The sequence below is a fragment of the Vanellus vanellus genome (assembly GCF_965231255.1).
Source record: "Vanellus vanellus genome assembly, chromosome: 13".
NCBI lineage: Eukaryota > Metazoa > Chordata > Aves > Charadriiformes > Charadriidae > Vanellus > Vanellus vanellus.
In genome coordinates, this window is record NC_138918.1 from 14,900,187 (window position 1) to 14,971,104 (window position 70,918).

General features: G+C 39.6%; 4 protein-coding genes across 4 annotated transcripts; 3 read left to right on the forward strand and 1 right to left on the reverse strand.

The window, feature by feature from the left end:
• Window positions 1-2,386: 2,386 nt before the first annotated feature.
• Window positions 2,387-8,388, forward strand: CCNG1 (cyclin G1). The gene is made up of 7 exons (XM_082490148.1): window positions 2,387-2,577; window positions 3,241-3,504; window positions 4,591-4,844; window positions 5,445-5,523; window positions 5,606-5,704; window positions 5,941-6,135; window positions 6,806-8,388. Exons 2-6 carry the CDS (start codon window positions 3,241-3,243, stop codon window positions 6,130-6,132), a joined length of 888 nt encoding a protein of 295 aa, XP_082346274.1. The 5' UTR covers window positions 2,387-2,577; the 3' UTR covers window positions 6,133-6,135; window positions 6,806-8,388.
• A 1,563-nt stretch (window positions 8,389-9,951) lies between these two features.
• Window positions 9,952-15,150, reverse strand: NUDCD2 (NudC domain containing 2). Its single transcript, XM_082489960.1, has 4 exons — window positions 14,944-15,150; window positions 14,252-14,300; window positions 12,823-12,974; window positions 9,952-10,846 (listed from the first exon to the last, which is right to left on the reverse strand). The coding sequence occupies exons 1-4, from the start codon at window positions 15,130-15,132 to the stop codon at window positions 10,763-10,765; spliced, it is 474 nt and encodes a 157-aa protein (XP_082346086.1). The 5' UTR covers window positions 15,133-15,150; the 3' UTR covers window positions 9,952-10,762.
• Window positions 15,151-15,374: 224 nt separating this feature from the next.
• On the forward strand, window positions 15,375-34,706 carry HMMR (hyaluronan mediated motility receptor; the record flags this gene model as incomplete). The annotated part of the gene is made up of 20 exons (XM_082490221.1): window positions 15,375-15,420; window positions 16,538-16,636; window positions 17,233-17,309; window positions 18,138-18,218; window positions 18,977-19,165; window positions 19,485-19,571; window positions 20,112-20,212; window positions 21,385-21,459; window positions 22,429-22,607; window positions 23,461-23,609; window positions 23,926-24,140; window positions 24,741-24,857; window positions 25,684-25,842; window positions 27,343-27,495; window positions 27,605-27,704; window positions 27,959-28,135; window positions 28,676-28,838; window positions 31,983-32,059; window positions 32,798-32,836; window positions 34,515-34,706. The coding sequence occupies 20 exons, from the start codon at window positions 15,375-15,377 to the stop codon at window positions 34,704-34,706; spliced, it is 2,475 nt and encodes an 824-aa protein (XP_082346347.1).
• A 141-nt stretch (window positions 34,707-34,847) lies between these two features.
• On the forward strand, window positions 34,848-43,625 carry MAT2B (methionine adenosyltransferase 2 non-catalytic beta subunit). Its single transcript, XM_082489685.1, has 7 exons — window positions 34,848-34,968; window positions 36,171-36,365; window positions 37,247-37,361; window positions 37,660-37,812; window positions 40,465-40,658; window positions 41,622-41,735; window positions 42,795-43,625. Exons 1-7 carry the CDS (start codon window positions 34,906-34,908, stop codon window positions 42,963-42,965), a joined length of 1,005 nt encoding a protein of 334 aa, XP_082345811.1. The 5' UTR covers window positions 34,848-34,905; the 3' UTR covers window positions 42,966-43,625.
• Window positions 43,626-70,918: the final 27,293 nt, after the last annotated feature.

Consider the following 70,918-nt stretch of genomic DNA (forward strand, 5'->3'; position numbering starts at 1 on the left):
GACCTACCTCTGAGAGCAAATCCATGATGCTGTTCATTTCAGGTAGAAGGGACCAGAATTCATGCACACCAGATCATACTTCGTTGTTGGGTGCAACTATATTGGACGTACCCCTGGCCAACAAAAGTACCTTGTTCTGAACAACTGCAGTATTATCTATCATATCTGTCAGCTAAACTGTCTCATGTGAGTAGATACATGCCTCTTTTTTTTTTGTCGCACAAATATTATGCTAATTTTACCCCAATGGTCTTTAAACTCATCTTGTTCTCTGCTCCTGGCAGATGTGACAAGCTTGAATGTTATGAGCATTATAAAGAAAACACTGTGCTGTAGGGAAGGGTAAAATACTGCCTGGAACAGGTGTTGGCTGTTTGCAATTTGCCACCACTTAAAGTGCAACTCATCCTCCCTCCATTTTTCAACAAAGGCACAAAGCACTTCAGAAATAATGCTTACAGTAAATGCAAAACAAACATGTTCATAATCAGTACACTTAGAGACAGAAAAACACTCTGTCTCAGAGGACAAAGGATGACTTCTTTGACTTGTGCGTTCAGTTGTAGACTATCAGTGGAGCTAGCTAAAAGTGGTGACAGGAATGCTGCCTAAAAGTTAAATAAATCATTCAACCTTCCATTCACGAAGACTCTTGAACAAGACAAGCTGACAGACATCCCTGGAAAAAAAGCATTCTCCTCAGGATAGTTACCACCTAGGCTGTACTGAAATCTTGGACTTCTGAAGAGAATTTCCAAAACCATAAAGCCCACCTGATTTTAAACTCTTTCAAGCCCTTCTGAGATTCAGAGAACTTCTTCCCATCTGCAAGACACACGTATCTTCAGTATCTTTTTTCTTTTAAACCATATTTAATGGTAAAAAAAGCTTAGGGCTGCATATCACCTCATTTATTAGTCACATATTAACATCTATTTTCTTTGAGAAGTCAGAAGATCAAATATAGCTAAGAGGTTTACCTTCCTAAAAACCCTGCATTACAGAAAACATCAGTTCACTCCTTAAGAGAATTTTAAGCCTTTCAACCTCTCCATAGTAATCATCACAAAATAGCTTGAAAGTTTTAGACTGAAACAGAAATAACACTCCAACAGTTTTAGGAAAGCAAGTACGTAAGCACCTTTAACCCACTTTAAAGACATAACATGCATTACAGGTCAGCAAAATACCTCCTTCAGCCATTTCTCAGCCTTTATAAGAAACTGGTATTCACTTTTGATAAAATAACAGATAATGGAACATTTGTTAAATAAATAAATAAAAACTTGCTGGGCCTCGAGCATGCCCTAAAACAGAAGCTCTCCATAGTAAGCAACTGCCTTTATTTGCCTAAAGTTAGTTCTGAAACAGAATATTTTCTGCTCCTGGAATAGTTTTAAACGCTGTTTTAAGTGTTTTCCAACAAGACTGTATCTTTTCCATAACTACTGATCTCAAACGAAAAAAGAAAATTTATACACAACCTGACCTGATACCTTCAACAAACTGGAATTTACTTTCACTGGCAACACGTTCACCTTAACATAACCCTGAGTAATTCCTGTAAGTTTTCTGAGGAGAAAGAATGTTTGTGATTTCACCCAACCAAAGGCACACAGAAGGGAGAGGAAGGATGAAGACCGGAGCTTTTGTAAACGGCCACCTGAGTCCCAAACAAAGCGTGCCAAGCGCAGGCTGCTTTAGGCAAGAGGTTGATGGGGTCCTTCTGTCTAGCCTTGACTTCCCATGAATGTACAAAAATATTTCTGAGGGGCTCAAAAGCACTGAAGAAAAAAAAAATCCTTTCTGGTTTATACACTTATACAATTTTGGCACTGTCGGAGACAGAAGCAGTCTCATAGACAACCCCCACCAAAAAATGGTTTCAACTCCCCTGGCCTGAAAACCTAGCGAGGACTGTAACAAGCATTTAAAAGTCGCTTATGGGAGGGCTCGGGTGCACGGTTGGCTTCCCGCCGAGCGGCCGCACGGAGCCCCTCACAACGCCGGGCGCGGCCGCCTGAGGCGGGTGGGCGGCGGGGCCGGACCTTACCGTGGCCGCTGCCACAGGGAGACACAGGCTGCAGCAGCGCGGGGACCCCACCAGGGCTCGGTCCTTCGTGCTCTCCAGCTCGCCTGGCGCCTGCTGGACGAGGTGAGGAGCAGCGCCCGCCCGCCCGCCCGCCCGCCAGGTGAGGCGGCAGGCGGCGCTGAAGCGCGGCGGGCAGTGCCGTGTGGAAACACCGCCAGAGGCCGCCATCGCGCCGGCCCTGCTTGTCTCCTAGCGACCGCGCTCCGCCCCTTCCCGCCATCCACCCCTCATGATTGGTCTGTCTGGAAGTCTATCAGCCCTTCAGCCCCGCCCCCCGAGCTGGGCGGAGTGGAGCCCGGTCACGGTGCGGGACTGGACAGGGTGGGACGGCGGCTCCATGGCGTTGTCCCAGCGGTCGCTGGTGCCCGAAGAACCGGGCAGCGCTTTCGAGTGACCCCTCGGTGCTGCTGCGGCGGCTGTCACTGTGGGTCACGTTGGCTGGGAGCCATCCTCGCGAGAGAAGGGAGCACGGTGGCAGCGGCAAGGTAAGGGCGCGGGCCCGGGCCTGGGCCCCACCGGCGGCGGGTTTGGGCTCCTCCGCGCCGGGCCCGGGCTGACAGGCCGCTCGTCCGCCGGCGGAGCCCCCGAGGCGGTCGGCGAAGGGCAGGCCCGGGCATGTCCTGGGGAGGCGGCGCCTGCGCGGTGCCGGCGGGCCCCGCCGGGCGGGGGGAGCTCGCTGCGGGGCCTGCGGTGTGCCGGGCACAGCGGGATCACCCGCGCCCCGGTGGGCCCCGGCGGGCCCCGGCTGTGAAGCCCTCCGGCCCGGCGCTGGCTCAGCAGCCGCGGCCCGCAGCGCCCGAGGCGGGCGGTGTAACGCCGTAGCTGGAGTGGAACGGCACCGTGTCGGTGGGCAGAAGGGCGGCTGCCCCGCCCCGGCCTCCGCGCTGATGGGCCCGCTGGAGCCCGGCCCGGCCCGCGCCGTACGGGGGCCGGTTCGCCGCCTGCGTACCCCGGGGGCTTGCGGGTGCGGCCGTGCCCAGTGTCCCCCACGCGTTGGTAATTGGCAAAAGTAGCTAGACTTACAAATGAGCAGCTCACCCAGCGACAGAGAAATGGAAGTTTCTGTCTTTGCTTGAGGGACAACTGTAACTTTGTAAGTTTTTCCCCTTTTAGCTGTTTAATAGGCTTATGTTTGTTTCTCCTTACAGATGATTGAAACGCTGGTCACCACTGAAGCTCAGGAACTGCTGTACCAGCTCACAGCCCTGTTGGAGCAGGAGTTGCGATGTCAGCCCAAGGCCTCTGGCCTCAGACTGATTGAATCTGCTCATGATAATGGCCTCCGAATGACTGCAAGGCTGCGGGACTTTGAAGTGAAAGATCTCCTCAGCTTAACTCAGTTCTTTGGCTTCCATACAGAGACGTTTTCACTAGCTGTGAATTTCTTAGATAGATTCTTGTCAAAAATGAAGGTGAGGCTTTTTAAAGTATAAGCTCCAGTCATTACCTTCTGTCCATTGCAGCCTTGTCCCTGTTCTAAGTTAGAACATCTTGGGTTTAGATGGCTAAAGGTTAAGCTCCTTCCAGAGATTCTGATTGTGCAAGAGCTGAAAAATGGCTTTCCCTGTTCAGATTTTAGTATTGTTAAGAAAGCTCTTTCCTTTGGAGAAAAGAAAGAAGAGGGCATCAGTTTCAACTTGAGGATGCCCATAGGCTTGGAAGGGCAGGCTGTATTAATGGGTTAGATCAAGGCAGATTGTCTTGCCTGTTGCGTGTATACAAAAATACCTTAAATTACTTCTTATTTTACTGTGGTTTCAACCTACTTGTAAGCCTTGTGTGCATCAAAAGGCTTGAGATGCTGCCCAGCACTCAGAATCTGGTAAAACAGTTAGTCAGTACCCTATTCTACCATGCATAGCTGGCATGCTGACCTGGGTTGTTTTTAAGCATCTAATGAGACAGGATTACCACTGTACTATTTGGTAAAGAACAAAAGCCTGTTTTCCTTGTGTGTTAAAAATGAGAAAGCTAGATGGAACCGATACGAAAATATGATTTGAAAGGCTTCTGAATCCCAAATAAGCAGTAAAAATGGGGACTGTAATGCCTATGGATTAAAATAAGTCAGTTTATATATATATATGTACATATATATGTGTGTATATATATAAAAAAGTAAAAAAATCCAATTTTTTTTACCTAAGCCAATAGGTACAACACTAAGTCCTAAAAGCTTCTGATTAGGCTATTATAGAACCTCATTAAGAAACCAGTTCTACCTCAATCAAAATATATTGTTCTGCAATCTTGCTTTTTAGATAAGTGAGGTAGAACTTGTAGCATGTAACAGTCATCTTATTTAGTTAAATAAAGATAAGAATGTAAGTAGATAAAAGACTGATTTCTCAATCTCCAAAAAACAGAACAAGCCTCCCCATGCCCCATAATTTTTTCCTAAAATACATCGGTTCCTATATAGTTTGGTATTCTACATGTTGAAATGGCTCATAAAAGGGCTTCCTCTTTGAAAGTAAAAACAATTTACTTTTATTTAGGTACAGCCTAAACACTTGGGCTGTGTTGGACTCAGCTGCTTCTACTTGGCTGTGAAGGCATCTGAAGAAGAGAGAAATGTTCCCTTAGCCGCTGACTTAATTCGAATAAGCCAGTATAGGTTCACTGTTTCTGATATGATGAGAATGGAGAAAATCATATTGGAAAAGATGTCTTGGAAAGTCAAAGCTACAACAGCCTTCCAATTTCTACAACTATATCATTCACTCATTCATGAGAATTTAAGCTGTGAAAGGTAAAATATCTAATACTTGTTTTGCTATGACTGCATATGATCCAGAAGCTTATGTAGAAAAGTAAGCAGGGAAATCACCTGACTGATTGGCCTTTCTATACTTAAAAAACCCACAAACTTTCTCCTTACCTTATTGGTAAACATCATAAATGTGAATATCTATGGTTTAATATTATTTTAATTTTAAATGTTGTTTGCATAAAGTGGTCTAAAGACTATTGCTCTCTGAGCCAAAACCCAAACTTGCTCAATAATGATGGTATAATAAATCTCTGCTTATGCTGAACTAGGTATTGCCTCATTGCAAAGATTTCAAAATCTGGCTTGGAAAGAAATTCCTTTTGCTAGTAAGCATTAAAATTCCTTGTTGCTAAGCCTAATTTGACAATGCAACTCTCTCCTATGTAACACAAGATTTATTTTTGGCATTAGGACTGCCAAAACTGAACACCTGTTTGACTGTAACCCTAGAACTTCTGAGACAAATGAGGCCTTTGTTTAGATAATGAACACTCTCACTGCTTCTCTGAGTTCCCAGGGTGGTGCTGCCTTGATCAAGCTTGCGTTCTTATTGTACATTCACTCATCTTTGTATTACAGGAGAAAATATCTTAATTTTGAGAGACTTGAGACCCAGCTTAAAGCATGTCACTGCAGAATCGTATTTTCTAAAGCCAAGGTAAACTTCTTGAAAGCTCAAAGACAATGAGACTACTGAAACTTAACAAAGCGGTGTTTAAAAACATTTTCTCTCTCTCCAGCCTTCTGTCTTGGCACTGGCTATCATGGCACTAGAGACAGAAGAACAAAAATTACTGGAGTTGACAGAGGCATTGGAATTTCTGCAGTTGCATTCCAAGGTACGTATAGATAAAGTTTCAGGGGAGAAAGGAAGAAAAATGTGTAATGGCCTACGCAGTGGGGAAGGGGGAGGTCCATTGGCATGCTGCTTTCTTTTGTGGCTTTGTTGTTGGTTTTTTTTTCCATTTGGCTTGGGATCTTTGGCTTCCTATCTAATGCGAAGAAGCTGAAAGTACATGTATGAAATAAGGATTTAATGAGTTATTAGCATATGAGATTCTGTCTTGCTGTTTAGATAAACAACAGAGATTTGACCTTCTGGAAGGAGCTGGTGTTAAAGTGCCTTACAGAATATTCCTCGAGCAAGTGTTCCAAACCAAATGTCCAGAAATTAAAATGGATTGTGTCTGGACGCACAGCACGGCAGCTTAAACATAGCTACTACAGAATAACACACCTTCCTACAATTCCAGAGACCAGCTCATAATAGGTAACTCCCTGTAAAATCACCTTCTGATAACGTAGAAGCAATTAGCTGTTAACTGCCTCAGAGTTTCTTATTCCATATAGGTAACTTCTTGAAGACATGTAACATAAACGTAGTAGGCCTGTCGTAGAGGCTGGTCTGTTCTCCTGTTCATGCTTGAGCCAGTGCTGTACATAAAGGAGTGGCAACCTAATATATGAACGTTGGAGAAGGAACTGATCCTCTGGTGTCCTGTGGGAGCAGGAATGTGTTCTACAGACATTGGGACCTCATTCAAACTAAAATGTGGAGTAAAACTGGTAAAAAAGGCAGAGATAAAAACTTGGCTTGCTCCTATCCTAAAAAGAATCATCTAAGAGGAAACAGTTGCCTATTAGAATGAGTTTCTTGTAATTGTTCACTATAACCACTTACAAGGAAGACAGTTTTATAGTTTTACTTGTATAGCTGTTTAGTAAAGTCTAAAAACTGTAATTCAGTTATTCATATTATTGTTTTTTTTACTCTGTAGAAATTGTGAACTACTTCTTTATCTAGACCCCAGTTCCAAAGGCTATATATTTTCTGTAACAGCTGTCTTGCTGTTGTCTTGCTATATTAAAGTCTGATGCTTTGTTTGGCTCTTGTAGAAAGCCCTTCAGTTGACTGGGTTTTGTTTGTTTTTTTTTTACAGGAATACAATAAAATGAGGAGAGAACCATCCTGTGACCTTGTCAACAGACACATAAGTACTTGAGAAACAAAGTCTGAAACATGATCGTAATAATGAAGAACTCAACTCATGGAAAGAATATGTAACATTTCAGACTAAGGATCTTTCCAGCAAATATGTTCTTTTCATGATGATTACAATAATATTCAGTGTCAGTTTTCAGTCTTATTTGTTAGACTGTTTACTGTTCAGTGAAATACCACAATACCGATACAAGGAATTTTAACACCTTATAGTTTGTAGAGCAGCTTGTGTAGTCTAATCTTGGTTTACTGTAACTGCAGGTGCTGAATTATATATTTAATTTTAAAAATGTGGTTCATTTTCTCAAAGATTACGTGACAATAGGAAAACATCATGTGCAATTGCACAGTGCTGCAGTGTCTCAATCAAACTAAAGACTAATCCCACGCAATACTGATTACAATAGCAAATGTCTGTTAGTCCACCTGACATGCTGTTTGGGCAGTGTCATGCGTCCACGTGTTCCTGCTGGGCAGGGCACTGGCCTGCTACCATAGACCCATGAAATACTAGGCTATGTGATACCCCTGAACGTGTCAAGAGTAGCTAGAGCAGGAGAAAAGAGGAATCTTACTTCATTACCTTATAAAAGGTAGTCACTACCACAGCATCAGTAACTTCAGTATTTTGTAAGAGGTGTAGTTTACTGAGATCAAGAGCGTTTATATAGAGTGTAAAAAATTTCATGATACCTAATGAATGTTGAGGGAAAGTACAGGGTCACCTGCCCCAAATCTGACATTCACCGTACAAGAGGTAAATGCTGATGCTGAACGGGTGCATTTTTACAGGCACAGTAGGAGCAGGGCTAATGCCCCATCTTGGCCTGTACGTAGGAGCAATCTAGTTGAGAATCACTGAAGATTGCTTCAACTTTGATCTCTTGAATGGTAAGCTTCATAAGACACAACTGTTTTTTCTGAAGATCAGTACTTAAGCATATTGTGCTTCTGGTGCTAGCAAGGGAGTGAACGATAAGAATGTATTTTGGTATGTAAGATGAATAGAGGTGTTGAGGGAATGTTGCTGATGACTTCTTGAATTCTGCGTCACGGTGGAGCAGAGGCTGTTTATAACTGATTGCCATATGAACCAACTTAATGGAGAAGGAGAGGTCAGAATGTTGTGAATGTAGTGTGGGCTTAGGTATTAGCCAACCAGCCCTTTCCCCTTTGTGGTAATAGCTGAGGGGGAAACCATTCTTTGCATATCTCAAACTAGTTAAACCTTTCACAAAAGATTTCATACCAAAGTGCTATACTGGACAAATCAAACTTTCTCATGAACTCATGGGAGCGACTGCGTTGCATAACATGTAATTGGGTTTTGCACCTGCCAGTGCCATCTCTGCATACAAGTGTTTCGGACAAAGGTGCGGTCAGCCTACTGAGAGTGATGGAGAAGATACAATGTGCAATTCTAATTGTCATGTCTCATATCAAGATACGTACCTTTCAATTAAACATTGAAATGTGTTTAACTGAGTAACTTTTTCCCTGTTTGTTACAAAACGTGTTAGTAGGAAGCCTATAAAATGACTGATACCTGAACAGTACCTGGAAAACTTCCAGGCAGGAGGTAAGATATCATGGAGACCTTTTTTTCAATAATTTAAGAGGTTAAGGCTGCATGGGAAAGGCTAGAGAACCAATGGGAAAAATTCAAGGTGCTTGATTAAAATTATTTCAATTTGGCCCATGATTACCCTCATCTTTTGATACGTGAAAGTGTTAAGATTGAGGAGACTGATTTAAGTAGCTTAGTTCAAATTGGACTTCAACCCTCTTCCATTATTTGTCCTGTTAACATCTGTTTCTATGCATTGCAGTAAGTACCTGGATGGTGCTTGCTTAAGAGAATCTGGCACTCAGACTTGTCTAAGAAGCAAGGGATTGAATCCCACCAAGACTGTTGTGGGACAGAACACAACCCACCATTGGCTAAAGTATAGACTGAGAACTGAATAGATAATTAAGGAAAGTCATAGCATTGCTATTTTTTTATTTTCATCTCGATTCTTCCAAAATGGGAGGCCTGTAACTTACAGTAGATGACAGAAGTAGCTAACTAAGTAGTCCAAGCCTTTCCTCTTAAAACAATTCAGAGCCGTGATGCCTAAATACGTACGTCACAGTTGTCCCCTTTCCTTGACATCAGCCTTGGCCTTAGCTGTAGGATGACTCTTGTGCTACTTCATAAACCAGAAAATATGGGAATAAAGTTTAGCTTTGAAAGTGCATATAGTAAACATAAATTCATGCACTGAAGTGTCAGCTGCCATTCTAAACTTCTGCTATAAGCAAAAGGCATACAAAACCATCCTGTGCAAACCAACTGCTGTAACAAAAAAATACTATTTCACTGGATAGTACTTCAGCATCTTGATGCAACATTAACTTCTTTCTATCTTCCCTCTGTCTTCAGTTACCTCTGCAGCAGTCACGTTCATTTCTTAACTATACCACCCAGCTTCTATGCTAGGATCCTGGTAAAGATACAAAACTTCATAGCCCTAAATCAATGTTTGACACCACGCTACTTTCCTTTGTATAGCTAGGCAAGTTCTCTAAAACCCAAACACAGTGCATGGACTTCTACTTTATATTCTGTCAAGGTGACATGAGTAGAAGGAGCAAACGTGATTAATTCAGGAGTATTAACGCTCGCTTGCTCATACACAAGAAAGCAGTGGCTACAATTACAATGAAAGCATTCTTCAACTATTGCTTTAGGTTTGCCGTATGCCAACTGAAATAATGATACAATTTCAGAAATAAGGCTCAGCAGTATGATGGACAGCTGCCAGCAATTTATCTCCAGTGAGACTTCTGCTTAGGACTTAAGTATAGGCAGTAGTTTCAGTGTGCAGAATACAACAGGATTTGGCAATCATGTTTTCTTCCTGTGTTAGTCTGTTTGACACAGCCTTCGTCCTGTATGATGCTGTGGTTGGAGTGCTCTCGGCCGCATACTTAACCATGAATAGAAAATTCCTGATACAGAATTGGCACATGCAAAATACTGTATCATGCACTAGCTACGTTTAAACCACGGCTATTAAATTTAAAACTATCTATGAAAATGTACAGCTTCTTAGATACACTATCAGCAACTCGTATATGTTGGTAATAAACAGATGAAAGACACCATTTCCTACTTAGGGACTTCCTATTCTTTTCAAAACTCATTATATTCTCTTACTTTCAAAATCTTAAATATTTATACTGAAAGGCTATATTACATTAACACATAAAATTATTTATATCCAGACTTTCACCTGACCTTCCAGTTTTCTAGTTGTGCTTACCTAGTAGCAAGTATTAATCATTAGTGTTATACTTGACAACACAGTGGACTGTAAAACCTTATTTGAGGCAAGATGCAGCAATTTCTTTATTTAAATCACTTTTTTAGAATGACATGAGTTCTCAGAGGGCTGCTACAGAGAGAAAGTGTAACTGTAGCCAGCCTAATATACTTCCTGTTGCAAATTAAGAGAAAATATTAAGTATCTTGCTTGTGACATCTGTTCTTCAACAGTGAATAAGATATTCTTGCATAAAGAGAAGTGGTGTATTTATAACTGACTAGTTTACTCTGGTGTTTCTAAGAAAAAAAAAAAAAAAAAAACAAACAATCCAACGTTCTGCTTAAAAATGCTACTTTTTTTGTGTACACCTTTCTCTATAGTTTGTCCCTTAGTATTAGAAAGTTATTGCAGCTTTTAAGTCAGCTGGTAACACTTTGTCTTCATTCTACTGGAAGAGATCTTTCTCTTCACTGAAGTAATTACTTGATGACAATCCGTTGAAGAGATCACTGAAGTCTTCACTGGTTACATGATTCCAGTCCTTAAGTGTATAATTCCTCTCAAGGAACACAGATAAAAACAGTTTACTTTTCAAGACTAGAAAAGTCTGGTCCTCCTTTGCTGTAATTTCCAGAAATTTCTGCCCCACTGAAGTCAAATCCAGGGTTCTGATGGAGGTAAGAGAAAAGTTGAATAGATTGGATTATGAATAATCCAAATGTTTAAAAAAAAAAACAACCAAGCAAACAAAAAGTCCAAAACTGTTTATGTTCATACTCTGCCATTGTAACAAGGACATATAACAATCAACTTGTCATCCATTTGTCAAGGCACCGAAATTCAATTTATTCAACAAATAAGGTGAGGTGGATTGAGAGTTGGCTGCGGGACAGAACTCAGAGGGTTGTGATCAGCGGCACAGAGTCTAGTTGGAGGCCTGTAACCAGTGGTGTCCCCCAGGGGTCAATACTTGGTCCGATCTTGTTTAATATATTCATTAATGACCTGGATGAGGGGACAGAGTGTATCCTCAGCAAGTTTGCTGATGATACCAAACTGGGTGGGGTGGCTGACACCCCAGAGGGCTGTGCTGCCATCCAGCGCGACCTGGACAGGCTGGAGAGCTGGGCAGAGAAGAACCTAATGAGGTTCAAGAAAAGCAAGTGCAGGGTCCTGCACCTGGGGAGGAAGAATGCTAGGCACCAGTATAGGTTAGGGGCGGACCTGCTGGGAAGTAGCTCGGAGGAGAAGGATCTGGGGGTCGTGGTAGACAGTAAATTATCCATGGCCCAGCAATGTGCCCTTGTTGCCAAAAAGGCCAATGGAATCCTGGGCTGCATAGGGAAGAGTGTGGCCAGTCAGTTGAGGGAGGTCATTCTCCCCCTCTACTCTGCACTGGTGAGGCCACAACTGGAATACTGTGTCCAGTTTTGGGCTCCCCAGTTCAAGAGGGACAGGGAACTGCTGGAGCGAGTCCAGCGAAGAGCAACTAAGATGATTAAGGGCTTGGAGCATCTGCCTTATGAGGAAAGGCTGAGAGAGCTGGGACTCTTTAGCCTGGAGAAGAGAAGGCTGAGGGGAGACCTTATTATGGCGTACAAGTATCTAAAGGGTGGGTTGAAGGAGGATGGAGCCAGGCTCTTTTCAATGGTTCCCAGTGACAGGACGAGGGGCAATGGGCACAAGTTAGAACACAGGAAGTTCCGTTCAAATACACAGAAAAAATTCTTTATGGTGAGGCTGACAGAGCACTGGCACAGGCTGCCCAGGGAGGTTGTGGAGTCCCCTTCTCTGGAGATTTTCAAGCCCCGCCTGGATGCAGTCCTGAGTAATGTGCTCTGGGCAATCCTGCTTTGGCAGGGGAGTTGGGCTAGATGATCTCTAGAGGTCCCTTCCAACTCTGAAAATTCTGTGATTCTGTGTGAAGTAAAACCTAAATTGTCATAGTTTGATTGCCTACTGCCAAAGTGACTTTGTAATGCTGTTCTTGACTTGGCAAGCAGTTAGACCTTCCAGTAAGGAAATATTAAGGAAAGTTGAAGAAAAATTTCTGGCTTCTGGTGTCCCCTGTTTGAAAAAATAAGTACCTGCCATTCGGAATAACAAGTTTTATAAAAATGATATTCTTTGTTGCAGCACGTAGTGTGCTGATTCAGCTGTTAATTAACAAGTCATAATTATACAACTCTGGAGACATGCGTACGAATAGTTGCATGCTAAAGGTGTACCAAAACAATTCAAGCAATTTTAGTAAAAGAACAAGGAAAATATTTTCCTATTCTACATCATCTGAAGTTATAAACAAACATATTCAATAGAGCTTGATGTTAGAAGTTTGTTGTAAATACGGCTAGGTCATCATTCTAGATAATAATAGAAATTGTGTGTAGCCAAACTTAAGTGAAAAGTTGTTAGTATTATGCAACAAACACTAAAACAGCACCATCATACAGACTACAGACAGAATAACCTCTTGAAAGTACACTGATAAAGCTCTGTGTGCATTCTATATGTATATACATATATATATCAAACTATATATTTCCATGGCACTGGACAGCAGAACAATTTTGTGCAGCTTTCACGGACTAACCTCTGTGTGCAAACACAAAATATAAGGAGGAATTATAGTCCTTTAACTCACCTCTCTTTGGAATCGCTCCAGTGTAAGCTTCCTTTGCATCTGGTCCTGTACCCAAGGATCAGCAGCATATTCATTTTCTAACAGAGACGTCCAACAATTTCCAGCATCTCTATTTGTCTTCATTAGAACAATTCGTATCAGCTTCCTGTCTTCTGTTGAATGAAAATGGACACATAAAACAACCATTAAACTCAGTGCTACGTGCTAGGCTGCTTTGTTTTGGTTAATTCACCATTAACAAGCACAGGATTTCTTTGTTGAAGTAATTTAAATTCTTAATGCCAATGCCAACAGGGTTATTGATAAATAAATGTTAACAAGAAACAGAAAGGCTGAAGCAAAGATAGCGTGTACAGCCATCTCCCTCTATTCTGCCATGTAAAATTCTGAAGCTGTTTTAAAGGATTAAAACACAGCTCACGAGTACTTCTAGTGAAAACATAAACTTACCTTTTAGAGAGCTTCACAACAGAGAAAAAAATTACTCTATTAATATAAACAGCTCAGCTAAGGCAATAATGAAAGATTTGAGGTCACGCTTTACAGAGAGTTATTAGCAATAAAAGCCAGAACTAAGTTTTAGTGACATATGTAGGTATCATGAATTTATTTAAACACAGACAGTATGCTTACAGACAATATATTGGAAGTACATTTCACAGTTAACATGTAGGATGTTTAGTTCTACTTAATTGAATAAATACAGCATTATAACGTGTAATTTGAAGATTATTTCCCATACTGGAAAACAGTAGGCTTCATTTCACAATGTTTATTTATGCTTCTAGTTTTCATGTTTAAGTTACTAAATCATTAATCAATATCTAGAATAAATATTGAATGGAAAACAAAATCCATCATAGGAAAACATGAAGTGAGAAGCACAGTCCACAAATATGATTGTCAAAACCCAAAAATATTCTGAGCACTTCACAATAGTTATGATGCAAAAATCAGAGAAGCTTTTTTTGCTCATTATCTGTAGGTGCCTTAGTGTGATTTTTAGATTGCTTTTTGATTCTCTTGGACTGTAGGTTTTGTCACCCATCTCAAAAATATAATGCATAAGAGAAAGAATAAAGAGAAGTAACAATTATGGAGAGGCACAGACCACGTAACTGTACCATAATTGTCTAGCTTTAATAAGGATTAACAAAAATCTTCTCACTATATGGAAGTGTTTGTAATCGATTGACTACTACCTTCCAAGATACGGCATTTTTCCATTAACCCTAATCTTTAGGGCTTTTGTACTACCTCAGTTCCTTAGTCTGGCAATAACGATTATCTTTTTTACAAAGCTATGTACAAGGAAAAAAAGTAATCTTTCCCATTAAAAAAAAAAGGGGGGGGGGGCCTAAACCCTTCTGCAGCATATTTTGAGAAGTTCTACTGCCCTCATAATGTCATTTCAGATGTAGGTTATTACCTAAGGTCCATGTTCCTTCATCAGTTATTGTAGAGTCGAAAAGTTTACCCTGCAAAAGACACGTACGCTATTACAAAACAGGAACACCTCTTCAGTATCCAGTTCATATTGAATTGTGAAGTTTGACTCCCAACTTACCTTCTTGTTTTCTACTGAAAACGAACAGGATGATCTGGCCTCATAAGTATAGGCTTGCACATAGACTATCAAAGAATTATTTTTTGTTGCTCAACTTGCCTTTTTTTTTTTAAATGAAGCATGTAATACAGTAAAAATACCTGTCGCTGTTTCAGTATCTCAGTTCATTGAAAGGGCTTGCGTTTCTCAGAGGGTAATGCCATTTTTAATAGACTCGCCATGAAAATGCCAGTGTTTCTGCCAAGGGTAACGTACAGCTATGGCGCAATGTATACATGCATTACGCTACGAAGATCGCGCAGTTCGACAAAACCGTTTGTAACAAATTTCACTTTTATCAAAATTTCCATATTTAAAGAAGAAAAAAAAAAGCGCAACACGGCAGACAAATATTTTAATCCGCTTGGGAGGCAGTGGAGTTCCCTGCAGCCCCGGGGCCCCCTCCCTCGTACCCCGAGGCACTCGGCAGCCCTCAGCCCCCGGACCTCCCCTCCCTCACACCGCGGGGCTCTCGGCGGCTCCCGGGCCGCGGCCCCCCCCGGGGCGGCCCATACCTGCAGCACCTCTTGGCCCCTCACGGAGAGCGCGATGTGCCGGCTCTGCAGGCTACAGCGGACGTCCTTAGCCCGGGTGCCCGGCGGCACCCGCACCTCGATGAACACCTCCTCCAAGGTCTGGTACCAGCGACCCCAGGGCGTCCCGCAGGGCACCACCCCGCTCCGCTCCTCGAAGGGAGCCGACATGGGAGCCGGCGGCCCCTCACCGCCCGGACCTGAGCACTGCGCATGCGCACAGCCCAAACGCGCCCGCCCGCCCACAGGCACACCTCCGACCCGGCGGTGCGCCTGCTCCCTGCCCGTGGCGCTGATTGGCAGAGCGAGCCTCGAACGGGGAGAGATGATTGGCTGCCCGGGGCGCGTGGCGGCGGCCGTTGGTGCTTTTGAACGCTGAGAGGGTCGCGGCGCGGCTGGTTCTCTCCGCCGCTATGGCCTTTGCCAGGGCCCCGCTCCGCCGCTTCAACGACAGCTCTGGTACGTGCGTGGCGGCCTCCTGGCCTCGGGCGGAGGGAGGGAGAGCGAGCGAGCTTGGGCCCTTCGTAGTAGTGCCTGAGGGAACGGGGAATGGCTTGCGGTTACCTCAGGGTGTCCCGGGCCTTCTGCCTGTGAGGGGAGTTGCCTGTGACAGCGTGTGAGGGTCTCTTGTCTAAGCGCTTGTCTGAGCCGTCCTCTAAGGAAGAAAAATACCTACTTCAGGTCGGATCTTGGTCATAGGTAAACGGCTACTAAATATAGCAGTGAGAGTATCCATATGTATGTAGTAAATAAAACAGTGGCAGCCAGGCCTGGCTAGCCTTCTGGTGGTGTGATACAAAACTGCCAAAGAGACGTACAGAACTACTCACAACCGAAGCTACTGAGGGCATTTTCTAACATAAAAGTTTTTCACAACAAGTCTTTGGCTGTGGTTGAATGCCTCTGCTACTGTCACCTGTTCTCTATGAAATGAAGTTGCTCTTGTTTGTAGTAAGCTGAAGCAAGTAGATAAGTATTTATTGAGCTTGAGACCACCTGACTATAATGATAATTGTATGAAGAATTTGTAGCCATCTTGTTTCTGCCTGCTGTTTCCCTTAAAATTATTTTTTTAAAAAATCTAAGTTTTTTATAAAAGCATAAGTAACTTAGTTCTTAGTTCTTTGGAGGAAAAGTTTGGCATTCAATTTCTAATTTCAGTTTCATCTAAACCAGAAGATTTTTTAAAAAAAAAAATTAAGTTTGCTTTTTATCCTTTAAAACTTCAGACTGGCTTTTTTGCCGATTAGCATTAAGATCCTCTGACCATTTGGGGTTTTTCTTTATGGAAGTTAATGCGTGGCTATCACTAATAAGATCCCTTGCAATATCATATATGTAAATGAGTTTCTAATTTTCTTAGCAGTGTAATAAGGGAACCCTTTCTCCTACCATGTGTGCTGTATATTTTCTTCATGTTTATGTGGAGGATGAGGAGAACTAAGACTCCAGTTGTTGGTTGGTTTTTTTTAGAAGGATTTAACTTAGATGTGTTACCAGCCTCAACTCACTTAAGTTGAAAACCCTATCATTTGCCTTAATAGCTCTCTGTTGTTCTGAAAAATCTCTTTTCTAGTATGTACCACACTGCAAGGATCCTATGATGTTAAATCTTCAGATGCACTGAAAAGTTCTCAGTCCTCCGAAACATGTCGGCGGGTTAGGAAACTTAAGAGTAAGTAGTCTTAAAAGTTGCACAGAACACAATGGTATGGTATCTTTGAATGCTACAGTTGTTAGTGCTTGTCTAGAAATTGTTTTCTGTTGCAGGGGCTTACTGCCTACCTTCCAGCTCAAGGGTATAGCAGCTGTAAAAACATGTCTGAGTGAATCTTCCAAAAAGTTTTAGATGGGACTTCTGCTAATTGGGGGGACCTCTGGAGAGCAAATAAATGATTTAACTACTTCATTAACCTTGTTTTTAGTGATCTTTTCATGGGTTTTTTAGATATAATGCATCCCACAGTTGAAAACTAACAGCATGGATCTGGCTGGTGGGGGTAAACTTGGCAGAAGCTGAATTCTCAAAACTGGCTGTCATCTGGCAGTTTCTTTCTAAACTCTCTCAAGTGCCCAGATGACTACTATTGAACTGCCTGATTGTAATAAGAAAACAGCTGGCATTGGTTTGCAAAGTGGATAGTCTAATAACCAAGTGGCACTGTCTTTTATATAAAAAGCCAATTGATCTGGTCTAGTGTGGTTAAATATCCCTTACTACATGCATGCACACCCTCTTCCTTCACCATTCTTTTCTACATCCTTCTGCAGGTGAGACAAATCTGAACAGTGAGAAGAGTGCACCTACCCGTGTAACTGGAAGGAGACTTGCATCTCTTGGATCAACAGTAAGACTCTTCTGTGGTGTCTGTAGCACTATTAAATTACAGATAAAGCTTACTGTGACTAGTTAAATCATGTAGCCCCTTGATACAATTTACCTACCTAAGTAAACTATGAAACACATTATTGTACCTGTATTTCTTAGTAACTAAGACGGAATAATGAAATTGCCCCGTCGTTGGGAATCGCGATGATTACTTGAGACTACTGAGTCTTTGGTGTTACAACATGTGGGTTTTTTGCCTCTTGCTCACCATGTAATTATGGTGCGGCTGCTGTTTTTTAAGAAGGTCGTGTTTCTGCTTTCATACGGTACACAGGGCAGAGCAGAAACCTAGTAATAAAAGAAACAAAGAGGGGGTAATACTGTATATACAGGTTCTCAGTGCAATGTGTGAGGATATGGATTTGAAGATGCATATCTTAACCAGTTGAAAAATTATAACACTGACTTATTAATTTAGTTTACTGGTACTCCTGTTGTAGGACAAAATTTTGCAAACAAACCTGTGGTTAAGAGATTAAAGTGTTATTTATGGGGTATAGGGGGTGCTAATGTCTGAAACTTTCTTCATCTCCTTCCTGTCACAATGGCCATGAGCTGTCCATTCAGAGTAATGCTTATGAGAAAGTACACTGGTAAAACCCTTCCTAACCTGATAATTGTCTGCCCTGTGCATTGGGAGAGAGATGTTTGCTTTTTATTTTGTGCGTGTTTATCTTCAAAAGTACTGTCTATATGAAGGCATCCACTCTTATATTTGATTGTGTTGTTAAACCAGTATGCAGCTAGAGATCAGTTTAAGTATTTCTAATACTTCTCTTTTCAAAAGCCAGCTAATGGGACTCTGAAGCCTAAAAAAGATTTTATCCTTATGAAAGAGAAAAAGAAACAGAAGACACTGGAGAAGGAGGTATGAATACATTATGTGAGTGTAATCCTGTAGTATGTTTCCCACTTACCATAATTAAAAACACAAGCTGGTAAAATCAGCCTCTTTTGCATAACATAGCATACAAGTAGTTTGCAAGCAGCTCTGTGCAGAGCAGAGCTTATCAAATGTTATGGTTTGTAGAAAACATTGAGTTTGTTCATGGAATTGCATAAATTCCTACTGATCGTGAACAGCTATGCATCCGGTCTTTTTTTTTTTTTTTTTCTCTGAAAAAAAAAAAAAAAGAGAACAAAGTCCTATGTTCTCTATTCCAAAAAGGTTCTGTTGTGTTTAACAACTGTTTTCTGAGATTTTTGCTTAATAATTGACATAATTTTAAAGTTTGAGGCAGCTATCTTTTCCTTATCAGTACTAATCTGTGCCTTATGTCTCAAATGTCACACTCTGTCTTTCTGTTCCACAGCTAAAGAGGACAGTTGGTTTCTGTTGCAAGTTAAGGCTAAGACTATTCTAACTAACATATTGTACTGGCTCACTAGCATAAAATACATCAGATGAAATGCTAGGACTGTGAATCTGTGGTGTGTGATAATAGATGTTTGTGGTGATTCTGTTATCTCCTTTCCTGTGAATGACAGAGTTTAAGATATATATTCTGAATAAAAGTTAATACAGTTCGGATACTTAGCCTCTCCAAGAAAAACAACAGGCATAAACTAATGATGCTATTTAAGAAGAATAATGGTAGGAAATAAAGAAAATCTCTTTTGTTTTAGATTCGTGCATTAGTGAGAGAGCGTGGAGAGCAGGATAAAAAACTTAAGGCTCTGGATGAGGATTTTGTTAAGACTGAAGCAAAGCTGAGTGCTGCAGTTCAGGAGAAAACATCTCTCTTGGCAAATGTTGCGTGCCTAAAAAAACAGCTTCTGGAACTAACAAGAACCAATGAACTACTAAAATCAAAGGTATTAGAGAAATAAGTGCATATGTACTTTGGGTTTGCTGTTGTTACACTCCCAGGGTAAGAGGAAACTTCAGTTGCTGATCGGCATCTGTTTTCACATTACCTGTGCCCCTTCACTGCCGCAGGGATAGAGGATAGAGCATGTCTGGTTTGGGATCTTGTGTACTGCCGTCTACAGACAGAGTGGGACCTGCTAACATCCCTCTTGAGGATGGGTAGAGATCAGTGTTGTGCGTGGGAGGGAGACACTTTTAAAAGATTGCGTGAAGAGTAATTCATATGGAGGAGTTAAGCTTAATGGTTTTATATTCATCTCTAAGTTGTCCGAAGATGGTGTGCAGAAGAAAATGAGCAGCCTATGCATGGAGTTAATGAAGCTCAGAAACAAGAGGGATGCTAAGGAAAAGGTATGACTGTATGCACTGCACAGGGTAGTAATTCTGAGCTGTTCAGGAACAGACAATGAAGGGCTTACAGCAGAACTGCAGATCATGTTTTGTTTCTGTCCTTAACTTCATAGATTCCTCTCTTTTCTGTAGATTGAGAATAGAGAAAGAAAGGTCAAACAGTGAATGTTCTTGATTTTGCTGTTGATGTGCAGAATAAATCTGAGTTCGAGTAAGGAAGACTAGAAATACCTCTGTTACAATATTAATCTGTTGGTCAGGTTACTAGCTTTTTTGAAAGCCGGTGTGGTTTGAAGCTTTTAGACGTATTTGTGGTTGTGGGTTTTTTGGGGGGCGTTGGGGAGGGGCAGGGCAGCGTTTTTGTTTTAACAAATGGCTAATATCTTTACAAAGGGATACTTTGAATCACATTTAGCATAATAGCATTATCATTAAATTATAGTTATGAATTAATTTAGTCTACCACTGTCTCTTAGACAATGGATTTTTTTTTTAACTAAATCTCATTTTGGTGGTAATATTTGTCTTCTTTTTTTTAAGACTGCACTTGCAAAGCAGGAAGATATGGAAATGAAGCTGCAGGAAGTGCAAAGGAATCTAGAGCATTCAAAAGGAAAAGTAGCACAACTAGAAGAAAAACTGTAAGTAATAAGGAGAGGAGTTGACTTAAATGACATTACATCATCTAGCTGTGCTTACATGCTTATACCTTATACACAGTTTAGGGTAAAATAAAGACTGTCTCCCTACTGAGAAGGAACAGAAGTTATTAGTATTTGTGACCTGGAATAAATTTGATGGATGAAGTTCTAGGAACTGCTGTATAAAATGAACACACAAAACATTGTTCCTCTAGTGTATCTAACCTTTTTCCAAAAGGCAAACCATATCATCTCAACCCTCTTGTCTTCCAGTATGGTACAGGTGGAATTTTCTTGGCTATGGGATGGGGATGGAAGACATATCTTGAGAAAACAATTGTCATTCATCTTGGAGCAAGATATTCACATACATTGGATAGTTTGGTGTCTGGTCCTTTAGATGAGTAAGTTATGAATAAGCAAGAATGAAGAAGCATTGGAGTTGAGATCCCAATTCAGAGCCGGGCATTTTACGCAGATTCGATGAACATGTATATGTTCTCCAGCTAAGTGTATTGAAGAGCAGTTGTGGTGCCTTCAAAGTTACTTCTTAGTAGCCACGTTCTCTGAAGAAAGGCAACTGCAAAGTGTCTTGGCTGAAGCAGCTGTATGCAGGAAGAAAGTTCCAAATCAACACTTTCTGTTCTGCCCAAGTAACGTCATTTGCCACACAGGAACAGTGCTATAACATATAGGCTATTTCTGAGGATGGTATATTTTATCTCAATTTTGCATGATCGGCACTGCAGCATCCTTTTTACGATTTCTGCATTTACGTAACATCCACATGCTCAAATATGAGCAGAGTTTTTATATTTATGTTAGAGTTAAAATACACAAAGCTAATAATGCAGGTAGCGCAATTCACAAAGGGAGGAAATGATAATTTGTCTAGCTAATGCAGCGGTTCTGGCATATTGCTTGTGGCACAATGTGGCTCAGCATCTTTACTACAAATGAGAAGACCACATGGAACAATTATCAAAACAGGGTAGAATCACCTCATAGAGCCAATATCAGTTTGTCAGCCAAACTGGATTATGAAAAGTATGTATTACTACTAAGTCATGATTCAATGGCTTATTTCTACTTGCTTATCTGTAAAGAAATATCTTATAAGTAGCTCTGAATTTGTTTAAATATATCCATCATGAAAACTCCCTTGGGTTTAGGTCTGCTACTGAGAGAGAGAAAGTTGAAGAAAAGTCTGACACTGAAAAACTCCTGGAATATATCACAGAGCTCAGGTAACAACAAATTGTTCTTGAGTTGCACTGGGTAAGTTAAGAGAGAGTAAAACTAAGCCTCATTTATGACTGGTGAAGTAGAACCTTGGCAGCGATTCTGTTTAACAGTATTAAAATGGGGGGGGCAAGCAGATATTTTTCCACAAAATGGGAAGGAGTCATAAGATATTATTTTAATTATCTTTATAACTGTCTCTGTGCTTTTCTGGGCTATGCAATGCTATGGAAGAGTTTTGTATCAGGGTCCCGAGTTATTTGTACATAAATTAAGCTAATTCCTAAGTTATTGACTGTAATGTCTTTTAGCCCTCTTGTAAAACAATGTACAGTGAGGAGGGGGAGGAACCAAACCTCAGTCTTGGCTTCTGGTGAACTTTACTCTGATTTGCATTTAAGAGTTGTGATGAATTATGTATATATAAGCATTAGTCAGATTCTAAAAATTACTAATCCAGTGCTTTGTCACAGATTACTGTGAAGACTGGTTATCTTATCAATGTGTCCCTAGCTCAGAACATGATGAAAATACAACAGTGTTCAAATTTAACTAGTTCATGCTTTGCCTCCGCCGCCACTGTCAATTTACTCATTAAGAGATTACTCATTAACTGGCTATGTATCTTAACATTCTGCTTATTCTTGTAAAAACTGCTTTACTAATTTCTGTCAAAACTCAGCTTTTAAAAAAAACTGGATGTAGCAGTCACCTGTAAATCAATTACAGTGACTAATTCTTTTTTAACCAAACCTTTATATTTGTGTGATTGTATAAGTTTCTTTTAAAACAAAACAAAATTGTTTTTAATTCTCATTAAACTTTCTTAATGTGCAAAAACTTGTGTCTGGGAAAGTAGGTGAAAGGAGTTTTCCTGTTGGAAATCAACAGTCCTAAGTGTTTTTCCTTTGTGCTGAAGTGTAAGCTTCCAAACAAAATTTAGTGATAACAAATACCTGAATTCTCTTCTACAGTAGTGTTGCAGAAACAGTTGAGAAATACAAACTAGATGTTGCCCAACTGGAGGAGACACTGATAAAGAAAGACCAAGATATTGGGATCTTGCGGGATACCCTCAGAACAAAAGAGGAGGAATCATTTAAATTGATAGAAGAACTTAATGAAAGGTGTCAATTGCTTCAACAAGAAAAAGGTAATTGTTAGTGCTTGTATGCTGTTCACATGTGTGGGATCACTGACATAGAATTCTAGAATTGTTGGAGCTGGAAAGGGACCTTAAACGTGTCTTAAAGCATCTCAGATAAGTTTGTTTTAAAATTTCAATTTAAACTGGTTTGTTCCAAGTTCAAAGTCATGTCTCTGAGCTCCAGCTGAAAAACAGCTAGGCCTATTTCTAACATTATGGAAACTACCTTGAATCTGACATCTGTTAAGTCTAAATTTGTATTTCCATGGGGGGCTACTAGGGTAAATAGCATAGAAACGAGAATTGTTTACATAGCTTGCAGACTAAAGCCATTCCTACTGAACACACATGACTTCCTTACTCTTCATTGAGAAGCTGTACAATATTGTCTCAATCCACTGTTAGCAGCTTGTGCACAAGTTCATTGAGGTATTGGGAAGGTGTCTTGGAATCCTTCTTTGCCTCTTTTTCCCCCTCTCCCCCAAAACCAGCAGCTCTGCAGCCTGAGACTGGTACTCAGTTCTCTGTGTACCAGTTGGTTTGTATGTGCTGGTATTATGTGGAAGAAGCTTTGGGGAAATTATTTAGTTGTTTTTCCCCAGCCATACTGCTGTTTTGATGAAGGCTAATTGCTTGATCTGAAGATTCTTGCTGTTAAAATTATTTTTCAAGTGGTGTACTTTCAGCCAATTTTGAGGAGTTTCCAGATGGGTTAAAGATGTGGTTTGGATTTATTCCCCCCCCGGTCCCCACCTAACTAATTGTAAAGCTAGAATGGAAGTACTATGAAGAACAGACGTTGTAGTTCTTTGAATACAGAGAATGGAATTGTTGTTATATTGACAATTCCTCCGTGTAGAGAAAGAGTTATCTGAGAGCAGAGGAAAATTCCTGAGTATGAATGCTGAAATAGAAGACCTGAAAAAAAAAATTGGCTTAGAAGAACAAGAACACCAAAAACTGCTTCAGAAACATGAGGAGGTGGTCTCTCAGCTGCAGCAAGAGAAGGTAAATACAGACTCTAAATTAGTCTAAAACCAGAATCTAATCCCAATGACTGGCACTAAAGCTTCTGATTTTAGTTACACATGATGTTGCTGTATTATTAATGGTCTAATCTGTGGAATGTACAAGTGGGTGCTGGCAGGCAGAAACTGTGTGTGGTCCAATAGCTATAAGAATCATAGCTGGTATGATGGGTGCTTTGGTTCTTCCTGTTGATTTGACCTTATTCTTGTGCTTTAAAGTTTGAACACTGCAAATTAGTCTTTAATATCTAGAAAAGTACTGGTAGTTTTAAAATCTGTGATACTCTGGCATGCAGGAGTCATCTTCATCCGTGCACCAGAAGTTACTAGAGTTCCAAGATGAGGTAACAAGCGAGAGACATCTTCTTGAAGAAGAGCTGAACGATACAATGAATGAGCTGAATAAATTACACGCTAAGGAAAAGAAAGCTGAGAAGTTGGTGAAGCGGTTGGAACAAGAAATCAAATCTCAAGCTCTTGAACTTGCGCAGATGGAAGTAAAGTTGAAAGGGTTTGTGAAATAAACTTTCTGATTCTAAAGTTTTGAAAGGAAAAATGTTAAATCAGTAGCATAAACAAAGCTTCTGAGCCTAATTCAGGTTTCAAAGAGACCTGAACAGGTCTAAATTTATTTCTTGCTGGCTGTTGATTATTGATAGTGATTAGGCATAATCCAGCTGAGGGACTTCAATCAGTTTTTTATTGTCTTAAAACTGTTTAATTAGCATGCTGATACTTGCTTGAAATACCAGTACTGTAGTAATATGATGTTGCTGTGAAGGGTAAGCTATGTGCATGTTGTATTGGATGTTTCTGCCCCGGAGAGGGCAATGACTAGGGAAGATTTTCAAGCGAGTTGTTTTTTCCTTTCACGTATTGAAAGTTTACTATTAGGTGTTCAATCTATTCTATAGATAGCTATCTTGGAAAATAAGGTGGGAATGCTTAGTTAAATCTGCTATGAAGATTGTGCTTTAATTCATGCAAAGTTACTGGTTTGTTGCAATTAATTTACCGCTGCCACTGCGAGCCTTCTGTAACTGATAATGGCATTTTGTAATGTCTTCAGACATACTTACCTCCAGCATGGAATGCTGAATTTTTATTTCAGGAAGAATGCTGAGTTGGAGCAAATCAATGAAACACACAGCAATGCTGTTTTGCAAATCCAAGAGGAGCATAGCAATACATTGTGTAAACTTGGAAAGACTGTTGCTGAGTTTGAAAGGTATTTAAGTTTCATTAAAATCTAGGACAGGGATTATCTCTAAGGTTACAATAAAATATGCTGTTTATTCATGTACCTTCGTACTTAACACTGTATATGAGTGTTGGTACAGTATTAGAGCAGAGGATTTTGTGATGGAGTATTTGGTGGCATTGAGAAATTAATTTATTCCTTTTGAGCACTAGTCAAGTATAATGACATACTCAGTATCTACTTCAGGAAACTGGATGTTTCTTCTTCCAAAGTGTAACTAAATAGAATACTCAAGTGCTCTTGAATCTCAGTGAGAGTTGTAACTAGTGATGGTGTTTTCTTTGCACTACAATCTCTTGCAAAAAGGCTTCTTGTTTAGGCTCAAAACTACACTGAATCGAGATTATTTTCCTACAGTTCTTACAGATCTTTCCTCTCAAAATATTGAGGTTGTGGAAGTATTTAAAATGTGATACTGTGATTATGAAGTATGCGACGCACCCATAAGAGATATTTGCCAATGCAAGCTGCAGATAGGAGGTCTTTCAGTGTTTAAAATAAGCTTTGGATATAGTTAGCCTTTTGTGTTTGAAAATATCTACCAAAATGTGAAAATATCTGTATTGCAAAAGTTGTTGTAATGTTATTGCTTATGTCTTTATGGAAATGGTAGTGGGTTTGGTTTTTTTTTTAGCTTTAGATTTATCAGTGCCAGAACACTGCCGTATGTCTAGATTATAAAATCTCTTATACTTGTCAACGTGAGCTTGTATTCCTCTTGTAAGGCCTGAACATGACAATCTGTATTTTGTCTAAAGTGACAAGATTTTTCTTATTTGCATTGGAATACCAGCTACAAGAAGGCAATAGCTGAAGAAATGTGCAGTCTTAAACTGGAGAACACCTCTCTGCAAGAAGAAGTTGCCAACCTAAAAAAAATAGGCCAAGATAATCTACAGCTGCTTCAGGAAGCAGAATACACTAAAAACAAAGCAAAAGAAGAATGTGCAAGGTACTAGACAGACAAACTTTTCCTTAAGCTAAAGCATGCCAACTAAGGCTTGCCTTCTTAACTAAAACTTAACATGGTGCTCTACCAAATAAAATCAGTATTTGGTTTAAGCTTAAGTTTCTTCCTTTTCCCAGTGCAGAGGGTTGAAAATATTGACAGACAAAATTCATTAAGTTTATATGCATTAGAAAACTGATCTGATCAATCAATTGCTTTGATGCTTTCTTTGATGTGGAACATATAGGAAAATGAAAATATTTAACTGAAATATGTTGGAATATTGTCTTTATCAGGAATATCAGTTACAGTAACTGCTCCACAAATAAAATCCACAGGGGCAGACAAATAGTTAATGCAGAGCTCACCCTTTGAGATGACGCATTAGTCAGTTGCAAATTCTGCTCACAAGCAGATGCCAATTAACCATCTATGAATTACCACACTGCAGTGAGGTAAACATAGGTTCTCTGCCTTATACGAAGCACCACAGTGCAGCTGGTAAGTAGTAACACCCATGAAGTTGTCTTAGGCCACTGGCTAAGGACGTGTTTCTCTGACTGTCTAACAGCAGCTTAGTGGTATATGTTTTCCTTCCAGCTCACTGCACAGAGCAGGAGAAAGTCCCATGCTGTGGGCAAGTAACTAATTGAGGAAGTGGGGAAGTTTGGTCTTAAAAGGTCCCGGTGTACCATCACCTGTAGGAGGCAACTGTGGTCACTGCTTGTACATGAGTTGCATTACGGAGGATATTGTGTACGTGCTGGAAGATTTCCTTCCCCACTTTTAACGTAGTTCCTAGCTAGCTTCTGAAGTTAAAGCTGGATTTAAGTCAACAACTGTGCTCTAATCTTTTTAACTGTTGCATGTGGCTAAATGGTTTACTCAACTGCATTACAATGATGGTTTGTCCAAACTGTATTGGGTGTTTCTGATCTTCCCAACTCCATCTCTTTGATTTATAAAATGCCTCTCTAAAGTTTTGTAATGCTTCTGCTGTCTTGTTCACCAACAGCCAGTATATTAAGATTGTCAAAAGTACAATTACAGGTTATCCCAGTTTATTTTAAAACACAACAGCTGAATTTGGAGAGGGAAGGCAATGCTTTAGGTGTAGAGTTTTTGAATCCTTGAGTACATCCACACTGAACAGTCTTGACTAGTTTCTGCTTGAGCTAACGTCTGCAAGTAAAGTCTAACTACTAAAGTGTCTTCCACTAAAAGCTGCTGGTATTAAACAGTCATAAATAAGAAATGCATGCTCTTTCCTTGCTTCAAAAGCACTGCTTGCTTCCTCATAGGAGAAGTTAAAAATATTGTATATTTTGAACTTGATTGCTTTCTGTATTGTTCTTCTCTTGTAGAACTGTTTGCACAATCCTGTATTTTGGTTCTTCTAGTAACAGCTTTTCAATATGGTTACTTGTGTTTTCAGATTTAGAGTAGTTTAAAAAAATAAAATAAAATAAAGGGTTCATTAAGGATGGATGATATTTTCCTCAGGATGCTTTTAGAAGTCCAGACAAAGCTTGCACTAAAAGAAGGAGAAACAGAGAGAACAAGAGAGTCTTACCTTGCTCAAATGACTAAACTTCAGGAAGAACTGGAAAAGCAAACTGAAGATCTGAAAAGAGAACTTGAAGTGGAAAGATCAAGGTGACTTTTCTGAAACTAAACCTGCAGATTACAGCGTATCAAAGTATTGGCTTTCAGCACTTCTTCACACCAAAATGAACATAATGAAACTCCACTTCTTGCTTTCTAGTAAAACCATAAATGAAGATGTGACCTGTAGCTTAAAAGAAGAGATAAAGACCTGGCGTAAGCTATATGAAGATTTACATAACAAAACTAAGCCTTTTCAGGTGTGTTATGAAGTAGATGTTTATCACTATCTTTTGTCTTAAGACTTGTGCAGTTGGCTCAAGTTCTACTCCTGAAAAGTAAACGTGCTATTTCCCATTCTAAGGCATTTATCCTGCAACAGTTTCCTAAGTTACTTTACTATACCTTGAGCCGGCTATTCCCCTTCCCAACCCAATCTTTCTTTGTAGATTTCATTTCAGTAAAAAGCTATCTTTAAATTAAAAATTTCTAAAAGATTACATATGTATTTCAGCAACAACTAGATGCATTTGAAGCAGAGAAGAATGCGCTCTTAAATGAGCATGGTGCAGCCCAAGAAGAACTGAATAAACTAAGTGATGCATATGCTAAACTACTTGGCCACCAGAACCAGAAGCAAAAAATCAAGCATGTTATGAAGTTGAAGGAGGAGAATACCCACCTGAAGCAGGTTTGTGAAGTGAAAAGTTAAAAATCTCTTAAGTTGTTAATTTGCTTGATTCCTTTGTTTATTGCTCTAAACATTTATAGACTAATCCTGCAAACTACTTGCTTTCTGGGGTTCTTAAATTCCCTGCAAGAGCTAGATTAGAACAAACCATCAGCCTCCTCGAACACCAAAAGAATTTGTTTTGACTGAATATATGATATACAGAGGGATCACCAGTGCAAATAACTACCCCTGCTCTTACCTTGCTTGGTTTTTCTTTTGGAAGTTCTAGACTTGATAAGCTATCTGCTGAAAGCAGCACCTGAAAGTTTCAGGCTACCATAGTGCTTAGTAGTGTTACACAGCAATTATACAGTGGTGCTGGTTGCTCTACACCTGTATGTTTGTTGGGTGGTTGGATTTTTTTGTTGTTTTTTTTTTTAATGCCACCAATAATTGTGTATGTATATCTGTGTTTAGCGTTAGTCAAAAAGGCTACTTGAGTAAATGATGAAGCAGGCTTTTCTCCTGTTCTTAATCCAAGTATTACATTTTCTTTAGGATGTCTCAAAACTGCGTGCATTGCTAGCAAAAGAAAAGCAAGCGAACAGAAATCTTCAGGAGCAACTATATGCAATTCAGGGCATTAGGCGTTTTGATCCTTCCAAAGCTTTCCAGCATGATAGCAAGGAAAACATTCCTCCAAAGACTCCTTTTAAAGAAGGTAAGCTTAGAGATTGATGTAACCATGTGCTTGTACCTCTTAAACTTAACCAAAGAAGGTATGACAATCTTGCATGGTCTGCTGCCTTTTGGGAAGGAAGGCGAGTGGCATCTCATGTGTTTTGCAGCAGATGTTGGACAGCTGCATCAATGGAGTGCTTCCAGTGTATGGTTTGTTATGGTGCTTTCCAGCCCAGTTTCTCATAACCTAACCTGACCTGAGCAGGTGGTTGTTGGGTCAGACAACAAAAGTGTGTTTGATAGTGGGGAAGAGGAAAAGTGTGGGTCACAGAGGATCAGCTAGTTTGCATGATCTTGCAAGATATGTGTATCACCTGCAATTTTCCTTATGTCATACAGCTTCTGTGTGGCAGCTGGGCAGGGGATAGGCAGTGGCTCCTGCATGGTTGGTAAGGCTAAGTGGCTCGGCCAGAGGCTTGTGCCCTGGTTCTTGAGCTGCTACCTGGCAGGATCTTAAACTGCTGTAGGTGTAAAAGTAATATGCAAAAGGCCTGCAGATGAATGTGGAGTGGAGGGGAAGATGGCAAGAGCATAAGGGTGCATGAAGGGAAGCAGTGTAGGAGAGAGTGGGGGGGGGTGGGGTGTATTGATCTCAACCAGACCTTACTTTACACTGTATTCCAGGGTCTGATATTCTGGCTTGCCTGTTAGGTGGAGTGTAGTGCCTTCCTCCTCCCAGCAGACAAAGAGTTACTTGATGTGGTGGGAGCAAAAGTGAAAAACCCAAATTTAGTAACATTTTTCTTTTGCAGGTAATAAAAACAAAGTTTAATCTCTTACTGGTATTACAAAAATACCATAAATCACAAATTCATGTACTACTACAGAAGACTTCAGACTATTTGTTCAAGGTGAACTTGGATGCTGTACATAATACAAATAAGTAGGAGTACTAGAGAAATGGCCTAAAATGATGTATTTTTAGAAAAACTATGCGTGGTTATAATCTTCCTGAGAAGTCATAGGTGACTGCATGTTCGGGACTCCTGGTGTCATTGCTGCACTCTTGAACTCTGAAAAGTGTTCACTGTTTCACTTTTTTTGTATGCTGAAAGCTCCTTAGTTTGTTTTCAGCAAAGCAGCTTAAGTTCAGAAAAGGTGAGTAAGCACTGGAGAATAAGGATGACAAATGCAATTGGATTTCATGAAAGATTATTTTTTTTTTTTTTTTTTTGCATCTCTCATGTATACAATTTCATGTTAAACTAATTTTGCTGTTTATGGATCCTTCAATACTAATGGCAGGAATGACCAAGAGACCCTTTTTCTTCTGTGGCCTACATGATATAGAGCCAATGTAGAAAATTGGACTGATATTCTTAATGGGATCTATATTCAGAACATGCTAATTTAAATCCTGGGGCTAGATATTGCAGCTGTTGATCTTCAGAAGAGGATTTTCAGGTCAAACTCAAATTGACTGCATTTGCCTAAATGTTTGCATACTGTGGCCAAGATTAGTGTCTTAAGAGAAATGTCTATTTTATGAACACTGTGCTCAATGGACTCTTAAATTGTCAGGATATCTTTGTAGATAGCTGTTTTAACGCATCAATGCTATGCTAAGGGGAATAACAACAGAACTCGTATTAACTGGGTGGGTGGACACCCACTCTACACACATTCATTGTACAAACATGAATTTTGACAAGGTGGACAATCTGTTTAATCTAATATTGTTTTAGCACAATAAAAATTTTAAATTAAAAATTTGTCTATTTCCTTCAGAAACCAAAATCAAAGTATGTGGTGTAATTGAGCTAACATTCTTCGTTGCAGTCTTTACAACATGGCCCAATGTCAGCCTTGCTTCAAAGACTACATATTCTCAGATCTTACAGAAATTCTTTAGCTGAACTGTACAATACATACAACCTGCAATTCCCTTATCCTCTAATTTCCTCAGTTTTTCAATACAAAAGTAAATACTGGAACTTAAGTGAAATGTAGAACTCTGTGTTCTTGTTATTGTATCTACTAATATCCTGCATGTGGGTGCTGCAGAGAGACAGTGCACAAAGCTTAGCATATTGGATATATTGCCATTTAGACTGACATTATAAGCTTACAGAGAATTGATAATACCTAGGAAATAAGATACCAAAACTGCATATTAAGTCCAAGGGAAGAAATTACTAGGTCTTGTCTGTTAATGTCATCTTTGTGTATTTGCTGGATTACTTGTACTTCTGAAGACTGAGGATGAGGATTAACTTCAGGTGTTTGAATCAAGAAATACTTAGGGCTCAATTTAGCAGTTTGCCTGAAGTGCTGAGAGGCATATTTTAATGAGGAAGTTGCTGAAATAAATTAATACTGGAGTTATGTCTCCTTGTGGAGACAAAGATAAAAGCTTTCTTGTCTGAAAGATGTAATTGGAGTAAGGGAAAATTGTAGAGGAAATGTACATTAGTCTAGCGCATTTGATGAGAACATGGTCTTACTAGAAATCCTGATGTTAGACAGCGTCTGTCTGTATTCTCTAGTCTGTGGATGCAAAATGAGCAGCTGACTAAACCAAACGCCATCTAGTGAGCAGCAGGGGAAGAGCAAGGCAGGTGGGGTAACCTGTCAACAACAGAAAATGGAAGTAATGCTCTACAGCTATTATACTAGAGTTTTTCTCCTAAGATGGCATCTTTCATGCAGGGTTGCTGAAAGTTGCACACTTTCTGTGCTGGTCTAATCAAATGGGGATTTTTAAGGCAAAGTCACTATTCATAAATCAGAAAGTCAACAGCTGATGAAGAGCCTTCATGCCACAAAAGACAGACATCCTTAGTTTAATGTGTTTTTAAAAATGTATGTGAGCCTTTTATTTCAAGAGAGATTAGGGCAAGGTGAATGTCAACAGAAGATTCCACAAAACTCAGACATGGAAATAGGTACACTGTGTTAAAGTACATTTTTAACTGAACCTCATTTTTGGTGTTTGACATGCCCTTCATCAAATTATTGAGAGTCTGTCAAAGGGAGAAGGTATACCAAATGAAGCAAAATACTGCAGGTATTGCAGGATTATGCTTTTATGATTGCTACATACTTTTTTCATATTGCCTTGATTCTTAAAAGTTTCTAGCTTAATTGGTAGTTTTGCCTATGTGCAATTTAAAATCCTTTTTAGGCTATCAAGAGCAAACTTACATTGACAAAAAGAATAGGGAAACTCTTGCAAATAATTATACTAGCCTTACAGCAACGGTGATTTTTGGTTTAGCTTTAAAATATAGATAAATAACGTAGAGCAGATTGTGGAGAAAAGTAAAGAGTGGAAGTAAAGGGGAAATTTTGAGTGTGTTGTGTCAACTTCAATCCAAGTGGGTTTTTTCAGTTTCATGCACATTTGAAATACATACTAAAAAAAAAACCCTTAATACTGGTAGCTCAACTGACTTAAGTATTCACTGTAGGAATCAATTACATCCATGTTGTGGAACATACCTTTTTTTTATTATTGAAAAAAATATATAATTTAACAAGAAATGATTTCTCTGACGATCCATCTGTCTGTATTATAACAAGATCCGGGCTGTACATTGTTTAAATGTAAAATGAAGAGCTCCTAGAATCCTCAACCTGCCTGACCTAATTAGACCCCTCCTCCTGTGTCATATAAAAGGCAAACTGCCGAAGACTCGGTGCCAGTGCTTTGAATACACTTTACACACACAATGGCTGCACTTGCTCATGCTGGCTGTTATGAAGTAAAAATTTAATTTCACACTGAGCTGCTTAAATGGTACCACGGGGAATAAACCAAAGGCTTAACAGGATTCAGAGCCACATGTGATACAGGGCTCGGATTAGCGTTTTGGTTTCAAAGGTCAACTGAGCTATTGCTTCTTTCAGTCCGTGTGCTCTCTGTGGGCAAAAGCAGACAAAGGGACAAACGCGCAGTTGAACTGCAATAATTTTCTAGGCTGATAATTCCTTCTGTAGTTTGAGGCGATGCCTGAAATGCTGGTGGAAATGGAGCAGGTAAGGCTCTGGATATTTGTGTTAATAAATTGCTGCTACAAGTTGATTACAGAATCTAGGGAAAAGGAAATGGGAGGAGAGATGCATTTAATTACGCTTTAGTCTCTGCGAATTACAATCTGAAATGTTACTTTAATGAGTAGTGTATTTAGTCACCCGGTGATGCATTATACTTAAATGACTGTGATATGGACTATAGTAAGACTTTTGTTTATCTACTCCATCAAATCATAGTGTTTCACAAAGTGAAAATATTTGTAATAAAGAATTAAAAATATAAACTAGAATGCTACTGAATTCAATGTAAATAATTAAGAAAAAATCTACTATCTTCTGTTTTGAAGATAGCAAAGTACACATAGTTTTTGTAACTGTTATACTGGTGACAAAAAAGTGAAGGATGCTTTACAGGCCAATTTATGGTTCAAGCTTGAGCCTCTTTGTTAATCCTTTTCCTATTTTCCTTTGCTCCAAGCCTGCAAGGCAAAACTTCTATTTCCAAGTTGTTGTGTTTGTTAAGATATACCCTGAGCTCTTTCAGCCTGTGTCAGGAGGAGGAGGTGTGACGTTCACTGTGCTTGGAGGTGTCCCCTTAGTGCTGCTGAAGGGTTTGGTACTTCTTTGTAGATTTTTCTTCTGAATTTCAAGTTATGAATTACTGATATTAAATAGAATTCTAAGGTTAATGACAAGGAATGAAACGTCCATAGCTTGTTACAAGGAAAAATAGGGCATCTGCATTCCAAGAAGGGAGAAACTGGCTGAAGTGGTGTATACATGTTTACTTTTTTTGTCCTGGAAATGTCAGTTGTTTGTCTTAAGTAAAGGTCACTTAGAATACGCTATTCAACTTTTAGTAGATTTTCTGATTTCTCTTATACTAGTGGAATTGACAAACAGTTAGAGCTAGTTGTCTCCTTTGCCTACCAATTAAATCCTGTTTTAATCAAGTCAAGCTAAAATAAATTTATCAGGTGAAGATGTGTGAATGCAGCTTGGCCACCAATTCTTATGCATCTACTTAACTTTAGTCCTGTTGTTAAAAACAATGTGAAGTGCACAGTCTTTGTGTGGGTTACAAACATCACAGTAACGAACTTTGTATACAGATTCCTCTTATTTCAAAAACTTGCATTTGAAAAAGTAAGCTTTGTTATCTTGTAAGCATGAAATTATGTGTATAGGGTGAGTACTATAAGCAGTGATTGCTTCCTCAAAGGCAACCACCCCTTCCTCTTGGGATTTAGCAGTAGCTTTTATACAAAGCTATGGATAAAGAGAATTTGAAGATGCACATTATTTTCTACCATTCTAAAAGGAAATTTCTGTTGAGTATGTGCCAGACCTATAACAAAGGAGTCTCTTAGCAGCCAAACAAGGTATGAAGTTTCAATTTATAAACAGCAGGGTCTGGTATTTCATTTTATACAAGTGGAAGATGGCGGTTTCAATATGCAAACTTGGCAACAGTGACTGCTGGGCTGCCATTGCACAGCTGTGGGGGGAAAGGGGGTGCTTCATTCCCTTCGCTCCCACGAGAGAATGAGCATCAGGAACGGTTCTGGACTGAGCCCCGGTGAGACCATACACTTTCCCTGGGGGCGGCCGGGCCTCTCCCCGTGCCTCTGCCAGAGCACATCTGCACAGGCACCCTTCGCACCTAGTTTTTTATTTCCAGGCGCGGGCGGCCGACTTGCTCGGCCTCTTCCTCCTCCGGCTGCCGGCAGGTCCCGGGGCCGGGCGGGCCCCTCCCAGCCGTCCCGGACGTGGGCCTCGGTTCCGCCGCGGCGCCACCGGCAGAGCAGCGCCTGCTCTCGCCTGGGGGCCCCGCTGCCACCACGGGCCCCACCTGCTGCTGCCGCCTCTTTAAAGGCCGCTGGGACTCCGCCCCCTCTGCCGCGCCTCAGCCAATGAGCGCGCGGCGGCGGGAGGCGCCTGCGGCGGCTGCGTCCCCGCCGCCCAATGAGGGCGCGCCCTGGCGCACGGCACGTCCGCCCTCCCGCAGCGCCAGGGAGCCCAGCGGAGCAGGAGCAGGCCCCGGCCGCGGCCCCGGCCCCCGCGCCGCCGCCATGGTTGGCCGGGAGAAGGAGCTCAAGATCCGCTTCGTGCCGGGGCGCTGCGAGCTGGTGGAGGTGAGCGGCGGCAGCGGGGGCCCGCGGCGACGCGGTTTTCTCCGGGTGCGCAACGGCGGCTGGCGGGGCGGCCCGGGCGCAGGGCGAGGCGAGTGCGCCGGGGCCTGGTCGGCGAGCCTTTGGGCGAGCCCTTCTGCCCGCAGGGGGCTGCCCGTGGGCTCAGGGGCTTTAGCGGGTTTGTGTCTCCGTGCGTTATCTTTACGTTAATTACCATAAAGATAGTTTTGTCTGTTTCTCTGTATAACAGGACGTTATGTCTGTTAAACCCCCTTAATCGTTAAAGCACTTAATCTGCGCGGCCCGGTTGCCCAGGAGAGAGGTCTGTCTGACGGGGAGCACTGCGGTGACTCCTCATTCCCGCACTTGCCTCGGCCCGTCAACCGGTGGTGCCACAGCGGAGCCGTTCAACAGGCGGCGCTTTCACCCACTGCAGCTGGGGGCGGCTGAGGGGCGGCTTAAACGCGTAACCGCTTATTGTCCGCATTAACGTGTGTCCCCTCCTCAGGCGGTGACTTTAGGGCGGCCTCTTGGGCCTCCTTCTGCTTCTTGTAGGCGATGTCACAGCTGAATGACGAGCTCAGGCTCCGAGTGACTTCCCCGTAGTGACTTTTTTGTCATCACATTACAACTCTGTTGTCTCAGTAGCTTCCGGGTTTAGTGGGCGTTCCTTAAAATTGTTATTTTTGGAGTTCATCATGATTGTGTCAAGTTCAGTTTTTATATAAAGCTTAAAAAGTACTTGTATCCTGGTTTTTACCTTGAAATGTGTCGTATTTTACTATATGTGTAAATTAGACTTTTCTATTTGGTAGTAAGTAATCTTAGATCTCGTAAATGTTATTTTTTAATCTTACGGTGGTGGTGTTTGCATACTTTTATGTGAGTGAGACTGCCGAGTACAACTTTTTTATTACATTAATTTTTATGCAGTATTGAACATCAGATGAAGCAAAATGAAATTGGATGCTTCATTATAAAGCTCAAAGTTGTGCCCTTAAGTAGCGGTATTCCAAATGAGTCGCTAAGATAGTTAGCACGGTCGCATGTATTCGCTTGTCTGTGTGTGGACAGCTGGCAGGTAACAGCCGTAGCTTCTGCAAGTCTGTGACAGCATCTGCAAACAGCAGTGGCGCATACTTCTTAAGAAAAAACAGCAATAAATGACAGCATAAAGAAAACATTTCCTGTTCTCATTTCTCTAGGAAGATGTTGATATTCCCAGCAGGCGAGTTTTGATTACTGGTGCTACGGGACTTCTCGGCAGAGCCGTGTTTAAAGAATTCAATGAAAATAATTGGAATGCAGTTGGCTGTGGATACAGGAGAGCTCAGCCCAGATTTGAACAGATTAATCTTCTGGACTCTATTGCAGTTCATGACATCATCCATGATTTTCAGGTACGTTTCTGGAGTGTGAAGTAGATGGATAGAGTACTTTACACATCTAGTAATCAGGTGACACTGCTGTTCTGATACCAAGTTCTTGGGGCTAATGCTTTAGCTGAATACTGAAAAATTAGACGTCTGCCTTTTCTGCCACATCTGGAGTGTAGGTTTGCTCTGTAAATACCGGTAGTTCTGAACTGTGCTGCCATCACCATAGACAGACTGCAGGTAACAGGTGTACGTGTCAGCACACTTGCATTCAGAGTTGAAAGAAAAAGATAAATGTGAGTTACTGACATAATAATATGAAGTGTCTCTTTCAAAGTTGAAGAATACTCGAATGCAACAGCAGTAACCGCATGTCTAGTGGGCAGTAAGAAGTTCACTGTTTTTTCAATCTGATTTGCAAAGGAAATATGCAAAATCTGAAATGCTTTATGCAGTGTGCTGTTCTGTAAAATGACTTTAACTATCTTGTTAATAGTCTGCATATGTCAAATAAGCCATGTGTAAATGGTTTATCTAAAAATAGTTTGGCTAATGCTTTTTTATGTACCATTACGTATGCGTGAGATATATATTATTATACTGTCTTAAAAAAAATCAAGAACTTCAGTCTTGCTGTAAAATCAAAGCTACTGAAGATCATAATTGCAAAATATCAGGTTTTTTGGTATTCTAATATGAAATCTTGAAACAGCATGATTCTATTTGGCTTCCTAAGGAAAACTTACTACTTAGAATGCCATGACTCAAAATACTACTACTACTTTTATTAATTCTCACCACTTAGTGAAATGCCTTTTTGCCTGAGGGAGTTTATCACTAGTGTTAGGATGCAACTGCAATCTCTTGACAATGTTTGTTGTTTAAAATCAGTCTTTAATTTCCAGCCTCATGTTATAGTGCATTGTGCTGCTGAGAGAAGGCCAGATGTTGTGGAAAGTCAACCAGATGCTGCTTCTCAGCTCAATGTGGCTGCTTCAGGGAACTTAGCAAAAGAAGCAGGTAAAGAGACCATGTAATGGCTTTGGTTTCTTGTTAAAATACTGCATTTATTTATACAGGAACATGAATACGAATAAGGTACTCAAGTGCTGAATGTCATTTCTGCACTCCGTGTGCAGTCGATCCATTTTCTGTAAGGGTAGCACGCGTGTCTCTGAAGGATCAGTGAACAGACAAAGCAGCAGGAATGAATGGAACTAGAAGAGTTTTCTGAGATTTGTTTAAAGGTTTATTGGGATTTCAGACAAGGCATGAATTAAAATAGACTGTATATAAACACTTACATATTTCTTCCTAGCTGGAGTTGGAGCATTTCTGATCTACATTAGTACAGACTATGTATTTGATGGAACAAGCCCTCCTTATAAAGAGACCGATGTACCAAATCCCCTGAATTTATATGGTAAAACCAAATTGGAGGGTGAAAAGGCGGTCCTGGAAAATAATGAAGGTAAGAATACACTCATACATTTTTAATAGAGGCTTTCTATTTTTACTTAAGTTGTATATTAGCTAAAGAGATCCATAAGCCAGTGGTAAACTTGCAAAACCATGGAAACAATTTAGAAAAGAATGTGGTTAAGAGTCAGTCTTCTTGCTCATAAACAATTCCTATTGCTTATAGGTTGATTAAAGCTTTATTTCTTACTTGTTCTGATCCGCATTTGTGTTACTAGTCTCTGCTGATAGACATTCACAAGTCTTTGTCTGCTGTGAATCAACTGTTCCTAAGGAAAGATGAAATATATCATTAACATATTGTAACAGCACAAGCTTTACCACACTTAATATATAGCTGCTGATATTTAGGGGGATGCAGAGCAATTGTTCTAAATGCATGTTTACTTAAAGGGAAAATCAGACTTGCTATTCAGTAATAGTGCAGACAAAATCAATAAAGACTTTTGTTGTTACTCTCTTGGTTTTCTCGCCAGTCTCCTGGTTGGTGCTCATTACATAAGCCGTCGGGCCATTCATTTCATTTTACCTGCCTAGCTTACCACTTGTGTCAGGCTCCTGCTTCTAACTCTTTCTAAAGGGTTAGTAACATAGTTCTGGTTTTAAGCAACCATATATTTTTTTTTAATTTAAATCTTTTCTTAATGAAAATTCAAAATATACAAACATAATTTTAAAAATTCTGCTTAATAAAGGAAAAAAACTTGGGACTGAACATGTTCCCTTGTGTTTAAAACTTATTTCTTGTACAAAAGAGAGGTTTGATTGTTTCTAGTTAGTATGCTGTCAGTTTCCATTCTCAGATAATAAGGAAAGAGAAGCACTTCTGTTTTCTCAAAGAATTTGAAGAAAATAAATCTCAGTGCACTTGCAGAAGAGGCTTCTGCTCTGTCAGAATGATACCCACACTGTCATTCTGCTCTGCCTATCCAGAGAATTGAACAATTGATAGATTAGTGTGATGGTCTTTCAAGTAAGTAAGTACATACTATATTTGAAAATGATAGGCCTTAATATAGGTTTGTCTTTACTAGTAAGAAACAGACTTTCTAAAAAATACTTTGATAGGCAAAGCATTATTTAAGTAAAAATCAATTTAGAGTTATTCACTCCACCTCTTCCTTAAATACCATTGCTGAATTTGACTGTGATGCTGTGTGCTCCCTCTTCTAGATTGGTAATGGAGATAAGACCGCACCAAATTCACGCACTTGTGGGTATCTTAGTATATCCTTCCCCCAACTCAATGCTTCAGTTTTGTTTCATAACCTTTTTGAGCATGATCTTGTCAGGCAGCAGTGGGTGCAGTGGTGGTATTATTAGCAGAAGGAATTTCGAGATGGTGCTGAATAAGATGCTTGAAAATGTCAATTCTGTTGTTTCGTACAAATATAAGTATTTTACATGTATTAGTCTTACAACTGCTGATTTGCTAAAACTGTATAAGGTAGAATTCAGTCTATCAAATATTTGTAGTTGTGTGAAGAACTTCCCTCTCCATTTCAGTTGTATAATGCAAGAATCCCCACAAGTCTCAGCTCTCTGCAAACAAAAGAAGGCAGTATTTTTCTAAAATAACGAATACTTCTAAAGATACTAAAAAAAGAGGTATTTCAAGAAGTATTTAAAGAGAGGAAGGACATATTTGTTGAGTGATCAAATAACTGTTTTTAGAGCAGCAGGAAATCAGTGTCATGTTGGGTTTTTAGCTTATTTGTTTTTCTTGTTTAAGTCTTACTTTGATTTATTTTTCTGTGAGAATAATTTGTGTGTTAGCTTTTTCTTTTTATCTTTCTAATAGCCATAGCATTTTCCTACAAATCTGTAAGAATTGCAATGATCTGGTGAATTCCACTTCTATTTTCAGGACTGATTTTTTTTTTTCTCCTTTAAGTAAAAATATCTGTATTACTTCTAATGAATTTGTCATAGCCTTCTTGGATTTCCCCTCAAAGAGGCCTCTTGAGTCTTCATAACTGAGATAGACTGGTACGATGTATTCCATCATAAAATATCCTTCTCTTTGCACTTATTTACTGTTAATTTCTCAAATCTCTATCTTGAAATCAAATATTGTTTACTACTGTATTTGATGAACCTATTCCTTATTTGTCAAGCTTTTTATTCATTCCAAGGTTCATGTCTTTTTTTGGGTAAATAATATTCTCCTCTGTGTAGGGGGCTTCTGCATGCTGGGCGAAAAATCTTTGTAATTGACGCCTGAATATGGTGATTTGTGATTGGTGGGAATTTTTGTTCTTGCTCTTACCCAGGGAGGATGGGAAGTGCTGAAGTGACTGCATAGCGCATTGCTTTTTTAAATTTTTAAATTTTTGTTCCAACCCAAGCAGGCCTTCTTTTTTTCTCTTGCAGTGTTAATGAAAGCTTGTTAACTTAATATAAATCAATGGCATAAATGAAGATAATTTTACGTAAAATTAGTGTTTATAAACTGTTTTAATTGATGTACCTTAAAATGCTATTCTGAGGGCAAGCATATTAATTGCATTTTCTTTGTGATTTGTAGATGCTTTATATCACCAGAATATTTCTTAACACTTGCAGAACACCTTTCAGTTTATGCTACAGCCTTCATACCTGTTCATAACAGTGTTAATACTTGTTAAAATATTCTTTCTTTTAGATGCAGCAGTACTTAGGGTTCCTGTCTTGTATGGAGAAGTGGAAAGATTGGAGGAAAGTGCTGTGACTGTTATGTTTGATAAAGTGCAGTTCAGTAATAAATCTGCCAACATGGACCACTGGCAACAAAGATTTCCTACTAACGTCAAGGACGTAGCAACTGTTTGCAGACAACTAGCAGAGAAGAGAATGCTGGTAAGAATTGAAAGAAACAAGCCTTTTCAATGTAAAACCAGTTCGAGTTCTTGGCTTTGTTTCTGAACAACTGAGAAGTGCATATAACCTGCATTATTCTTTGCATTTCTGCAACACGGGGAGGGAGAAAAGAACTAGCTGTAATACTACAGTATCTTTACATCACAGTGTGTGGATATTCTGATACTTGAAATGAAAGTGAGTGAAGTGATGAGACAGATGCTCCTTCAAAGTTGTCACGTCTTCTAGTATACAGGACAGAAATGCAAATACCTGACTTATTCTGATATGCCTTTTACAAATTGCCAGTTTGGACTAAAAAAGCCCATGGTAGGTGAATGTAATTCTCAAAGATGCCCTTATTTATTGTATTAAGAACACTGAGGTGGCAAAAAAAAAAAAAAAAAGCCATTGGACTTAAACACTTTCTTGTGTTTATTCACACAGCACCTTCAGATTACCACCTCAACCACCTTTGTCTTTATTTTTCATATGTATAACTTTGAAAAAAATGAACCATGCACATACGATGGACGTGGTGCAGTCAGTTTGTTGAATCAGACTTGTACGTGGTTTGCAGTTTAACATTCAGAATGTGCGTGGTGACTTTTACATTTGTTTTTGAGTAAGTGAATAGTGTACAACAGCTGAGTTCCTCCTCCCCAGCTATTTGACATTGGTTGGTTGGCTCGGTCCTTACTGTCCTGTTAATTCTACACAATATAAGCTGTTTGTGAAAAGCCAGGTCAGATATATGTAACACCAGTTTTCAGTCTGAATCCCTAGTCAGGTGTTCTCTAAAAATGTGCGAGACATTTCCAGAGCATCAGTGAGATGCTGTAACACACCTTTCAGGATAGTATCTTGCTGGAAGATTATTCTACGCAGTTCTTGCACAGGAATTAATCTGAGGGCTAGCTAGCTGCTTTATTTTTTCACCTGTGTTTCCTGTTTCTTCCATAGGACCCATCAGTAAAAGGAACATTTCACTGGTCTGGCAATGAACAGATGACTAAGTACGAAATGGCATGTGCAATTGCAGATGCTTTCAACCTTCCCAGCAGCCACTTAAGACCAGTAAGTCATGTGTGTTTTTCGACCTGTAGAAAGACAGATGTGCTTTATTATTTCAAGCAATAGGTCTCATGCTAGCTATACAAGCAAGCTTCCTCTTCAGGAGGATCTGTGTAAGTATGTCTAGCACAGCTGAGGTATTGCTGAGGATGCTGTCTGGTATCTAACTCAGGAAAATAACAGCTGCTTTGACCTACTGAATTAGGAAAATTACCCAGTCCATAACCAATTTTGCAGTCTGTAGTGTAATGGTATTTCTGCAGAATGGTTCCCCTTAGTCAGGAGTAAATTCATATTTTTTGGTTGTATTTTTGTCCTTAAAAAAGCTTATGGATTGACAGAAGATTAACTGGAAGGTAGGAATCTGTACGAACATTTCAATGTCCAGATTTATTTCTGAGTATGCGCACTTAAGAACTTCAAATCATTTTTGCTTTGCTTAAAACACCCATCCTTCAGTTTTATTGACACTTAAGACTACTCTTAAAGACATACTGATAATGTTTTGAGAATGCAACATGTAAATAAGATATTATTTATACCCGAAACGAATTCCAAGGATTCTGAATTAGTAAAGGCTGGAACTGAAGTGTGGCTTGGACGATGGAGAAAACAGGACAGAGAACACGAAGTTAGTCTGAATTTTTTCTGCCCAAATCTATTTCTCTTCAAGTATATTGATCAGGACATGGTTCTGTCAACATTTTAGAGCATTTTTACCTTGTGATTATAGTCATAGGGTGAAAATAGGAATAAAATGTAGAGAAACATAAATGGTGATCAGTAATTGAGAAATATTTAACTTAAGACACTTCACGTTGCTCTGCCTGACATCTCTTATGTTGAGATGAGTTAACCATAAAACAAGCAAACAAACAAAAACCCAAGCCCAAACCAAAAAAAAAACAAAAAACCACAAAATAGTTGGGAAGGAGGAGGGGCATGTACCTATATAGAAAGCTATGAAGAAAAACTTCTAAATAAGTATATGTGAGAATAAATATTCTGTCATTTTTGATTACTTGTTGGTGTGTTGGGGTTTTTCTTCTGTTTATTTTTTAGATTACTGATTGTCCAGTTGTGGGTGCTCTTCGTCCGAGGAATGCTCAGCTAGACTGCTCCAAGTTGGAGATGCTGGGGATAGGTCAGAGAACACCATTTCGAGCTGGGATCAAAGAATCACTTTGGCCTTTCCTTGTTGACAAGAGATGGAGGCAGACAGTCTTCCACTAGTTTGTAATTTTTTTAGTAAAAGTATGGTATGTGGCACTTTTTTAAAAGAAAAAAATAGTTTTGTATGGGTGTTCTTAAATTGTGACATTTATGAGTTTTCATTTAATCAGGTAAAACTTATGGTCTTGCACTAGTGAAATTGTTAGCCTAAAAAAAGTTCAGTGACAAAACCTGAGCCTATTTGATGTCATGGATCTTTCCTTTCATTTGTACCAGTCTAACTTAATGTCTATTGCCAGCAGATTATGGTACTTAGTACCATTTGATGCTAAGATTTGACTCGGATCACTTGTAGACTCACTTTTGCCTGAAATATGTTGTTGATGCTTAAGGTCAGTGCCATTGTTGTATATACCATTTCTCTTCATTAAAAGACATGGTCAGTTACTTTATCACCAAAAATCTCAGTTTTTTGTTTTTAACTTCTGAAGGTGGTGTTCTTATGAAGTTAAACTGAAGAGGAATTGTTAAATGTTTGTTTTGCTTGAGCTCTGATCAAAAATGTTTTTTAAAAAAAAGTGAAACTTTATTTTTGCAATTACCAAGTGTACTTTTTATGCTTGAAATATTTTCAGAATGTTCTGTAACTTGAATGCTTGCAGCTTCATATTTGTACAGTAAGTTGTATGCATTTGTTTTAATGGTGATATATTAAAGCTAGAAAGCTAGAAGAGGGTTGGGAGGGTGGGGAACAAATAGTTTTGGCCTGGGTTGTTTTGGGTGGGGGGATTGGAGTTGGATGATTTTTTTTTTTTTTTTAGTGAGGGGTTTGTGTTTTGTATAAAAGCATGAAATATCTTCATCTTTCTCTTTCTTTTGGGTATTATTTGGGACTGGTGAAATTAGCGGAAGGAAGATGTTTTTTAGTCAATACATGTGAGACGGAGAAGAAAAATATTTCAAGAATTTGTAGCACTGCGGCTTCTTTTGCACAGATTCTCAGATCTTGCACTGATGTAGCTTGTTCTGGAACAGCAAAGCGTGTATGTTGAAGGTTTGCACCATAATAATGTAACTGCAGTAGTCTAATGTAAGCAAATCTTTAATCTGCTTTAGTCTAGTCCTTAAAGTTGGACTCAGTAGCCAGGTAAATGGGAGGAAGAACATGGTCTGCAAAGGTTAGCTTCCTTCAAGTTGTAGAATCGACAACATAAATGTTTGGAGATTGCCGTCAGATCATTAGTAAAAGTAGAAAAGGCTGCATTTGGATGATCATTTATTTTTCTGAGGTTGAAATGAAGGGGGAGGGGAAGATGTTCAGCTTTCAATTTAAAAAGGGGGGGGGGCACAACACAAGTAGACCAACTGAAGATCTTCTAAAGGTCAGCTTTACATTCAGTCATTTAATTTCCAACTGGCATATGCTAAGAGTTCATAATCCCGATTTGTTTCTAGTCCTGTTATACACATGGTAATAAATGACAATAAATATATATTGCCAGCATGAGAAACAGTTGTTGATTCTTTCTTTACCATCAGGATCTGTTTATCTGAATCATAAATATTTGCAATTCTTCTTGAAATCTGTGTGCTCTTTCAGTGATTTCTGCCTCCTTAATTCAATGAGCTATTTCCAGAGTTAGATTAGGTTGGATCAGTATTTCTCTGTCAATGTGCTGCTGCCTTGGGGATGAGATAAATGTACACACACAAAGAAGGTATAGAAAGTTTGGAAAATATGAGCTTGAAACATCCTGTGCCTCAGAGCTTAATCAGGAAGATTCTGAGTATATCCCCTCCGCTTGCAGGCAGCTAAGTTTTTATTAAATTTGACACCACATTTTTTAAAAAATCATTTAAAACTGATATGAAGATTGAGGATGGGGATAATGAAAGTCACAAGAAGAAAAAATTTTAAGGAGCTCTGAGGTGGACAGCAGACTTGCTATTCCATTGTGTGTGGGGTTTGTTTTGTGTTTTGGTTTTTTCTTTTTTTCCCTTGGCATACATAATCAGAAGTGGCAGTACTTTATTACAATCAAGTAGCTAAATAAATCTCTAAGTGGTTCTCTTTTTATTTCATTTCCATTTTAAAAACATGGGAAAATACATTAATATTTGGAAGGCGGTATATGCTATTCTGGATTTATTTCTGGTTTTGTTAAACTGTTCTCAAATTGCTTATTGCTAGATCCACAAGAAAAAACATGGGTGTAACAATGCCAACTAGGGCAGTATCCAGTTCTGTACTACCTTTCTTTTTTAATGAAAGGGGACTTTTTTTTCTATTTCAGGATGATGCAAAACTGTCTCTAGCACCTACAGGAAAGTGTTCTAACCTTCCATTCCCTTCAACTGGTAGAAGTTAATTGCTACTGCATCCATTATTGTAAATGGAACAGTTGGACCAGGAAGGAAAAAGGACTTCTCTCCCAAACATAAAGCACCCAATAGGGATGAGTTGGGCATTGTACTGGGATGAAAGAATGGGAATTTTGAATTTTTCTCACACTGAGCACTTTAAGTTCTACGTTTGCAGAATCATTTTTGTATTTAGTAAAATCTACAATTATTCAAACAGGAAGGGGTGGTTTGGGGAACTCTTGCTTCCTAAGCAGCATTACAGATAACATTTTTGAATAAGGTGTTGGCAATATGATTTAATTCGTGTACATGTTGTACTTTGTATACACTGTTACCCAGCCTAATACTTAATTTTTCAAAAAGAAGGAGAATATATTAATTTAAAAAAGAAAGGTCTAGAGCTAGTTACACTAAACTGTTGTAACTGAAGTAAGTTTCAAAGGATTACAGTATGATTGGAAGACAGATACAAAGATGACAAGATATGTATCAAAAAAAGTTATTTTCTATTTGCACGCTTGAACAGTTGGATGAGCAAATATACAGAAAAATCAAATGTTAAGGCGGTATGAGTTTTCCCACCTCCTGTTGCATTCCTTTCACAAAAAGTTGTTTAGATATATTCAAAGGCTATGTTCAATGAAAACTGTATTCCCAGCTAGACTGCAGTCCAAGGGTCTTGTTACTAGTGCTTTTAAAAAATGTCTTGGGTGCAGTTTTGACAACTCAAAAGTTATTTGAAGTATAAAAAAAATCAACCTAAAAGGTTTTAAAGTAGGTCACGCTGACTGTAACTGGGTTAAATGGATAGCTCCTTTCATACATTAACTTTTACAGCATGGCTCAACAGTATAATCTAGGTTGAAGCTTCACTACATTAATTCTTTTGAACCAGGAGTTTTGGGGTAATTCTGCCTAAATTCTGGCAAGGTGATCATGAACATCAAGCTGTAATAATTAAATACATGTGAAGTCCCAAGCTGAGATATTCAATCCTTTTGTATAAATGTGTATTAACATCTGGATTCTGTTCAGATAAATATACATTTTATTTCAGTGTGTTAATGACAAAATTTAGCAATCTATATTTATTTAGCAATGTATTTTCCATTTTGCTCCATATGTAGTCTATAAAAAGTAAATACCAAACTCCATCTGGCTATAATTTATTTGTTTTGCTACCATAATCTGAAGGCTGTGACAGATTACAAAGACGAAAGGTAAGTATGTTCTTAAACGTCATGTCTGTTTGTTTCATAGTTTTCTAGCCAAGAAAAATTGTTCTTAATGCTTAAAAGGTAAAAATCATAGCTTTAACATATGATGTTAAAAAATCAGTTACGGTCTATCATCTTTGACAAAAATATTTAAATCAAAATACAGAAATTAGTTAACTCTGTAATTCCTGTGAAGAAAAAGACTACCGTTCAGTTATATCTTGTCAGAGGGGATTCGCACCCTCAGCATCCCCCGACCATAAAGCAGAAGTTGCCCCAGAGAATGTAGTCTCCAAGACACTTTGTTTCTAGACAGACAGCTTTCATGACATTTCCCTCCTTTGGTTATAGATATCTAAGAGAGCACTATGGATGTTGCAAGAGACAGTGGAACTAGTACTGTAATTTTCCAAACAGTTTTAAGCTATGTTGCTGTTGAAAGAATTGATCATGCTCTTCCCTTTTCTTCTCTGGCTTTGTGTTTCTGGCTCCATGGCTCTATAGGTATTTGTATTGGTCAACAAGAGCCCAGGAACTGTTCGGGGTCAAAATCCTTGTGATTGCATGAGACACAATCTCTGTGTGCACAGGAAAGAACAGCTTCTTTTTACAGAAGCAGTGCCCATTTCTGCCAGCTTAGTGATTGTTAAAGTATGGCATTACAGAATCAGTCCTGCTTGAATCCTCATTCTAGGGTTATTTGATGTTTATATTCATTTATTCATTGCTCTCTGTCAGCTAAGGGGATAAAGAAAGAAAAGTCACTGGCTTTAAAGTCTCATTTTCTCTGTAGACTGCGAAGAGGCACTTCACTTTTTATCTTCCAGGCCTTCTAAACCTGAAGGACAGATTTTCATAAATGAAATGAAGTTTATTATCTCATCTGGTCTCTTCTGATTTATTTCTACATAAAGATGAGATAAACAATATACAGATTTGTCACTAAAAAAAATGAAAGTAAAACAAAGTTGAAGGTAGCGTTTTATAAATGTTTCAGTTTTTTTCCAGGTCTCCACTATTCTAGGGAAACACACCATTGGAATAATAAAAAAAAAAAATATTGCAACCTATTATTTACTTCATTTCAAGAGAAATGTAACTTGTTGATTTAGTGTTGTGCCCTTTCTCTACCTTCTAAAGCTAATTTTGTAAGCATGGCTTCATAGCAGTGATATCTGTTAATAGCTGCGCACAGAGCAGAGTTTCATGTTGTTCGTCAAACAGTGACAGAACACTTTTTAAACTCAGTACTTTCCTGTTTATTACTGGGCTGAGGTACTGCTACAGTTGTCACTGTAAACCTTCACAGTTCTCATTCTGTCCACTTGACTCCATTTTGCTGTTAAAGTTTGTTCTAAGCAACTAAAGTATGGATCAGTTCCAAAAATGGCATGCTTCTCTGCTTGTAACTGATAAACTGAAAAGCCATCAGGGAAAGGCAGAGAATTCTTATTAGACCAGTGCTCTTGAAGCCATGAAGCAATATCTACTACCAATTTCCCAGAAAGCTGGCCTCCTTCGAGTTCAATAGAAACCTGACATTTTTCAGAAGTAAGTCATTTGAGGAAATTTCTTGGCTGTTTTGGGAAGCACTAAGGTATAAGAAGTGTTTGCTTTCCAGTAGAAGCTCTGTAGCACAAGTGCCAGTGATGTAATCTCCAAGGGCTTTTGTGCACAGCTGGACTTTCATGCCCATCAGATTTATAAAACAGGTTGTTGCCAGTTTTTTGTTTTGTTTTGTTTTGTTTTGTTTTCAAAAATAAGCTTTAAACTTCCTCCTTGCATTCCAAATTTCCAATTTGTTAAGGATTTTGCAAAAAAAAAATCAAAAAAAAAAAAAGTAAATGTAGGAACTGCACTTGCTGGATTCCAGAGTGCTAGTGTCTCCTAAATTCCAAAACTTAGTATTTTCTCTGTTAAACGCGGAAAGAAGAGTAAAACTGATGTCATAGCTCTACATATCCAGTCTGCTTTGGTACTCTGGGATTCCTAGTTTATGAGGAGATAGTGAAACAGGAAAATCAGATAATGCATGAAATTGTTTTGGATGGTAAGAGCCATATTTGTGCAAACTTATGTGAAAATCTCTAGGAAAATAATTTCAGTTGAAATCTTTTAGTTTCTCTCATTTCCTCCTGTACGTTATACAGTAGATTTCAAATAAAACCAGGTTGTCAGAAGTTGCTGAAATTTCTCATCGCGTAAAAAGAAATGTAAGTTACAAAATGGCAGATTGGTATTTTTCCCATCTTCTGTCTGCTGTCTGGAAGAGGATCTGGCCAAGTGATCAATGCACCTGTCAGTTCCATACTAAATTACTATAGCTGAAGGAAGGCAGAAGCAATTTGCACCAAATGCTGCATCCCTGAGCAAAGGAGAGATGACATTCTGATATCCAGATCACTCCACTAAGCTACAGTTGTAGTCCACTCAAAACTAATATACTGATTTGTCACATTACAACTGGCTTAGGATGCAACCACATCAATAGCTTTCCCCTCCCACACCCATCATAGGCCTTTGAGAAGACGCACTTAAAAGGCTGTTGTGAAATGGGTACTACAATTGAAGCAGTGGGGTTGGGGATTTTGATGTGTGTATTTTATAAGAAGGAGGATACTGCTCAGAGAACATCTCAAATTCTGTGAAATACTGTAAGCAGACTACTTCATAAAACCCAGATGTCTTGCTATCCAGGCTTTCTCTGCTTCAGTCTTTCTATAATGTGTTAATTCACTTCTTAATACAGATTCACAGAAAAACTTCATTAAAAAAATAATTCCTATGCATCAAGTTCTTCTGTGTGCTCAAGCTCTTAAGAAATGGCTGAAAGAATTCACTCAGCCTTGCTTGCCACCCACCTAGAACAACAGCACACACACATAAGCGTGTATCTGAACTCATTGCGTTCGAGTCTTTTCTGCTGCAGAAGTGAATATGGTTATTTGAATTAGGACAGTCAGCTGAAACCAATTTTTCAGTGGTTAATAGCACAAGAAATAACTAAGTCCATCATGGAGGATTTCCCCTGCTCCCAGTATGTGTTTTGGAGGGTCTGCACATCTATTCAGGAGCCTCAGAAAGTATGATGGCATGCCCGCTAACTCTTGCTCCAAACCACCCTAATGTACCTTCAAGAGGTACCTTCAGGAGCTCCACAGCACCCGTGTCTGTGTGGCATCTCTCAGAGCAGGCAAAAAGCAGGACAAGCAGTCAGTGAGGTATGAAGGCAGACATGGATGCTCATGTGTGCTCCTGTGCATGGACTGGTGACAGTGCTAGAAGCTGCAGGGCCGTGTGGATTGAGGTGTTCTCTGTGTATGTTGAGGGCGGGGGGGCAGGAATCAAAGTTTCAAAACAGTGTTTCATTTTGCTTTAGAATTTTTGTCTCTTTGTTGGCTGCAACAACATACCAAAATGGACAATCCAAATTTAAATCTAATTTACTTCCTAAATGAAAAGAGAAAACTCATTAGTGAACTGTGACAGACCTGTGCATACCTGGCAGATAACTTAATTTCAAATGGTATCAGTGAATTCTGACCTAATTTATGTGAGGCTGATTTACACTAGCTCACTAATGACATAAATTATCCAAGTTTCCAAGTTCTGTTCCCACATGCTCTATAATTAAAAACTGTATTATTCTGTTTTAAGTGGCACCTCTTTACTTAGGCTGTTGGTTTAATGTGTTAACTTTACAACCAGTCACTCGCATATAAAAATGCTTGAGCATCTCTGTATTACAGTGTAACAGGAGCTTAGATGAACTGTATAGTAAAATTGAAATATATAGCCTCCTATGATAGACACTATTTTTGATGAGATTTTGGATTTCAGCAATAAATTGAATGGTAAGCTTAGCATTGTCTTGAGGGACCTTGAGTTGTAGCTTTGGGCTCAGGGAACTTGTGGCTTTGCAGTGTTGTTTGTTTACTTTATAACTTGTTTTTGCCTGAATTTGTATTTAATGAAAACCTTAGAGAAATGAGACTTCTGTCTGAAATGGCTTCTTTATAACCTGAGAAAGGGCTCTTTTGGAGGATTGGCTGTTTCGTGACACTAGCTTCCAAAATAATGACTGTTGTGTAATGGTATAGGGCATTTGCCAGCATGAAAAATTGTCCTTAATAGTTACAGAAAAAGAAAACGTGTGTAGACAAGTAGGGATTAGGAACTACATTAAGAAAACTTACAGAAAAGATTTCTGTCTGTGCTTAATGTTCCACTGATTTCAGTAGGGTTCCTTACCATGCTTACATTTAAGCACAGGCATAAAACTTGGAAGCATCAGTGCTTGACAGTATCTTGATGAGGGGTGAATAAGGATACAGATTGTCCCCTTACAAGTATTTTTAAGTTTTGATAGTACTCTGTTTGGGTTACTGTAATTTATATCAGTATCAAAGAGCAGAGCAGTTAAGTTCCAAATCTTTATATTGCAGTCTAGGAACTGGTAGTGATGGCAGTGAGTGTAATCACAGCAGGATGGACCTGATCAGATCCCCAAAGCCACTGCTCCTACCCCAGCCCCTGTGACAACTCTGTACTAGTAGAAATATATGCAGATAGGGCTTGCACTGCATTTTATGGGATTGTTGTGTTGGTAAAAGGCAAAGGAGGGGCTAAACAACTTGTAGATTTTACTTCAAAGAAATCTGGGAAAGCTAATTGCTCACAGTTATCAGTAGTAAAGCAGAGAAATTAGAGAAACATTTTAAAGGAAAAGGTCCTCTTGTACCAACACACATGCTTCAACCATTTGAGCTAAGGGAACAGCTTAAGTGGTTAGCAGTTGTGGTAACAGGCTCTTAGTCCTTCAGGTTGGCCCACTGCCAGAAGACTGAAAAGACAAGTTTGGCTCATACGTCCAGGTCAAGCTTCTTTTGAACCTTCACGGCTGATGTACTTTCAGTCCCTGGTTGTACCTAAAAACATTTTCTGACCTCCTGCTATCCTCTTCTTCACTCCACCAGCACACAAATCCTTTTAGTCACCAGTAGGAATTTTAATTGTTTGGAGTTTCTGAAGCTCATTTTATATATACATACTTTATTTGCCTGCTATGTTTGATGCACAGCTTGTTGTGTTTGTTGCTGCTGCCCATGTGGGAAGTTTTCCAAACAGCTCTGTACTTTACAGTTTCAAATACCAGGTTCTGTTCTTGCCTGTTGATTCAACTAGTGTATTTTTATTTTTAACTCAACAGCGAATGGTCTAATTTTCAGAATTACTGATCATCATCTAACAGTGAGTTGCCTGGCAATTCTGAGTCATTAGAATATAGGAAAATCAGGACAGTATTTTTGAAAGTCCTGAATGATGGATGGGTAAGTAAGGTATGGAAAAACGGCTTAACAGGAGTCAAGGTTAAAGAATCAATAAAAAAGCAGCTTGGATTTGTATACCAGTCCTTAGCCACTTAGTTCTGTTGACTCAGGACATATAAAGAGGTAAGACAAATATCCCATATAAGTTAAATTACTTCAACAGTAACCTTGAAGAACTCATCTCTGAGGCAAACGCCAGCCCTGAGACAAATACTGGAAGGGCAATGCCAACTGCATCTTTTCTACTGTGAAGAAAATGGTGTCCTTCTCTGTAACAGCTGGAAGAAACAAATTGGATGAATCTACAGCCTGGGAGAGGTGATGGAGTGTGTGCTCAACAAGTCTGCAGGTGGAACCAAATTGGGGGGTGCAGTTGGTATGCTCAAGGGCAAGGCTACCATTCACATGGATCTAAACTGGCTGCAGGAATGGACAACTGGGACCTTCTGAAATCCATCAAGGACAAATGCCGAGTGCTGTACCTGGGAAGGAGGAGTCCTTTGCAGGTGATCCAGGCTGGGGAGCAGCTCTACAGGAAAGACTCTGGGGTCCTGGCAGACAGGGAGCTGTTGAATAGCTGTTGAACAAGAGACAATGGACATAAACTGAAACATGAGTGGTTCAGACAGGACATAAGGAAAGCCTTTCATACCATGAGGACAGTTGTGCAGTGGAACAAGTTGCTTAGAGCAGGTCAGATTAGAGACCTCCTGTGGTCCCTTCTGACCTGAATTATCCTATGACCCTATGACAGAAAAATGTTAAGAGAATTAAGAAAATGTAGATATAAGTGAAACATTATTTTATATTTACAAGCAGCAAATAACCAGGGTAAAATTCAGTAAGAAAAGATGAAGATGAATGATGCTGGCACTGCCAGTAGCTTCAATGAATTTATTTGGCCCATTACTCATGAGAAAGGCTGAAGAAGGTCAAATTTTGGAAAGTGGAGTAAGTGAGATGTTAAAAGGTTTTATGATTATGCTGGAGCAGAAAGGCAATTAGAATTTCAGTATCCTATCAGGAATGGCAAGAGAAATATTTTGAGCAGTACATGCTTTGCAACAGTAGAGCTTCAAAAGATGGGTGTAGGTCTGAAGAACCGAGAATGACAGACGTGCCCTTGTAGAGAAGGGGGCTTTAGTTTGCCCAAGTTCAGTTTCCACAGGAAGACAGCAGGAAGGGAAGAGTTTGTGAAAAGGAAAAGGAAGGGTCCAAATTAAAGCAAAACCTGTTTCTCTGTGTGATGTTTTGTATATTTTCTCAAAATACTTCAACTAAATTGTAAATCAACAGTCTTACAACAGTAAGACAATACAGGCACACATAACCCTGGGGGTGACAGCAGCAGGTATTTTTTATCCCCTCCCAGGTGCATTAACATGAAAGAGGCATCATGAAAAACGCATTATGAAGAGCTGCTTGATTCACATAGCTGAAGCAGTAGCTTCAGATTTTCTCCCTGAGGAGCTAGAGCACCATACATCCTGGACTATGGGGTACTGCACTTTCTCTGATTAGCTAAAGGAAAAATAAACAGGAACCAAGAGTGTGCATGACTGATTCAAGTCTTCAGTGGATAGTTAGCTGCGTTATAAATGCAACTGTGTACACTGATGACAGTGGTACACAAATGCTAGAAGAAAAAAAGCATAAACAGACATAGTGAAAGTACAGGATAACCAGTATACATAAACAAAGTCCTCTATCTGAAAACAAGTTAAATAACATTAGCATAAATTAAGATATACTTAACTCAATAACTAAAATATTAACATGTGTAATATTAATCTTACCTTTTCATGCAAACAAGATGTAAATAACAATACTGAAAGAGTAAACCTCTGCCTTACAGAGATATTTCGTCATACTGATATGTAAGCGATGTTCAACATGTTAGATAATTTCCTTTTACAAAGGCATTTCAAGGCTGTTTGGGAGCCAGGCACTGAGTGGAACATCCAAATCCGCATCATACACACTAAGTGTCGAACCATTCTGCAGCAGGCAGTTTTCTTAATTTACACATGGCCTGTGTACTTCATAAGGGTACTGTTCATTTCAACCTGACTTTCAAAAGCACAACAGGAATATTATGTACCCAGTCAATGTGAACTGGATGCATAATACTTACTTGAACCTTCACTTATACTTTTGACATCCCCTGTCTTCATTATCTACTCATTGCAATTAAGTGGGGAGCTTTGAACAATGTCCTCCCTCCTGCTGAGGACTGTTCTGGTTTATTCTATCAGGAGAAAAGTACAGCTTCTTCAGCTTCTAGAAACCTGATTCATCAAATTGTGACCACAGGGACATTCTTGCTAAGTGCCTGATTATCCCACAGACCTAGAGGCTTCACTTCTGGAGGTTAATGTTAAACTAACACAGAGGAAGGGAAGACAGCGAGGTAGAAACAAGCAGTCCAGACAAAAGGAGGGGACTTCTGGGAATACTGTCTCTGGTCCTCTCACAGTACAGGGCAAAGGACTCTTATTTCCTCCTCTCTCTGGGGCAATACATGTGGAGTTGAATGGAAGTTCAGCAAAATATTACTCTCTGTATTCAGTCTTTCTTTTATTTCTATTTTAGTTCAGAACTCAGGTTACGATTGGTCTCTTTTTTCTTTGATTTTTGAAGACGGCTTCCAGTAGGGAAAGGAGAGAGATAACAGAGAAGGCTAAGAGTAGGGAAATACCTACTAGGAACAATATAGGAAACAAAGAATACTGATCAGATAGGAAAAATGCAAGGGAATATATTTAATAGTGGAGTGATAGGTTTGGAGATACAGATTTAGAACATCAGGGTATACTGCAGGTAGATGTCTGGGCCCTGAGGGTGCCACTGGCCCTGCAGACCCTTTCCCCTGGCCCTGGCTGGGTTTGGCTGCAGTGCAGGGTCAGCCCTGACACACTACAGCATGCTCTAGGATCAGGCTGCCAGGAGAGGCTCTCCAGGGAAGAGTTGTGGAAGCCTCCCTGGGCCTTTGCCCCCAGGGCTGAATGCGGTTATCCCCCTGCCCGCTTTCCCTGCCAGATGTGGAGGGGCTGTGGCCAGTGGATGAGGAGCTTGGCCTGCTCATGGGCAGCTCCTCCTGCTTCACCCTGATCGGGGAAGTGTTAAGAAAGGCACTTTCAACTTGGCTTTTCCAAATTGTCAGGCCTGTATAAAAGGAAAAGCCTCTAGGCCAGGTGAGACCTAGAGCTTACAAAGTTTCCCTTCTTGAGTCTTAGTGGTGGCCATTTTGACTTTTTCTTCAGAAAGTATATATTGTAGCTCTGAGGAGAAGGATCTGGGGGTCATGGTAGACAGTAAATTATCCATGGCCCAGCAATGTGCCCTTGCTGCCAAAAAGGCCAATGGAATCCGGGCTGCATAGGGAAGAGTGTGGCCAGTAGGTCGAGGGAGGTCATTCTCCCCCTCTACTCTGCACTGGTGAGGCCACAACTGGAATACTGTGTCCAGTTTTGGGCTCCCCAGTTCAAGAGGGACAGGGAACTGCTGGAGCGAGTCCAGCGAAGAGCAACTAAGATGATTAAGGGATTGGAGCATCTGCCTTATGAGGAAAAGCTGAGAGAGCTGGGACTCTTTAGCCTGGAGAAGAGAAGGCTGAGGGGAGACCTTATTATGGCATACAAGTATCTAAAGGGTGGGTTGAAGGAGGATGGAGCCAGGCTCTTTTCAATGGTTCTAAGTGACAGGACGAGGGGTAATGGGCACAAGTTAGAACACAGGAAGTTCCGTTCAAATACACGGAAAAACTTCTTTACGGTGAGGGTGACAGAGCACTGGCACAGGCTGCCCAGGGAGGTTGTGGAGTCCCCTTCTCTGGAGATTTTCAAGACCCGCCTGGATGCAGTCCTGAGTAATGTGCTCTGGGCAATCCTGCTTTAGCAGGGGAGTTGGACTAGATGATCTCTAGAGGTCCCTTCCAACTCTGAAAATTCCGTGATTCCGTGATTTTACTGATAATTTATTAAAGGACAAAGCACGGCATTAGGCACCAGTGTGCATCTAATAGAAGCAGAATGACTAGACGAAGATTGAGAACACTGCAGGCTTGTAAAGCTCATCTCAGCAGCAGAAAATACATGGAGAGCAATTATGCACACAGAACATTTAGATATATGTAATTGCTTAAGGGTTAGTCAGCATGGATCCTGGAAAAGAAGATTAGGCAAGATAAATGTGCTTGCTAGCTCTGAGTAGGCAGGACAGAGAGAGTGGGTATCATTTATCTGGACTATGGGGTGGGAGGGGAAAATTTCTTAATCCTACATAAACCAAAAGATGATTCACATAGTCCATAAACATAGTTTGAGAAAAAACAGCTAGTGGACTGGATTATGGCAGGTAGAGACAACAAGCATAAATACTACGTAACACTTTCATTACAAAATTTCTCCATCTGATTTTCAGAGACTGCTTAGTGGACTCCTGAGGCTCTGTGTTTCTATTGCATGTAAGTAACCCCTACTGACTTTAGTACTGTCCTAATGTAACCCCAGTCACTGCAGCAGTTTCTGTAGCCGTGACTACTCCCTTATGAGTGTCTACTTTCACAGAAGTTAGGAATAGAGGAAGGGCTCCAACTGGGCATCAAGGACCCTGGTAGTAATTAAGTCACCCATTTTAGGATGTGGTGGAATGTGTTAAGACCATGTATTGCATTAACTCAGGGATGGAAACCACTGGAAACTACAACTCTCTCAGCCTCCATCTTCATTTTTCATTTCCATATCCAGCAGCCACTTATGACTTTGCTTTTATTCAACATGAAAAATTTCAGAACTTAGATCAGCAGGGACATTTTCACCTAAGAGTACTTTGGCTGGGCTGGAAGATTCTTCCCTGATTGGACCCCAGTGGTTTTTCATATCTTCAGCTGCAGTTGGTGTCCACCTAAGGCACGTCCTGCATAAGGGCCACTCCTAGAGCGAGGCAACCAGTACTCCTCAGGGGGAGCATCCTATGACTAGAACAGCTGGAGCTTTAAAACTGAAGTAACTTCAAAAGCTCACTTTAATACTGCACTGAAGGCTTCACCCAGTTTACATAGGGAAATTAAATTGGTCAGGGTAACTTCTATAGTTGACAATCTTGTTTTCTAGTTTCTAGCACAAAGTGAACTGTTTCATGGGGTTTTCTAGCACTATGAGAAAGTGTTTAAATAAACACATCACCTGCTTCTTTCTAGCCAGTTTTTAATGTTGTAAGCACTTCTATTCAAGTTGTGCTCTAAAATTACTTTCCTGCATGAAGCTACTTTTTTGTAAAAAACGATCCTCGAGTCTGAGGCCTAAGTCATCCTTAAATTGCATAGCAGCAATTAGTTAAAAAAGATGAATTCCACAAGATTTTTTTTTCCATTTTTCTCTTCTGAGAATGAAATCTTATAATGTGCACCACAACTACCAGCACAGCAGGACGTGTGAAAGCAGAAAGCAAAAAGTGACACACCCACCTCACGCTGCCAGGCCGCCGCCATTTCCTCCTCCCCCTCTCGCCCCCGCCGCGGCCTGCGCGCGGCCGGCAGGGGGCGATGGTTCTGGAATTCAAAATGGCGCCGCCGGGCTGAGGGGCGAGGATGGCTGGCGGGGCTTGAGGGCGTGGCTGCAGGTTTGGGTTTGTTTTTTTTTTTTTTTTTTCTTTTTTCTCCCCTCCTTCTCTTATGTCCATTTAGGATTCTTTCAGGGTTATGTTCAGGACTACTGTCTTCTTGTTCTTTCGTAAGGTACCCTGTCTTGAGAAAATTTCAGGAGAAATTGCTGTGCTTTTTTAGATACTATGGGGTTTGGGGTTTTTTTTGGTAGTATAATGGTTTAAGCTGGTTACTTAAAAGGAGTCTTGAGGAATCTCCTTTTTTCTGATCTTTGAATACTTCTGACTTCTCCAAATTGTAAAGTGAGTTCACTGTTGAGGTGTGAAGCTTTATGTTTTTGCTACACGCTTGCTACTGTAACCTCAGTGACTGCTGAGGCTGTGAGAGCTCCTGTGGGGACTTAGCTGTGCCTCTAAGTGCGTGATGTGCTATTTTTGCTGTAAAAGGCATAGCTCTTACAGGTATTCTAGGTAATGCGTGTGCTGTTCTGAGTTGGTGTGTTCTATGGCTACAAGTGTGTCTTTATCATGGGTTCTATTTGGACCACCTTCTTCCGTGGGCAGTAGGTTACTGTGATACTGCTCACAGGTATTTTGCATTAGCATATCATCATTCTCTGCTTGCTCCCTGTATTTCCCTTTATTTAGATCACATGAATAAAAAGAATAAGGTTCCTCAAGAATTTAACAGAGGGTCAGGGTTGTCATCTGTATCTGTATGGCAGTATCCAACTGCTGCATGTAGCAAGTATGAAGGATTTTATTGCTGCAGGTGATGTGCATGAAAACTGTGGATGAAGTTTCTAGGTGGTAGTTACACTCCTTTTAGTAGATTAAGGGTAAGTCTCAGGAATACATTTTTGGTTTGGTTTTGTGCTGGAAAAGGTTACAAAATGGAGAGTTATGAACATCTTCACCTTTGCCTTCAGGTGGGGAAAAAACTCCACCTCTTTTCCTTGGCCTTGGCCTTGAAGGTAAGTGCAGCTGGCAATCATCTTGATGCCTACAAAAACAATAGTTGTTCTTTGAGGTTCTTGCTCTCCACAAAAGGAACAAACAATGCAGGATAGATGCTAATGGCTTCTAGTAATGCATCAAGTAGTGCAGCTTAACACATGATAATGATGTGAACAGCCTGTGTACTACAGTAGGGGAACTTGTGTAAAGCTAGTGGTTTTTGGGACAAGTGAGCTACAGATGCTGTCTTGGGAAGAAGCTTCCTCTATGTCTAGCCCCAGTGCAAGGAAGCATGGCTGTTTCTGGAGGAGTTGACTAGGCATGTTCTTGAGACCAACCTGTTCTGGAAATTGTACCATCTTGTTAAATGATCTGTTCTCACGCTTAACCATTCTATTGTGAGAAAGGTGGGGGTTTTGCATGTGGTGGTTGGGTTTTTTGTTTGCTTGGGGTTTGTTGTTTTTTTTGGGGGGGGGAGTCGGGGTGGATGTCCTCACCTCGTTTACTTTAAATCTCTCTGTGTACTGCCAAAGAGAAGAGATGTAATTGACTTAAACTGAAGCAAGGCAGCAAGGGTTATTTGCAACAGCCTTTCCTCTTTGAGCATTGCTAACTTGTACAGTCTGTCCTTGGGAGCTTTGCTTTGACTTTGAATTGTGTGTCTGAGGCTGAGTGCACCTGCCTGTGACTACGGCTTTCTCGCGTTGCTGCAACAACAGTGGTAAACAGTGAGGATAGTCTATAGGAAAATTCCCGCGCTTTCAGACATTTCGGAGCAATTTGCTTCTGGAGTTGTTGTTCTGCAGAGTTGCCACAGGAGGTCAGTATTGTCCCATGTAAGTGCTTCTCTCGTTTATCAGCTTTCTCAGAACAGATGGCACATTTGTTAGACTTCATCGAGTATATTTTTTCGTTTATTGAAGCGTGAGGGAAGTTCATGTTTGCAGGTACAAGCAGATAGGTAGTTAAAAATTTATAATGTTTATTATTTCTGTATGTGTTTATATTGATGGAAGCAGTGAAGTAGCTGATTTATCTTCATTTGTCAATTTGATGGACACATGTTAATGGTGCGAGTAGGACGTTAATTTCCCCTCTGATGTAACACTTGTAGAATAGATGATATTTAGTTGGTAGTGTGTATGCATCACTTGCTGGATGCTAGCTGCCAACCCTGTCATTAAGATTCAGGTGTGTTTTTCTACATGGAGGTTAGAATGGCTGGAGTCAATAGGATCATGTTTGGGGTGTATGTATGGGAATGTGTCTGCTTGTTCCTTTTATGCAGGATAGCTGAGAAGCAATAACAATGGCCCAAATTCCGAAAAAATGTGTGACTTCAAGCAAGTTGTTGTATTGTACTTTTCTCACCTGGTAATAAGAAAATCACGATCATGATTGGTTTGGGATTTTTCTTGTAAAACATACTGAGATCTTGGGGTAGAAAACACTACACAGGATTTCATTTTCTTTATCTAATTGAAATATAAACAATCTAATTTTAATAATGTGTGAAATCTCTCTGTTTTAAATGGAATGTTCATCTGCTTCATTTGGAAGTGCCAGTTAATCACACATGATTACAGAAGTGCACCAATAAAGAAGTCAGGAACAAATACCAGAGTCTTCTCATTGTGCCTCGTGGTACCCTGGAAATCCTAGTGTTTAATTTTCTCTTACTACAGCAGATTGCATAAGCATTGAAAAGAAATGCACCTAATCCTGAAATGCAGTTTTGACCCCTTGTCTTTGACCCTGACACACATGTTGGCATTGGAAATAAAATTCTGGCAGTTTTGCTTGGTTCAGTAAAAGGCAAGTTTGCATAGACAGACAGGAAATCCATTCCTACTCTGTAGAGTTATCACAAAAATGCCTAAAGCAAATAGCAAAGTAAGTTTGCTTTACTGGAGACAAATTCACACCTTTGCTCTTTCAAAGACCCTGTTTACAAGTTAAAGCCATCCCTCAGTCTGTCTGTCTTCTTAAACTACCAATCTATAGGTGCTGCCTGAAGGCACTTGCAAAGGAAAAAATCGGGAGATATCCTGCTGCTATCATGGTCTAACAGAAGCGCTTGATGTTCTGAATATAGAATGATTGTGTTTCAGTAGTCTGAAAGCCTGGAGAGCTGAAGCTGAAATGATGGTACGTGCGTGCTGTCACCAGCAAAATCTGATTGCTCTGCATAGGAAAAGTCCAATTGAAGTTATCCAGACCAATACAAATCTTTCTGGTGCAAAATGGATTCCCAATAAGCCTATTAATGGGCTATATCATAAAAGGATTTCATAAAGGTCAGTTGAAATGACTCTTTATGTTATCTTCCTCAAAGGCTCTGCCTACGCTTGGAATAGAGTTGTGTTTGAAAACGGTGTTGAGGCACAGTTTGAGTTCAGCTCTTGCTGTTCCATTACGACAATGATTTGGCAGCCTGGCAAGAGCTTGGATGAGATGTTAGAAGCTATGTTTTCCTCTTGGAGGAGGAGGGGAAGGGTTTTGATTTTGTCATATTTAAACAAAGTGCTATCTGGCACAGGTGCTTTGAATGTTTTAATTTTTTTTTTCTTAATATGGTGGGTTTTGTGCAAAACATTTTTCTGTGTTACAGGTCATAGATGATACGGAGTCCACCTTGAATTGCTTTTAAGACTGTTTTCAGCATGTCTTTCCTTCTCAGAATAGACCCGATATGCATTTGCAAGGGGCAGAGTTAAATGAAATTATGACAGATTATTAAACAGACCTAGCAATGCAAGCATGTTATAAGCACATAACAAGTAAATGAACAGAAGGAAGAAGGTGATGGAGGAATAAAGGTACATATTTGTTATACTGGCTAGAAAGTGAATGCAGCAAGCTTGTAGGACAATTAGAAAGAAAATCCAAGTATTTTGATACCCAGTTCCGTGCTCTGTTGCTGGAAATGATGGGTTTGCCATTAGGCACTTTGAGGAAATGGTAAGTGTTGGTTATTAGGAAAGCAGGTAACTTGTTTTCCACTGGGCGCTGCTGTTGGTGTGGTTTCTGTTGTGAAACTCCATTTTAAATACAGGAACAGCTATATTACAAAGAAATAAAAATTCCTCATTTCCCTTTCTGTCTATGAAAATGCTGTCAATGTTTTTGTCACTGTTCCTACTTTCAGAAGATGCTGTTATGGTTAATAAAGTAGGCACCATGGTATGGTAAGAACTACCAAAAAGAAAAGCTCCAAAATTCTTATCCATGGAAGCTGATGATAATGGCTTCTTTCTTTGTATTACCTTTTTATGGCTGGTTCTGCATCATCGCTTGCTTGTGTGTGTGTGTATAACGTTCTTAGTTATGTCATGGAATTTTTCTTTGCATTGAAAGATCACCTACAAATATAATGGAAATGAAAGAGTATTGTTGCAATGCCAAATCTAAATGTTTGCTCACGAATAGGTGCCTTATCTTCAAAATCCTCTTGATGGCACTGGAGCCTTAGATATATATTCTCAGAAGCTGTTTCTTTCGGGTACCAAATCTTATTATCTGGGTTAGCTCATCTGTATTCAAAAGATCAATGTTGCATTATTACAAAGATCCTTTCAAGTGTAAAAAGGATGGCACTTCATTACAGAAAGTAAAAGAAACTAATCAAACTTTCTTGGTGAAATCATTGACTTTTTTAAGTAAAGGGCAAATTTAAGAATTTGAAAGTCCGAAATGTGAGGGAGTCTTACAGTTGAAGCTCTGTGCTGCTCTAACTTAAATCTCCTGTAACACAGTTCTTGGATTTTCATGTAGTCTGAAGAAGAAAGCGGTGCGACACAGCTCTCCTGATGGCTTCTGATTAAGCCAAGTTGCTGTTTGCCCTCCTGAAATCTGATGTACTATATAGCTTTAGAGAACTGTCCCGTGTGCAAAGAGGGCCTTTATATGGGAGAACAGAGGAGATATCTCTTTATTTAGGACAGCTAGGCTATGTCTTAGCACTGTGCAGATTTTCAGTAAACTTAAAATCACAGTGGACTTAATTTGAGTCCTTGTCTAGGTTGTCATGTAGGGTTGTGCAGGTTGTCATAACAAATAATCATCAATTTTATCTTCTTTTTTTTTCCCCTCTTTCATTTGTGAAAGGACAGCAAACAGTTGTACAGTTCCCAGGTTTATTACTGATAGCTAGCTCTCCTATCTCATGCCTTTTACTTGTAGCTTTCCTAATGCTTTGTTATATAAATGGTTATTACCACTTTATGTTGCTTGAAGATAGATACAGGGCAGAACCCAGACCACTGAACTGCCACTCCTCAATGAATTGGTACTGATTAGAAACTCATCTGTGAACATCTCACTGTGAATATTTGTAATTTGTGCTAGATTTACATATATTACTTTTTTTTTTTTTCTTATTTTCCTTGCCTGATTATGTGACTTGTGTAACTCACCAGCACTGGCAGACCTTGCCATTGAAAATGCTGCTCAGAATTCTCTTTTGGTGACTGAGTGCTCAGTTCATTTTCGTGAATAAATCTCTAGCATCTGATCATCCACAGAAATTAACATAAATGGGTTATGAATGCAGCCAAATCAAAATTCAGCTTTAGTTTGCATGCATATTCATGAATGTTTCTTCCCACCGCTTCCTTTCTCACTGACAACTTGCATGACTAACTGAGTTGCCAAAGTTCAGTGCAATACCAATTCTTGCAGGCACTTAAAGCAGATCAGTCTGACCAACGTGTACCAGTTTTTACTTTGAACTTGAAGGAAGCTGGTTTGAATTCAGGACATAATTGGAGACTTAATTAAGTCATTTGGAAAAGATAGAAAATATGCCTTAAAAATCTGAACCAACTGAATTGCTTCAGTGATATACTGGGAATGAAGTAGACTAGCTTTATTGGCTTCCAGACCCCTTGTGATTAATAGTTAATAGCGTCACAGTACCTCCCCTCTCTATACTTCGGGGATTTTTTTATCTTTCTTTTCTTTGAGTTTCAGGTTCTCTAAAATGACCTGCGATGCAAGTGCTAGGAGAAAGCTAAAGAGGGTTGTTTTAAAATAGGAATCTTAAAAAAATTGATCTTGTGACTTATCTAGAAAGAATTTTCAGGAAGATGTGACTCTAAAATGTAGTCTTGGATGCTGGCATATCCACACTGACCTGAAATGATTCTTCCAGTTTGTTCTTATCTGCTATTTAATATTGAAATTCATTTTTTGTGGATAGTATTTGCAAGATGCGTTGACTCGAAGTCTGAGCATGCGTTTCCTCAAAATTTGTGTTTGGAGTCCCATTCTTGACTTTGGGGACATAGGATAGCATCATGCTGCATTTAAACATCATCTTACGCCAGAGCATCTTTCTCTGTGAGCTATTTCATAAGTGTTGTGCTCTGTCTTCTAACATTGGAACACTGCAGTGTATTCTGTTAGTCATTGTTTTATGGTTTGTTTTTTTTCTTCATTTCTGAAAAAGCTGTATACATTCTTTGCTTGTGAAGAAGCTGAGACATGTTTGTATGAGGAGAGGAAAAACTCTTTCTATAGAATTGGCTTCTACATCTGTGTTCCAGTTGCATTTCTCAAAATTAGCTTCTGTAAGAGAAGGAAATATTCCTTCCCAGCCAATTTAGTTTACAGATAACTAGGTAAAAGGCTTTTCCAGGTAATCTGATTAAGATAAAATGAAAAGTCAAAGTCAGTCGTAGTAAGAAAAAATATATTTAACAATACGCTGGGAATCAGTGACTGTTAACTTGCTTTACATACAAGATCTATGTGTCACTCAAAGCAGTAAAATGCTGTAGACTTGTAAGGCTTAAGCAGTTTATAGGGCTCAAATTGGTTTCCTGCACAGTGGTATACTTTACCCTAAATGAAGGATAAAATTGTTCAAATGCTTTTTTTTTTTTTTTTTTTTTTTTTTTTTTTTTACACTATGCAAAACTCAGTGCCAAGTAGTTTTGAGCAGTGGGGGTATCTTAAGCTAGTGCTGAATCACTTAGTTTTCAGGTCAATATCACTGAGTTCTCCAAGAGATTACAATTTTCATGTTGTGGCCAAGACTTTGATGTTTCCTTGCTGTCCCATCTGCATACATAGTATTTAACATGTGAAATGGCAGACCAGTTGTACATGGAGCACTGCTCTATTTATTTTTCTCTCTGTATCACAGAACTTATTAATTCAAAAAGCAATGATGATAGTCTGATGTGTGGTAGTTATTTTTATTATTTTTTAAATTCAATTATGGTAAAGACACTGATATAAGTCACTCTAGATAGCTCTCCCTGTGGCTACTCTAACTATAGACTTGTTTTCTGGGGGTTGGCATATTCACATTAAGCACACCAGTCCAGCCCTTGTCTCCTTGTAGTATGTCCAATAAAGTGAGCCTGAACTGTGCGAACATCCATAGGGTTATGTATTATATGTCACTTTTAAAAATTTGCACTTGGTCAGGAGGGCCTTATGTGACACATCTAGTACTAATAAATCAGAAATACCCAAATAAGGGTCCTGCTTTGAATGGTGCACTCCTGTCACTGTTTAACCGTCAGTGACGAAGACTTTATGAATTGGAATATTCTGATGTACTAAAAAAATAAATAAATATCTAAGCTTGCTTGCATAAACAAATTTGCTTCAGAGTATTACATGTGACTTCTACCTCATCCTGTTTAAACCTTATTAAGTGCATGTGCCAGTTTTCGAGAGCTCAAGAGTATAGCACCTGTTTTGTCTGGTGTTGGAAACAGACTCCTATGATACACTTTTATGTTCATTAAGAGATTACATTTGAAAAACAGCCTTGACTTTCTGGTTGTTTGATAACTATTCAAAACTGGTTAAAAGCATAGAGTATATAAGTAACTGTAGGATGAGGAAATAATTCCATCAAATTGTTTTTATTCAGTTGGATTTGGAGCCCTAAAAATGGGCGTTGCTTGTGGCTTCAGCATGCAAAGTGCTATTAACATCACCTCTAAAAATCAGTCTGGACTTCTCTATTTGTGGGAAGAGACCTTTTTATACTTTTGATGAAATTATTTAAGCCAACCTATTACTGAACATGGAAAGAGATGAGAACATAGGTCTCGGTGATATAACTGCTTCTCAAATCATAGAAACTTTCCTTACGTGGATGGTGCCATTTATTGGAGTCATAATTTGCTCATTCAGCCATAGTACATGGTGGCACAACCAACCAGTTATGAAAGAAATTAATCATTCCATTAAAATTATGTGCATCATAACCCTCACCTTAGGAGGTGTGGTATGGATTTGTTAATGTCAGTGTGTTCTCCATTAGGTATCCAATAAATTGGAGTACAATGTATTTTTGCTCTTCAGTTTGTTTTAAAAAACCATTTTTAATTGGAAAGACAAAATTAACCAAACATGCCTGTACTTGCCTTCATGCTCTCTGCTCCACTTACATCAGCTGGATATTGAACTCAGTATATATGGAGGCTGGCAGGAATTTACAAGTGGGGAATCCAGGTAATAAACACAGAGAGGTCACAGCATGCTCTAGAGCTGGACAAGGAACATTTTACTGCCAGCACCACAGTACTGTGATTATTTTTTCTTTGGTAGCTTTGTGAGGTTTTCAACTTTCTGACTTTTTGTCTAGGGATCAGAAAATAGTGAAATTTCCCAAGGAATGATACTGGATGTAAGATTTTTCTAAAGGAGAACCAGTGTTTTGCAGCATTTGATAGCTAATTGTTCAGACATGCTTGTGAACAGACTGTTTATGAGCATGCAACTCCTCATCATGTCTTCTGTGTTTAAGCTGCTGAAGAAAACCCTAAATGTAACCTAGATGTAACTGAGTATCTTCTTAAAATTTTTGTATAACAGAAGTGAGTGTTAGACCAAGGCCATGTATTTTAAAATGACAGCAGTTGCATCTATTATCTGGCAAGGTTGAACTGTCCTTGGCATCTGCCACTACAAAGCTCTGTCCCTCTTGTTATTTTTTTTATTCCTGTATTTTCTTTTCTTTTGTTCCTTGTTACCTTCCAGATTGCACTGAGTAAGACCAGACTCCTGCCTACCACTGTGAATAGTAAGCCTCCCTTCTTCAGACCTATGTATCTCTATAGGCTGCTTTTTCATTTCTCTCCAGTGTTTGTCATTACCCTGTATTATACTCATCACGTGACTGAGGAAGATTTGGGCTAATATTATAGTACAATAGAAGACAAAAAAGAAGAGGAAATAAAAGATGGCTCAAGTGAGGCTCTAATCAGATATACTGACAGAATTTACTCCCTAATTTATGACGTAACTGTCCTCTGCTCGCAAGTGGCTTGAGTTGAGAGATAACATCTCACTGTAATATGAGCAGTAATTCTAAGTAGGACTGTAAATTTTGCTACTACAACTTGAACAAAAAATTGGAAAAAAGTGATTGTATGTCCTAGCTCTTACTACTTGCACTGCCACAGATGCAACTGGCTTTCAATGTTAGTTGGGTGACTTGGAGTTTTCCACCCTCTATTCCTGCTTCCCCATTGCATCTCAGATGGTACTGCATCTCTTTTGCACAGAAAATGCTAAACTGGCTGCTTTATGATCTAGGTGAGGCGTTGGAGACAGCAACCCTGAAATTAATTATTGTGAATATAATATTTGATAGTCCAACTACTCTATCCTCAGTTCTCCACTTCAAGCTAATAATGGTCATTGGAGAAAACTGAGCATGAACTAGTACTTACCTTAAGGAGAGAAAGAAGCACCTTTCCTTATATGTTATGATGGGTTCACCTTGGGGTTTCCTTGTATTTCCTGCAACATATGGTATTGGCTACTAGCAGAGATGAGGTGCTGGATTAGATGAGCATTGGATAGTTGTGGGTTTTGTGGTTTTTTTTTTTGTTTGTTTGTTTGTTTTTTTCCGTTCTGGAAAACATTAGCAACAAATGTAGTACATAGGTTGTGCAAGTACATTAAAGAGTAGAAACATGTACTGGGCTGAGGTTTTGCATAAACTATCCCATTAGAGAAGATTTGTAACAACACATACAAATGTAGTTAGTAATTATTAGGTTATTGGTGGGCAATAATGGAAGGACAGTATCTGCAGTTTGTAACATGATTTCTAAATTACTGTTAGATGTACTCTTTCTTTTTCTTTTCTTTTTTTTTTTTTTTTTTTTTTGTGGGGTTATTTACATTTTATCTAGTTTGTTCAGGTCATGTAATAGTTCTGTTACAAGTGTCCTTGGTGCTCCTGCCCTGGAACAGAATGAGCTAAAGGAAATAAATGGAAGTATCCTATTTTTTTTTTTTTTTTGTTCCTGTGGCTTCTATTTGCCATTTCTGTCACTGTTATATTGCAGCCTTAGAGGATGCAGGACTGAAATCCTCTGCCATTTTACTGTGACTTATGAAGGCTAAAGTAGAGTGCACAAAGCTATCAAGCCAGATTGCAAGTTCTTTTATGGGGCTGTTTTCTTTACATTTCAACATTTTATTTGCTCGACTGATTCATCATCTTCAGGTGTTGATTTCAAGGGGAATGCTGTGCTTGACCTAAAGAAGGACCCAAATAAATGTGGATTGTATCTGTAGCCTGACTTCTGTTTTTTTAATACTCAAAGTAGTCTTGCTAGTCTTCTAAAAAAGCAGCAAGAATTGAGGGGGAAACAATTTTTTTTTCACTACGAATGTATGTTATTATTATCCATCCTTTGTAGAATATGACCCTATTTAAAAAGTTGTATCAAAAACACTTTTCTGTATTTTTAGACTTCTTTTTCTGACTTAGGCAAATGACTTGTACCAGACCTAATGAAGGCCAAGTCAGATATAACTGGCAAGTGGATTTATTTGATTTCATAGTAAATTAAGCTATGATTTTGTTCTATTTCTATTTTAATAAAAATTAGATAGTGGAATCATTTCCTTATAACCTCTTAGACTTGTTGTTCATAGTTTAAAGTTTGTCCTTGAACTGCCTGACTCCTCTTCCTGTGTCTTGATTTTTCTGGTGCTGTATCCCATGTGAAGTAGAGCAGCTAGGGGTGGTTCCTAACTTATGCCACGGGTACATGGTACTAGGGCACTCTGTCATCAGAGGATTTTGTTTGACAAGAGCAGGTTGTTTCTGTATCTTAAAACATTAATGCCTTAATACTAGCTTTACGGTTAGGAAAAAAATGTTTTTAGTTCAACAATGAAGTTCAAAAGGCTCACTCCTTGGGTTCAAAAGGCAATGGAAATGCAATGTTTGGGGTATTATAAAAACTCTGTACCCTATGGGTCTTCAAAAAAACATTAAGAGCATGCGTATAGTTCAGTTAGATCTTCATTTTGCCTAGCCAGGCCCTTTCCTTGGTGTATTAGCCGTATGTCAGGGACCAGTTATCTTATGTATGCAATAACAGAACAGGCCAAATACCTAATAGCTTAATTTTCTATTTTGTATGCATTGGTGAAGGGGTGTAGAAGGGATGTAGTCCCAAAATAGCTTTGATTCCGGTAAAGAGCTGTGTCTGACTAAAGTTAATTTTCTTCTTTGTTATGATTTTGACTCATGTGGGCCTGACTCTGTCTGGGTTTCCTGTTAATCCTTACCAAAAAACCAACAGAAGATGCATCCACATATTCTATTAAGTCTGTCTTCCCATCATTTTATCTCATTAACTGCTTGATCACTGTCGGGGAAAAAAAAATAAAAATATTCCATTAGCTCTCAACTTCAAAAGACTCTGATTTCTAGATCAAACAGTCCTTCAACAGCTGTTTAAAAATCTTTAAATCCAAGAGGTTAACTTCAAAGAACACCTTGTGGGTGTTCTGAACCCAGTTGACAGGTAAACAGTAATTTATGACCAAAGATATGCATTAATGAAATGCCTTTAAACCACGGGCAATCTCTTACCCTTTCCCTTTTGATTCTAGTAGGAGGTTCCTAGATTGACAGCAATACAAGTGGATGGCTTAATTAGCCATGGAGCAAGCAGTGATGTTCCAGGCTTCTTACAATACCACGCTACCAATATACTTAAAATATGCTTCATTTGGAATTGCAAGCTATTCCACAAAATAAAGGAATAGTTAAAACTTAATTTTCGCTTGTTTGTAGGCCTTTTTGTTGAGGCTGCTCAAATCTAATTTTGAGACCAGTTGGCTGATGTGTGGTGCAGCAAAGCTTATCAACAGCCGGTGTTCTAGGGTATAGTGGGAAGGAAGAGGAAAAACAGATGATTTTATGCTCTCCCATACCCATCTTAAAGAGAAATGGGACAGACTATTATTTATTCGATGACTCAGGAGGTCTAACTGTTCCTTGTGTTATGCTGTAGAAACTCATGAATTGATTTTATAGAGAACACCCAGAACAAGTGGCAGTTAACATTCAGCACAATTGCCCTTGTGCAAGTCCAGCCTGTTTCCAAATTCTTGATTGAGAGTATCCAAGGAAAACTGAAGTGCTATGGAATGCGTTCTGATTAAATTAATTTATTCCTTTCCTCTTAGCTTTGAAATCCATCACCTGGTACAATGCTGGGAATTTTGGATGTTTTAGAGCTTGGAATGGGGCAGCCTGCTCAGTGCTATGCCTACAGGCACAAAAGGGATGATGGGAGGCACATTTTCTAAGTGAAAAATTAGAACTGATGTGAAGGCAGCAATAGGAAACAAAAATCAAGCAAGTTGTAACAGACGGAGTGTTTGGTGCTCAACTGGATAGAGTTTGCATCAGGATTTAGCTTCTGTCATACGGTTATCATTCTCTGGTCATTATGATAATAAAATGGGCTATCAAAAAAGTACCCTGTCAGTTAGGATATTACTAGGTAGTCTCCCAAAGGAGAGGTAAAAATACCTTTATTTATGATACTTATGATACCTATGATATTTATGATCCATCCAGTGAGGCGCCCAGTGCTGGGCTCTCACCCCGCCACCTCAGGACTTCCTCAACCAAGAAAGAAAGGAAGGTAATTGTGGTAGGTGACTCCCTTCTGAGGGGAACAGGGCCCTATCTGTAGACCGGACCCATCCCACATGGAAGTCAGCTGCCTCCCTGGGGCCAGAATTAAGGACATAACCAGGGAAGGGAGTTTTCTCCTTAAGACATCAGATTACTACCCGCTACTGATATTTCAGGTAGGTGGTGATGAGGTAGGTACCAGAAGTCCAAGGGCAATGAAGAATGACTTTAGGGCCCTGGGACGGCTGGTTAAGGGATTGGGAGCACAAAGTGTTCTCCTCTATCCCACCATTTGCAGGGGTTGACGAGGGGATAAATAGGAGGAGTCAGGAAATTAACTCCTGGCTCTGAGACTGGTGTATCTGGCAGATTTTTGGCTTTTTTGATCATGGGCTCATCTACAGGAAACCAGGCATGCTGGCAACAGGTGGGGGAAGCCTAACCCGAAAGGGAAGAAAGATCCTGGGGCAAGAGCTAGCAGGGCTCATCTATAGGGCTTTAAACTAGGTTTGAAGGGGGATGGGGATGAAACCAGGATTACAAAAGTGGTGCCTGGGAGAAGCGTACCAGTGCTTCTGGGTAAAAGTGTTAGCAAGGTCTTGCAGCCTGTCCCAGTGA

Excerpts from the sequence above, each read along its gene's own strand:
- CCNG1 (XM_082490148.1), top strand. The coding sequence starts at position 3,241 with ATGATTGAAACGCTGGTCACCACTGAAGCTCAGGAACTGCTGTACCAG. Across the intron at positions 4,845-5,444 it reads GAGAATTTAAGCTGTGAAAG|GAGAAAATATCTTAATTTTG; the intron begins GTAAAATATCTA and ends TTTGTATTACAG. Across the intron at positions 5,524-5,605 it reads TCGTATTTTCTAAAGCCAAG|CCTTCTGTCTTGGCACTGGC; the intron begins GTAAACTTCTTG and ends CTCTCTCTCCAG.
- NUDCD2 (XM_082489960.1), bottom strand. The coding sequence starts at position 15,132 with ATGTCGGCTCCCTTCGAGGAGCGGAGCGGGGTGGTGCCCTGCGGGACG. Across the intron at positions 14,301-14,943 it reads GGGGCCAAGAGGTGCTGCAG|GGTAAACTTTTCGACTCTAC; the intron begins GTATGGGCCGCC and ends TGTCTTTTGCAG. Across the intron at positions 10,847-12,822 it reads TGGAGCGATTCCAAAGAGAG|AACCCTGGATTTGACTTCAG; the intron begins GTGAGTTAAAGG and ends TACCTCCATCAG.
- MAT2B (XM_082489685.1), top strand. The coding sequence starts at position 34,906 with ATGGTTGGCCGGGAGAAGGAGCTCAAGATCCGCTTCGTGCCGGGGCGC. Across the intron at positions 37,362-37,659 it reads GAACTTAGCAAAAGAAGCAG|CTGGAGTTGGAGCATTTCTG; the intron begins GTAAAGAGACCA and ends ATTTCTTCCTAG. Across the intron at positions 37,813-40,464 it reads GGTCCTGGAAAATAATGAAG|ATGCAGCAGTACTTAGGGTT; the intron begins GTAAGAATACAC and ends TCTTTCTTTTAG.